The sequence below is a fragment of the Salmo trutta genome, chromosome 3, assembly GCF_901001165.1.
Source record: "Salmo trutta chromosome 3, fSalTru1.1, whole genome shotgun sequence".
NCBI classification, from domain to species: domain Eukaryota; kingdom Metazoa; phylum Chordata; class Actinopteri; order Salmoniformes; family Salmonidae; genus Salmo; species Salmo trutta.
This window is the reverse complement of record NC_042959.1, coordinates 579,113-651,035: the sequence shown is the minus strand read 5'-3', so window position 1 is coordinate 651,035 and position 71,923 is coordinate 579,113. Positions and strand designations below refer to the sequence as shown.

General features: G+C 46.5%; 3 protein-coding genes and 2 long non-coding RNA genes across 6 annotated transcripts in view; 4 read left to right on the top strand and 1 right to left on the bottom strand.

Moving 5' to 3' along the window:
- The window catches only part of LOC115166161 (plastin-3), a gene marked incomplete in the record, with an annotated part of 57,931 nt that extends 33,863 nt beyond the window's left edge, over window positions 1–24,068 (top strand). For both annotated transcript variants that reach the window (XM_029719917.1, XM_029719908.1), the window contains 7 exon segments: window positions 1,693–1,788; window positions 16,587–16,782; window positions 18,604–18,682; window positions 19,153–19,404; window positions 20,052–20,175; window positions 22,142–22,266; window positions 22,850–24,068. In XM_029719917.1, coding sequence (XP_029575777.1) covers window positions 1,693–1,788; window positions 16,587–16,782; window positions 18,604–18,682; window positions 19,153–19,404; window positions 20,052–20,175; window positions 22,142–22,266; window positions 22,850–22,982 — 1,005 coding nt within the window.
- On the top strand, window positions 10,869–11,931 carry LOC115166171 (uncharacterized). Its single transcript, XR_003870284.1, has 2 exons — window positions 10,869–11,194; window positions 11,231–11,931. It is a non-coding gene; the product is annotated as an uncharacterized LOC115166171 (long non-coding RNA).
- A 15,239-nt stretch (window positions 24,069–39,307) lies between the features above and the next one.
- LOC115166158 (uncharacterized) lies at window positions 39,308–39,956 on the top strand. The gene is made up of 3 exons (XR_003870281.1): window positions 39,308–39,573; window positions 39,821–39,872; window positions 39,935–39,956. It is a non-coding gene; the product is annotated as an uncharacterized LOC115166158 (long non-coding RNA).
- LOC115166141 (vesicle-associated membrane protein 7) lies at window positions 39,405–50,947 on the bottom strand. Its single transcript, XM_029719878.1, has 8 exons — window positions 50,790–50,947; window positions 50,089–50,297; window positions 49,885–49,942; window positions 46,196–46,333; window positions 44,182–44,269; window positions 41,538–41,605; window positions 41,338–41,430; window positions 39,405–41,260 (listed from the first exon to the last, which is right to left on the bottom strand). Exons 2-8 carry the CDS (start codon window positions 50,232–50,234, stop codon window positions 41,192–41,194), a joined length of 660 nt encoding a protein of 219 aa, XP_029575738.1. The 5' UTR covers window positions 50,235–50,297; window positions 50,790–50,947; the 3' UTR covers window positions 39,405–41,191.
- Window positions 50,948–51,030: 83 nt separating this feature from the next.
- On the top strand, window positions 51,031–59,640 carry polr1d (RNA polymerase I and III subunit D). The gene is made up of 5 exons (XM_029719890.1): window positions 51,031–51,146; window positions 55,102–55,199; window positions 55,895–55,971; window positions 57,803–57,885; window positions 59,387–59,640. The coding sequence occupies exons 1-5, from the start codon at window positions 51,105–51,107 to the stop codon at window positions 59,432–59,434; spliced, it is 348 nt and encodes a 115-aa protein (XP_029575750.1). The 5' UTR covers window positions 51,031–51,104; the 3' UTR covers window positions 59,435–59,640.
- The last annotated feature ends 12,283 nt before the right edge of the window (window positions 59,641–71,923 follow it).

Here is a 71,923-nt window from a genome sequence, read left to right as displayed (position 1 = left end):
CTCAAGACATCAGTCAGGAAGTTAAAGCTTGGTCGCAAATGGGTCTTCCAAATGGACAATGACACCAAGCATACTTCCAAAGTTGTGGCAAAATGGCTTAAGGACAACAAAGTCAAGGTATTGGAGTGGCCATCACAAAGGCCTGACCTCAATCCTCTAGAAAGTTTGTGGGCAGAACTGAAAAAGTGTGTGCGAGCAAGGAGGCCTACAAACCTGACTCTGTCAGGAGGAATGGGCCAAATTTCACCCAACTTATTGTGGGAAGCTTGTGGAAGGCTACCCGAAACATTTGACCCAAGTTAAACAATTTAAAGGCAATTCTACCAAATACTAATTGAGTGTATGTAAACTTCTGACTGACTACTTATGTAAATAAGGTATTTCTGTTTAAAAAAATATATAAATGAGAAAATGTGTCATCGTGGGGTATTGTGATGTCATCATGGGGTATTGTGATGTCATCATGGGGTATTGTGATGTCATCATGGGGTATTGTGATGTCATCATGGGGTATTGTGATGTCATCATGGGGTATTGTGTGTAGATTGCTGAGGACATTGTTTTATTTTATCCATTTTTGAATAAGGCTGTAACGTAACAAAATGTGGAAAAAGTCAGGGGGTATAAATACTTTCAGAATTCACTGATTCTATATCTCTCCTCTCCTTCACCTCTCCTTCAACTGCCTGTATGTAAATGTCAACTGCCTCAGTCAGTCTGATGAATCATCTAGTTCTCTCCCTCTTTTTCGCTCTGTCTCATTTCTCTGTCTCCCTGTCTCTCTCCATGTCTGTCTCATTTCTCTGTCTCCTTTTCTCTCTCCATGTCTGTCTCATGTCTCTGTCTCCTTTTCTCTCTCCCTGTCTGTCTCTGTCTCATTTCTCTGTCTAATTTCTGTCTCCCTTTCTCTGTCTAATTTCTCTGTCTCCCTGTCTCTCTCCATGTCTGTCTCATTTCTCTGTCTCTGTGCCTGTCTCTGTCTTTTTCTCTGTCTCCCTGTTTGTCTCTGTCTCCCTGTCTCTTTCCATGTCTGTCTCATTTCTCTGTCTCTTTGTCTGTTTCTGTCTCCCTGTCTGTCTCTGTCTCCCTGTCTCTCTCCATGTCTGTCTCATTTATGTCGCTCTGTCTGTTTCTGTCTCCCTGTCTCTCTCAATGTCTGTCTCTGTCTCATTTATCTGTCTCTATCTCCCTGTCTGTCTCCCTCTGTCTCATTTATCTGTCTCCCTGTCTCTGTCTACCTTTCTGTCTCTGTCTACCTGTCTGTCTCTGTCTACCTGTCTGTCTTTGTCTACCTGTCTGTCTAATTTCTCTGTCTCTGTCTAATGTCTCTGTCGACCTTTCTGTCTCTGTCTCATTTCTCTGTCTACCTGTCTGTCTCTGTCTACCTATCTGTCTCTGTCTAATGTCTCTGTCTAATGTCTCTGTCTACATATCTGTCTCTGTCGAAAGTCTCTGTCTAATGTCTCTGTCTCTGTGTGTCTCCTGCCATGCTTCAGACAGTATCAGACTTCTTTAACTTAGTGAAGGTACCTTAACGAACGTTACACTCTCTTTGACATCAACGTCCTTCCTTATGATTTAATGTATTTCTCTGATTTCAATTCCCGGGATGTGTATATGTTCTGTGTTGTCCTGAGGAGTATAACACAGTGTTTCCTAGCTGGAGAGTAACTCTGTGTCTGTCTCCTGCAGGACTCCAGGGCTTACTATCACCTGCTGAACATGATCGCTCCTGATGGCAGCAAAGAGGGCGAGCAGCGAATTGAGATCAACATGTCTGGATACAATGTGAGTCCCCCTTTAAATCAACATGTCAAGATACAATGTGAGTCCCTCTTTAAATCATCATGTCTGGATACAATGTGAGTCCCCCTTTAAATCAACATGTCTGGATACAATGTGAGTCCCCCTTTAAATCAACATGTCTGGATACAATGTGAGTCCCTTTAAATCAACATGTCTGGATACAATGTGAGTCCCTTTAAATCAACATGTCTGGATACAATGTGAGTCCCTTTAAATCAACATGTCTGGATACAATGTGAGTCCCCCTTTAAATCAACATGTCTGGATACAATGTGAGTCCCTTTAAATCAACATATCTGGATACAATGTGAGTCCCTCTTTAAATCAACATGTCTGGATACAATGTGAGTCCCTTTAAATCAACATGTCTGGATACAATGTGAGTCCCCCTTTAAATCAACATGTCTGGATACAATGTGAGTCCCCCTTTAAATCAACATGTCTGGATACAATGTGTCCCCCTTTAAATCAACATGTCTGGATACAATGTGAGTCCCTCTTTAAATCAACATGTCTGGATACAATGTGAGTCCCTTTAAATCAACATGTCTGGATACAATGTGAGTCCCTCTTTAAATCAACATGTCTGGATACAATGTGAGTCCCCCTTTAAATCATCATGTCTGGATACAATGTGAGTCCCTCTTTAAATCAACATGTCTGGATACAATGTGAGTCCCCCTTTAAATCAACATGTCTGGATACAATGTGAGTCCCTTTAAATCAACATGTCTGGATACAATGTGATTCCCCCTTTAAATCAACATGTCTGGATACAATGTGAGTCCCCCTTTAAATCAACATGTCTGGATACAATGTGAGTCCCCCTTTAAATCAACATGTCTGGATACAATGTGAGTCCCCCTTTAAATCAACATGTCTGGATACAATGTGTGTGTCTCTTTAAATCAACATGTCTGGATACAATGTGAGTCCCCCTTTAAATCAACATGTCTGGATACAATGTGAGTCCCCCTTTAAATCAACATGTCTGGATACAATGTGAGTCCCCCTTTAAATCAACATGTCTGGATACAATGTGATTCCCCCTTTAAATCAACATGTCTGGATACAATGTGAGTCCCTCTTTAAATCAACGTGTGTGTGTGTGTGTGTTCCACATCACTGTGAGTGATTTAGATAGCTTCTGTAGGACTGTAATATTGTAATGGCCCTTCACAGCTGCTGTAGCCCTACCCTCAGAGCCCCAGCTGCTGTAGCCCTACCCTCAGAGCTCCAGGTGTTGTAGCCCTACCCTCAGAGCTCCAGGTGTTGTAGCCCTACCCTCAGAGCTCCAGGTGTTGTAGCCCTACCCTCAGAGCTCCAGGTGTTGTAGCCCTACCCTCAGAGCTCCAGGTGTTGTAGCCCTACCCTCAGAGCTCCAGGTGTTGTAGCCCTACCCTCAGAGCTCCAGGTGTTGTAGCCCTACCCTCAGAGCTCCAGGTGTTGTAGCCCTACCCTCAGAGCTCCAGGTGCTGTAGCCCTACCCTCAGAGCTCCAGGTGATGTAGCCCTACCCTCAAAGCCCCAGGTGTTTCCAGTCAGCTCTGCCTCTGTAGCCCTACCCTCAGAGCTCCAGGTGATTCCAGCCACTACGTTCAGTCATCTCTGTCTCTGTAGCCCTACCCTCAGAGCTCCAGGTGTTTCCAGCAACTAAGTTCTCTGTAGCCCTACCCTCAGAGCTCCAGGTGTTGTAGCCCTACCCTCAGAGCTCCAGGTGTTTCCAGTCACTATTGTTTTGAAGTCTATGAGTTGGAGTGTGGTCTGAAACAGAACAGTCCTTTTCCTGTTTATTGATAACGTTATGTCACTATGCCAGCTTGTTCTACTGATGTGGTGTACCTAAAATAAAATATGAATAATAATAATAAATATGAAAAAAAGTAACAAATAATTAAAGAGCAGCAGTAAAATAACAATAGCAGGGCTATATACAGGGGGTACCGGTACAGAGTCAATGTGGAGACTATATACAGGGGGTACCGGTACAGAGTCAATGTGGAGGCTATATACAGGGGGTACCGGTACAGAGTCAATGTGGAGGCTATATACAGGGGGTACCGGTACAGAGTCAATGTGGAGGTTATATACAGGGGGTACCGGTACAGAGTCAATGTGGAGGCTATATACAGGGGGTACCGGTACAGAGTCAATGTGGAGGCTATATACAGGGGGTACCGGTACAGAGTCAATGTGGAGGCTATATACAGGGGGTACCGGTACAGAGTCAATGTGGAGGTTATATACAGGGGGTACCGGTACAGAGTCAATGTGGAGGCTATATACAGGGGGTACCGGTACAGAGTCAATGTGGAGGTTATATACAGGGGGTACCGGTACAGAGTCAATGTGGAGGCTATATACAGGGGGTACCGGTACAGAGTCAATGTGGAGGCTATATACAGGGGGTACCGGTACAGAGTCAATGTGAGGCTATATACAGGGGGTACCGGTACAGAGTCAATGTGGAGGCTATATACAGGGGGTACCGGTACAGAGTCAATGTGGAGGCTATACATGGGGTACCGGTACAGAGTCAATGTGGAGACTATATACAGGGGGTACCGGTACAGAGTCAATGTGGAGACTATATACAGGGGGTACCGGTACAGAGTCAATGTGGAGGCTATATACAGGGGGTACCGGTACAGAGTCAATGTGGAGGCTACATACAGGGGGTACCGGTACAGAGTCAATGTGGAGGCTATATACAGGGGGTACCGGTACAGAGTCAATGTGGAGGCTATATACAGGGGGTACCGGTACAGAGTCAATGTGGAGACTATATACAGGGGGTACCGGTACAGAGTCAATGTGGAGGCAATATACAGGGGGTACCGGTACAGAGTCAATGTGGAGGCTATAAACCGGGGGTTACCGGTACAGAGTCAATGTGCAGGGGCACTGGTTAGTCGAGGTAATTGAGGTAATATGTACATGTAGGTAGAGTTATTAAAGTGACTATGCATAGATAATAAACAGAGTAGGAGCAGCGTAACATGGGGGGAAGGGGGGCAATGCAAGTAGTCTGGGTAGCCATTTGATTAGATGTTCAGGAGTCTTGTGGCTTGGGGGTAGAAGCTGTTAAGGAGCCTCTTGGACCTAGACTTGGTGCTCCGGTACCGCTTACCGTGCGGTAGCAGAGAGAACAGTCTATGACTAGGGTGGCTGGAGTCTTTGACCATTTTTAGGGCCTTCCTCTGACACCGCCTGGTATAGAGGTCCTGGATAGCAGGGAACTCAGCCCCAGTGATGTAAGATGCTCTCAATGGTGCAGCTGTAGAACTTTTTGAGGACTTGAGGACCACATCTTTTTAGCCTCCTGATGGTGAAGAGGTGTTGTCGTGCCCTCTTCACGACTGTGTGGATGTGTGTGGACCATGATAATTCCTTAGTGATGCAGAGCTATTGCCTGCCGGAGGTAGAGTATCTCATGATAAGCTGTAGACCACACTACCTACCTAGAGAGTTTTCATCGTTATTTTTTTGTAGTTGTTTACATACCACCACAGTCAGAGGCTGGCACTAAGACAGCATTGAATGAGCTGTATTCCGCCATAAGCAAACAAGAAAACGCTCACCCAGAGGAGGCGTTCCTAGTAGCCGGGGACTTAAATGCAGGCAAACTTAAATCCCTTTTACCACATTTCTATCAGCATGTTAAATGTGCAACCAGAGAAACAAACTCTGGACCACCTTTACTCCACACACAGAAACACATACAAAGCTCTCCCTCGCCCTCCATTTGGCAAGTCTGACCATAATTCTATCCTCCTGATTCCTGCTTACAAGCAAAAATTAAAGCAGGAAGCACCAGTGACTCGGTCTATAAAAAAGTGGTCAAATGAAGCAGATGCTAAACTACAGGACTATTTTGCTATCACAGAATGGAACATGTTCCGGGATTCCTCCAATGGCATTGAGGAGTACACCACATCAGTCACTGGCTTCATCAATAAGTGTATCGATGACGTCGTCCCCACAGTGACCGTACGTACATACCCCAACCAGAAGCCATGGATTACAGGCAACATCCTCCCTGAGCTAAAGGCTAGCGCTGCCACTTTCAAGGAGCGGGACTCTAACCCGGAAGCTTATGAGAAATGCCGCTATGCCCTCCGATGAACCATCAAACAGGCAAAGCGTCAATACCGGCCTAAGATCGAATCGTACTACACCGGCTCTAACGCTCGTCGGATGTGGCAGGGCTTGCAAACCATTACAGACTACAAAGGGAAGCACAGCCGAGAGCTACCCAGTGACACGAGCCTACCGGACGAGCTAAACAACTTCTATGCTCGCTTCGTGGCAAATAACACTGAAACATGCATGAGAGCACCAGCTGTTCCGGAAGACTGTGTGATCACACTCTCCGCAGCCGATGTGAGTAAGACCTTTAAACAGGTCAACATTCACAAGGCCGCTGGGCCAGACGGATTACCAGGACGTGTACTGCGAGCATGTGCTGATCAACTGGCAAGTGTCTTCACTGACATTTTCAACCTCCCTGTCCGAGTCTGTAATACCAACATGTTTTAAGCAGACCACCATAGTGCCTGTGCTCAAGAACACTAAGGTAACCTGAAAACACTAAGGCCCTGAAAATGGTCAAAGACTCCAGCCACCCTAGTTATAGACTGTTCTCTCTGCTACCGCACGGCAAGCGGTACCGGAGCGCCAAGTCTAGGTCCAAGAGGCTTCTAAATAGCTTCTACCCCAAAGCCATAAGACTCCTGAACATCTAGTCAAATGGCTACCCAGGCTATTTGCATTGCCACCCCCCTCTCCCCCTCTCCACACCACTGCTACTCTCTGTTGTTATCATCTATGCATAGTCACTTTAATAACTCTACCTACATGTACATATTACCTCAACTAACCGGTGCCCCTGCACATTGACTCTGTATCGGTACCCCCCTGTATATAGTCTCGCTATTGTTATTTTACTGCTGCTATTTAATTACTTGTTAGTTCGACCCGTCTGTAGCCATGAAGTGATTTGAAAGGCTGGTCATCAAATTTATTTATATAGCCCTTCGTACATCAGCTGAAATCTCAAAGTGCTGTACAGAAACCCAGCCTAAAACCCCAAACAGCAAGCAATGCATGTGAAAGAAGCACGGTGGCTAGGAAAAACTCCCTAGGAAAAACTCCCTAGAAAGGCCAAAAACCTAGGAAGAAACCTAGAGAGGAACCAGGCTATGAGGGGTGGCCAGTCCTCTTCTGGCTGTGCTGGGTGGATATTATAACAGAACATGGTCAAGATGTTAAAATGTTCATAAATGACCAGCATGGTCAAATAATAATAATCATAGTAGTTGTCGAGGGTGCAACAAGCACGTCCGGTGAACAGGTCAGGGTTCCGTAGCCGCAGGCAGAACAGTTGAAACTGGAGCAGCAGCATGGCCAGGTGGACTGGGGACAGCAAGGAGTCATCATGCCAGGTAGTCCCGAGGCATGGTCCTAGGGCTCAGGTCCTCCGAGAGAAAGAAAGAAAGAGAGAAAGAGAGAATTAGAGAGAGCATATTTAAATTCACACAGGACACCGGATAAAACAAGAGAATACTCCAGATGTAACAGACTGACCCTAGCCCCCCGACACATAAACTACTGCAGCATAAATACTGGAGGCTGAGACAGGAGGGATCAGAAGACACTGTGGCCCCATCCGATGATACCCCCGGACAGGGCCAAACAGGCAGGATATAACCCCACCCACTTTGCCAAAGCACAGCCCCCACACCACTAGAGGGATGTCTACAACCACCAATTTACCGTCCGAAGACAAGGCCGAGTATAGCCCACAAAAATCTCCGCCATGGCACAACCCAAGGGGGGGCGCCAACCCAGACAGGAAGACCACGTCAGTGACTCAACCCACTCAAGTGACGCACCCCTCCCATGGACGGCATGGAAGAACACCAGTAAGTCAGTGACTCAGCCCCTGTAATAGGGTTAGAGGCAGAGAATCCCAGTGGAAAGAGGGGAACCGGCAAGGCAGAGACAGCAAGGGCGGTTCGTTGCTCCAGCCTTTCCGTTCACCTTCACACTCCTGGGCCAGACTATACTTAATCATAGGACCTACTGAAGAGATAAGTCTTCAGTAAAGACTTAAAGGTTGAGACTGAGTCTGCGTCTCTCACATGGGTAGGCAGACCATTCCATAAAATGGAGCTCTATAGGAGAAAGCCCTACCTCCAGCCGTTTGCTTAGAAATTCTAGGGACAATTAGGAGGCCTGCGTCTTGTGACCGTAGCGTACGTGTAGGTATGTACGGCAGGACCAAATCGGAAAGATAGGTAGGAGCAAGCCCATGTAATGCTTTGTAGGTTAGCAGTAAAACCTTGAAATCAGCCCTTGCCTTAACAGGAAGCCAGTGTAGGGAGGCTAGCATCGACTCACAACACCATTATCCCAGAAACCCTAGACCCACTCCAATTTGCATACTGCCCCAACAGATCTACAGACGATGCAATCTCTATTGCACTCCACACTGCCCTTTCACACCTGGACAAAAGGAACACCTATGTGAGAATGCTATTCATTGACTGCAGTTCAGCGTTCAACACCATAGTGCCCTCAAAGCTCATCACTAAGCTAAGGACCCTGGGATTAAACTCCTCCCTCTGCAACTGGATATTGGACTTCATGACGGGCCACCCCCAGGTGGTAAGGGTAGGTAACAGCACATCCACCACGCTGCTCCTCAACACTGGAGCTCCCCAGGGGTGCGTGCTCAGTCCCCTCCTGTACTCCCTGTTCACTCATAACTGCATGGCCAGGCACAACTCCAACACCATCATTAAGTTTGCCGATGACACAACAGTAGTGGGCCTGATCACCGACAACGATGAGACAGCCTATAGGGAGGAGGTCAGAGACCTGGCCGTGTGGTGCCGGGACAACAACCTCTCCCTCAACGTGATCAAGACAAAGGACATGATTATGGACTACAGGAAAAAGAGGACCTAGCACGCCCCAATTCTCATTGACGGGGGCTGCAGTGGAGCAGGTTGAGAGTTTCATGTTCCTTGGTGTCAAGCCCCCGCACATTGACTCGTTATGCCCCTGTATATTGTCTCGCTATTGTTATTTTACTGCTCTTTAATTACTTGTTACTTTTATTTCATATTATTTCTTATTCTTATCTGTGTTTTTTTCACTGCATTGTTGGTTAGGGGTTCTTACATTTCACTGTAAGGTGAGCGCCATATAACACCTGAATACAACACCTGTTGTATTCAGCATTTCACTGTGAGGTCTACTACACCTGTTGTATTCGGCATTTCACTGTGAGGTCTACTACACCTGTTGTATTCAGCATTTCACTGTGAGGTCTACTACACCTGTTGTATTCAGCATTTCACTGTGAGGTCTACTACACCTGTTGTATTCAGCATTTCACTGTGAGGTCTACTACACCTGTTGTATTCAGCATTTCACTGTGAGGTCTACACCTGTTGTATTTGGCATTTCACTGTAAGGTCTACTACACCTGTTGTATTCAGCATTTCACTGTAAGGTCTACTACACCTGTTGTATTCAGCATTTCACTGTGAGGTCTACTACACCTGTTGTATTCGGCATTTCACTGTAAGGTCTACTACACCTGTTGTATTCAGCATTTCACTGTAAGGTCTACTACACCTGTTGTATTCAGCATTTCACTGTAAGGTCTACTACACCTGTTGTATTCAGCATTTCACTGTAAGGTCTACTACACCTGTTGTATTCAGCATTTCACTGTGAGGTCTACTACACCTGTTGTATTCAGCATTTCACTGTGAGGTCTACTACACCTGTTGTATTCAGCATTTCACTGTGAGGTCTACTACACCTGTTGTATTCAGCATTTCACTGTGAGGTCTACTACACCTGTTGTATTCAGCATTTCACTGTGAGGTCTACTACACCTGTTGTATTCAGCATTTCACTGTGAGGTCTACTACACCTGTTGTATTCAGCATTTCACTGTGAGGTCTACTACACCTGTTGTATTCAGCATTTCACTGTGAGGTCTACTACACCTGTTGTATTCAGCATTTCACTGTGAGGTCTACTACACCTGTTGTATTCAGCATTTCACTGTGAGGTCTACTACACCTGTTGTATTCAGCATTTCACTGTGAGGTCTACACCTGTTGTATTCGGCATTTCACTGTAAGGTCTACTACACCTGTTGTATTCAGAATTTCACTGTAAGGTCTACTACACCTGTTGTATTCAGCATTTCACTGTAAGGTCTACTACACCTGTTGTATTCAGCATTTCACTGTAAGGTCTACTACACCTGTTGTATTCGGCGCATGTGACTAATACGATTTGATTTGACACCAAGGAATTTGAAGCTCTCGACTCCACTACAGCCCTATCGATGTGGATGAGGACGTGCTCTGGGACCTGGCTTCCCACTGACGCCATACATCAAGGCTGTTGGTTATTGTTGATTCAACCTCAGATGAACTCTTACTAGGAACTGGTTTTACGATGGATTCGTTCATTCAACCCCAGGCTGGCAGACTGCTGCGGCTCAGGTTTCTCACCATAGTGTATACACAATGGAATAAACAACGGTATATATGGCGCTCTAAATACATGTGTATTATAATACACTGAGTGGACAAAACATTAAGAACACCTGCTCTTTCTATGACAGACTGACCAGGTGAATCCAGGTGAAAGCTATAATCCCTTATTGATGTCACTTGTTAAATCCACTTCAATCAGTGGAGGAGACAAGTTAAAGAAGGATTTATAAGTCTTAAGACAATTGAGAAATGGATTGTGTACGTGTGTGCCATTCAGAGGGTGAATGGGGTAGGACAAATATTTAAGTGCCTTTGAATGGGGTACGGTAGCAGGTGCCAGGCGCACCGGTTTGTGTCAAGAACTGCAACGCTGCTGGGTTTGTCATACAGTTTCCTGTGTGTATCAAGAATGGTCCACAACCCAAAGGGCATTCAGCCAACTTCGCACAATTGTGGGAAGCATTGGAGTCAACATGGGCCAGCATCCCTGTGAAAGGCTTTCAACACCTTGTAGAGTCCATACCCCAATGAATTGAGGCTGTTCTGAAGGCAAAAGGGGGTGCAACTCAATATTAGGACGGTGTTTTCAAAGTTTTGTACACTCATTTTACAGTGCATGGTATCTATAGGTCTCACCAGGTCTGTGAGTGAGTGCTGTTAACTAACTAACAAAGTCCTGTTGGAATGTTGGATGGTCTATTTCCATGGTGACAGTGATAACCTCTGACCCCTGGTCTCTTATCAGAGCCATCTGATTGGACAATCTCAAGGCTAAATCGCGATGCTGTAAGCTCCGTTCACACCATTGTGATCTTGTTTGTTCAATTTGTGTTGAGCTGAATGAAACCCTGTCTGGACCAGGTCATATAGCCTAGAGGTGAACCCTGACTGGACCAGGTCATATAGCCTAGAGGTGAACCCTGACTGGACCAGGTCATATAGAGGTGATACCTGTCTGGACCAGGTCATATAGAGGTGAACCCTGACTGGACCAGGTCATATAGAGGTGAACCCTGACTGGACCAGGTCATATAGAGGTGAACCCTGACTGGACCAGGTCGTATAGAGGTGAACCCTGACTGGACCAGGTCATATAGCCTAGAGGTGAACCCTGACTGGACCAGGTCATATAGAGGTGAACCCTGACTGGACCAGGTCATATAGAGGTGAACCCTGACTGGACCAGGTCATATAGAGGTGAACCCTGACTGGACCAGGTCATATAGAGGTGAACCCTGTCTGGACCAGGTCATATAGAGGTGAACCCTGACTGGACCAGGTCATATAGAGGTGAACCCTGACTGGACCAGGTCATATGGACCATTAAGATCTGGTGATAGAAATAGAACACGTAGAGCTGTCATGATTCCATGTTCTGCATGACATGCTGTCATTTCCATTCCACATAATCTATGTCTACATCCCAAAATGACACCCTATTCCATAAATAGTGCACTATATAGGGAATAGTAGTGCACTATATAGGGAGCAGAGTCCCATTTGGGAAGTGGGCTGTTTGTGTGAAGGTTCTGTGGGAGGCTCCAGGGGTAGTGGAGCTGTGGAATGAAGGAGGAGGATATGAGCTAGGACTATCAGAATGTAGGAATTTCCCTCAGGATGAAACCATTTCCTCCTGTTCTGTTCAGCCTGCACGCTGTGTGTCATCAAGTCCTTCAGATTCTCTCCCTCAGGGCTACACACACACACACACACACACACACACACACACACACACACACACACACACACACACACACACACACACACAATACACACACAATACACACACAAGACACACACACACATTGTCACAGAATAAGTCGTACTCATCGTTGAAAATGTCATACATGAGAGAGAAGGACCAAGCCGCAGCGGAAGTGTGAATACTCATCTTTAATTACTCAACAAAAGGAGTAAAGCATCCACAGGAAACAATAAACACGACAGCAGCAATAGTGTGCAGGCTAGAAAACGCAGTGCAAAACAATTCCCCACAACCCCAAAGACAAACACACACACCTATATAGGACTTCCAATCAAAGGCAACTATACACACCTGCCTTCAATTGGAAGTCCCAATCATCAACCCAACATGAAACAAACAAACCCCCTGCCACATCCTGACCTAGACTAAACAATACGCCCTCTGCTGGTCAGGACGTGACACACATACACAATACACACACACACACAATATACACACACATACACACAAGACACACACAAACACACACAATACACACACACACACACATACACACAATACACACACACACACACACACACACACACACATACATGTGTGTAGTTGTGCTACATAGGAAAAGCATCTAAATATGAATTACCTGCTGATGGATAAATATAGACTGACCTGCTGATGGATAAATATAGACTGACCTGCTGATGGATAAATATAGACTGACCTGCTGATGGATAAATATAGTCTGACCTGCTGATGGATAAATATAGTCTGACCTGCTGATGGATAAATATAGACTGACCTGCTGATGGATAAATATAGACTGACCTGCTGATGGATATTTATAGTCTGACCTGCTGATGGATAAATATAGTCTGACCTGCTGATGGATAAATATAGACTGACCTGCTGATGGATAAATATAGTCTGACCTGCTGATGGATAAATGTAGACTGACCTGCTGATGGATAAATATAGTCTGACCTGCTGATGGATAAATATAGACTGACCTGCTGATGGATAAATATAGACTGACCTGCTGATGGATAAATATAGACTGACCTGCTGATGGATAAATATAGACTGACCTGCTGATGGATAAATGTAGACTGACCTGCTGATGGATAAATATAGTCTGACCTGCTGATGGATAATATAGACTGACCTGCTGATGGATAAATATAGACTGACCTGCTGATGGATAAATATAGACTGACCTGCTGATGGATAAATATAGACTGACCTGCTGATGGATATTTATAGTCTGACCTGCTGATGGACAATTATAGACTGACCTGCTGATGGATAAATATAGTCTGACCTGCTGATGGATAAATGTAGACTGACCTGCTGATGGATAAATATAGTCTGACCTGCTGATGGATAAATATAGACTGACCTGCTGATGGATAAATATAGACTGACCTGCTGATGGATAAATATAGACTGACCTGCTGATGGATAAATATAGACTGACCTGCTGATGGATATTTATAGTCTGACCTGCTGATGGACATTTATAGACTGACCTGCTAATGGATAAATATCGTCTAACCTGCTGATGGATTAATATCGTCTGACCTGCTGATGGATAGATATAGACTGACCTGCTGATGGATAAATATAGACTGACCTGCTGATGGATAAATATAGACTGACCTGCTGATGGATAAATATAGACTGACCTGCTGATGGATAATATAGACTGACCTGCTGATGGATAAATATAGACTGACCTGCTGATGGATAAATATAGACTGACCTGCTGATGGATAAATATAGACTGACCTGCTGATGGATAATATAGACTGCCCTGCTGATGGATAAATATAGACTGACCTGCTGATGGATAAATATAGTCTGACCTGCTGATGGATAGATATAGACTGACCTGCTGATGGATAGATATAGACTGCCCTGCTGATGGATAAATATAGACTGACCTGCTGATGGATAAATATAGACTGACCTGCTGATGGATAAATATAGACTGACCTGCTCATGGATAAATATAGACTGCCCTGCTGATGGATAAATATAGACTGCCCTGCTGATGGATAAACATAGACTGCCCTGCTGATGGATAAATATAGACTGCCCTGCTGATGGATAAACATAGACTGCCCTGCTGATGGATAAATATAGACTGCCCTGCTGATGGATAATATAGTCTGACCTGCTGATGGATAATATAGACTGACCTGCTGATGGATAAATATAGACTGACCTGCTGATGGATAAATATAGGCACTCATAAAAGTTCCAAAGGAATAAAGACATTTCAAATGTCCAATTTTATTTGTTACATGCGCTGAATAAAACAGTTAGACCTTACTGTGAAATGCTGCTTACAGCCCCTTAACCAACAATGCAGTTCAAGAAATAGATTTAAGAAAATATTTACTAAATAAGCTAAAGTTAAAAAAATGTAATCAAATCCAAAAGTAACACAAGAAAATGACACAACAAGAATGAGGCTATATACAGGGGGTACCGGTACAGAGTCAATGTGGAGGCTATATACAGGGGGTACCGGTACAGAGTCAATGTGGAGGCTATATACAGGGGGTACCGGTACAGAGTCAATGTGGAGGCTATATACAGGGGGTACCGGTACAGAGTCAATGTGGAGGCTATATACAGGGGGTACCGGTACAGAGTCAATGGGGAGGCTATATACAGGGGGTACTGATACAGAGTCAATGTGGAGGTTATATACAGGGGGTACCGGTACAGAGTCAATGTGGAGGCTATATACAGGGGGGGTACCGGTACAGAGTCAATGTGGAGGCTATATACAGGGGGTACCGGTACAGAGTCAATGTGGAGGCTATATACAGGAGGTACCGGTACAGAGTCAATGTGGAGGCTATATACAGGGGGTACTGATACAGAGTCAATGTGGAGGCTATATACAGGGGGTACCGGTACAGAGTCAATGTGGAGGCTATATACAGGGTGTTACGGTACAGAGTCAATGTGGAGGCTATATACAGGGGGTACCGGTACAGAGTCAATGTGGAGGCTACATACAGGGGATACCGGTACAGAGTCAATGTGGAGGCTACATACAGGGGGTACCGGTACAGAGTCAATGTGGAGGCTACATACAGGGGATACCGGTACAGAGTCAATGTGGAGGCTATATACAGGGGGTACCGGTACAGAGTCAATGTGGAGGCTATATACAGGGTGTTACGGTACAGAGTCAATGTGGAGGCTATATACAAAGGGTACCGGTACAGAGTCAATGTGGAGGCTATATACAGGGTGTTACGGTACAGAGTCAATGTGGAGGCTATATACAGGGGGGTACCGGTACAGAGTCAATGTGGAGGCTACATACAGGGGGTACCGGTACAGAGTCAATGTGGAGGCTACATACAGGGGATACCGGTACAGAGTCAATGTGGAGGCTATATACAGGGGGTACCGGTACAGAGTCAATGTGGAGGCTATATACAGGGGGTACAGGTACAGAGTCAATGTGGAGGCTATATACAGGGGGTACCGGTACAGAGTCAATGTGGAGGCTATATACAGGGGGTACCGGTACAGAGTCAATGTGGAGGCTATATACAGGGGGTACCGGTACAGAGTCAATGTGGAGGCTATATACAGGGGGTACCGGTACAGAGTCAATGTGGAGGCTATATACAGGGGGTACCGGTACAGAGTCAATGTGGAGGCTATATACAGGGTGTTACGGTACAGAGTCAATGTGGAGGCTATATACAGGGTGTTACGGTACAGAGTCAATGTGGAGGCTATATACAAGGGGTACCGGTACAGAGTCAATGTGGAGGCTATATACAGGGTGTTACGGTACAGAGTCAATGTGGAGGCTATATACAGGGGGGTACCGGTACAGAGCCAATGTGGAGGCAATATACTGGGGGTACCGGTACAGAGCCAATGTGCTGGGGTACAGGTTAGTCGAGGTAATATGTAAAGTGACTATTTATAGATAATAAACAGAAAGTAGCATCAGTGTTACAATGTTGTAATTATGTGCAAATAGTTAAAGTACAAAAAGTATGGGTTGTATTTACAATGGTGTTTGTTCTTCACTGGTTGCCCTTTTCTTGTGGCAACAGGTCACACATCTTGCTGCTGTGATGGAACACTGTGGTATTTCACCCAGTAGATATGGGAGTTTATCAAAAGTGAATTTGTTTTATAATTCTTTGTGGATCTGTGTAATCTGAGGGAAATATGTGTCTCTAATATGGTCATACATTTGGCAGGAGGTTAGGAAGTGCAGCTCAGTTTCCACCTCATTTTGTGGTCAGTGTTGCACATAGCCTGTCTTCTCTTGAGAGCCAGGTCTGCCTACAACAGCCTTTCTCAATAGCAAGGCTACGCTCACTGAGTCTGTACATAGTCAAAGCTTTCCTTAAGTTTGGGTCAGTCACAGTGGTCAGGTATTCTGCCACTGTGTACTCTCTGTTTAGGGACAAATAGCATTCTAGTTTACTCCGGGTTTTTTTTGTTAAATCTGTGTATATAACTGTCAGCTCTCTCTTTCACTCTCTCTCTCTTCCCCCTGTCCAGGAGAAAGATGACCTGCGTAGGGCAGAGAGTATGCTGGTTCAGGCTGACAGGTTGGGCTGTAGGCAGTTTGTGACCTCTACTGATGTAGTCTGTGGGAACCCCAAACTCAACCTGGCCTTCGTAGCCAACCTGTTTAATAAATACCCATCTCTCACCAAGCCTGAGGGGCAGGACCTGGACTGGGCCAAACTGGAGGGTGGGTACACCTATAATATACTCTAAATGTACCAACAAGTCAATTCCGCTCTGCCCAGAGTACCCCTGAAGCACACGCATGCGTATTTTACTAGTAGGCCTATGGTCTCATGACTCATCCCTAGTACCCCTGTAGATATACCCCCTGTAGATATACCCCCGTACATATACCCCCTTTAGATATACCCCTTTTAGATATACCTAGTACCCCTGTAGATATACCCCCTGTAGATATACACCCTGTAGATATTCCTAGTACCCCTGTAGATATACCCCCTGTAGATATACCCCTGTACATATACCCCCTGTAGATATACCTAGTACCCCTGTAGATATACCCCCTGTAGATATACCCCCTGTAGATATACCCCCTGTAGATATTCCTAGTACCCCTGTAGATATACCCCCTGTAGATATACCTAGTACCCCTGTAGATATACCCCCTGTAGATATACCCCCTGTAGATATACCCCCTGTAGATATACCTAGTAACCCTGTAGATATACCTAGTACCCCTGTAGATATACCCCCTGTAGATATACCTAGTACCCCTGTAGATATACCCCCTGTAGATATACCTAGTACCCCTGTAGATATACCCCCTGTCGATATACTCTCTGTAGATATACCCCCTGTAGATATGCCTAGTACCCCTGTAGATATACCCCCTGTAGATATACCCCCTGTAGATATACCTAGTACCGCTGTAGATATACCCCCTGTAGATATACCCCCTGTAGATATACCCCCTGCAGATATACCCCCTGTAGATATACCCCCTGTAGATATACCTAGTACCCCTGTAGATATACCTAGTACCCCTGTAGATATACCCCCTGCAGATATACCCCCTGTAGATATACCCCCTGTAGATATACCTAGTACCCCTGTAGATATACCCCCTGTAGATATACCCCCTGTAGATATACCCCCTGTAGATATACCTAGTACCCCTGTAGATATACCCCCTGTAGATATACCCCCTGTAGATATACCCCCTGTAGATATACCTAGTACCCCTGTAGATATACCCCCTGTAGATATACCCCCTGTAGATATACCCCCTGTAGATATACCTAGTACCCTTGTAGATATACCCCCTGTAGATATACCCCCTGTACATATACCTAGTACATCTGATATGCTGTATAGAGTATATAAGTAAGTACTCATAAACACACTACTAATTCTGCTCTCTGTATATCTGTGTATAGAACCCCCTGCTGACTCTCAACAGAATTACACACATTTTAAAAGGGGGCTGAACTTCCTTATTTAGCCTTGGTTTCATTCTCCTCATTATGAGAAGCGTCTTTCTTTTTCTCAACGCAGTTCAGCCAAAACCACGGCCCTTTATTCAGAGAGGCATTCTGCAATGCTTTGAGCCCACACACGTCTCCCTCTACTAAACACACACACACACACACACACACACACACACACACACACACACACACACACACACACACACACACACACACACACACACACACACACACACACACACGTCTCCCTCTACTAAACACACACACACACACACACACACACACCACACACACACACACACACACACACACACGCGTCTCCCCCTACTAAACACACACACACACACACACACACACACACACACACACACACACACACACGCGTGCGTCTCCCCCTACTAAACACACACACACACACACACACACACACACACACACACACACACACACACACACACACACACACACACACACACACACACACACACACACACACACACACACACACGTCTCCTCCTACTAAACACACCTAGTGGTAAAACCTCCTGTTTCCTCAGGTGAGACGAGAGAGGAGAGAACCTTCAGGAACTGGATGAATTCTCTGGGAGTCAACCCTCATGTTAACCATATATACGGGTATCTACCTTTACTATTATAATATCAACCCTCATGTTAACCATATATACGGGTATCTACCTTTACTATTATAATATCAACCCTCATGTTAACCATATATACGGGTATCTACCTTTACTATTATAATATCAACCCTCATGTTAACCATATATACGGGTATCTACCTTTACTATTATAATATAATATCAACCCTCATGTTAACCATATATACGGGTATCTACCTTTACTATTATAATATCAACCCTCATGTTAACCATATATACGGGTATCTACCTTTACTATTATAATATCAACCCTCATGTTAACCATATATACGGGTATCTACCTTTACTATTATAATATCAACCCTCATGTTAACCATATATACAGGTTTGATTATTACTTTCTTATTATTAAAGCAATAAAACATGTGGGTATGATTCTGAAAGCAATAATTATATCAACAACATGATTTCCCTCCCTCCTTACAGTGATCTGTTAGATGCTCTGGTCATCCTCCAGCTGTATGAGAGGATTAAGGTTCCAGTGGACTGGGACCACAAAGTGAACCGCCCTCCGTACCCCAAGCTAGGGGCCAACATGAAGAAGCTGGAGAACTGTAACTACGCAGTGGAACTCGGGAAGGCTAAGGCAGGGTTCTCTCTGGTCGGCATCGGAGGACAGGACCTTAACGACGGAAACCCCACCCTCACGCTGGCTCTGGTCTGGCAACTGATGAGGAGGTAGGAGGGAGGGAGGGAGGGGGGGGAGGGGAGGGTAGGGAGGGAGGGAGGGGAGAGGAGGGAGGGAGGGAGGGACCTGACTAATAGATCACCTCCTGATCCTCTATCAGACCTGACTAATAGATCACCTCTTGCTCCTCTATCAGACCTGACTAATAGATCACCTCCTGATCCTCTATCAGACCTGACTAATAGATCACCTCCTCCTGATCCTCTATCAGACCTGACTAATGGATAACCTCCTGATCCTCTATCAGACCAGACTAATAGATCACCTCCTGATCCTCTATCAGACCTGACTAATAGATCACCTCCTGACCCTCTATCAGACCTGACTAATAGATAACCTCCTCCTGATCCTCTATCAGACCTGACTAATAGATCACCTCTGATCCTCTATCAGACCTGACTAATAGATCACCTCCTGATCCTCTATCAGACCTGACTAATAGATCACCTCCTGATCCTCTATCAGACCTGACTAATAGATCACCTCCTCCTGATCCTCTATCAGACCTGACTAATAGATCACCTCTGATCCTCTATCAGACCTGACTAATAGATCACCTCCTGATCCTCTTTCAGACCTGACTAATAGATCACCTCCTGATCCTCTATCAGACCTGACTAATAGATCACCTCCTCAGATACACTCTGAATGTTCTGGAGGACCTTGGACATGGAGAGGCTGCTAACGATGACCTCATCATCAACTGGGTCAACAGAACCCTGACTGGAGCCGGGAAGAGCTCCAAGATCTCCAGCTTCAAGGTGACGAGACCGATGGAGCAGAGTGGCTTTATAGTGTCTGTTCTACTGTGTGATCTGTGATTCACTAGGAACTCTCAGTTACTAAACCGTAGACCCAGTGTTTCTCTATAGCTCTAAACCCAGTGTTTCCCTATAGCTCTAAACCCAGTGTTTCCCTATAGCTCTAAACCCAGTGTTTCTCTATAGCTCTAAACCCAGTGTTTCTCTATAGCTCTAAACCCAGAGCTCTAAACCCAGAGCTCTAAACCCAGTGTTTCTCTACAGCTCTAAACCCAGTGTTTCTCTATAGCTCTAAACCCAGAGCTCTAAATCCAGTGTTTCTCTATAGCTCTAAACCCAGTGTTTCTCTATAGCTCTAAACCCAGAGCTCTAAACCCAGAGTTTCTCTATAGCTCTAAACCCAGAGTTTCTCTATAGCTCTAAACCCAGAGCTCTAAACCCAGTGTTTCTCTATAGCTCTAAACCCAGAGCTCTAAACCCAGTGTTTCCCTATAGCTCTAAACCCAGTGTTTCTCTATAGCTCTAAACCCAGAGTTTCTCTATAGCTCTAAACCCAGAGCTCTAAACCCAGTGTTTCTCTATAGCTCTAAACCCAGAGCTCTAAATCCAGTGTTTCTCTGTAGCTCTAAACCCAGAGCTCTAAACCCAGTGTTTCTCTATAGCATCCAAACCCAGTGTTTCCCTATAGCTCTAAACCCAGTGTTTCTCTGTAGCTCAAACCCAGAGCTCTAAACCCAGTGTTTCTCTGTAGCTCTAAACCCAGAGCTCTAAACCCAGTGTTTCTCTATAGCTCTAAACCCAGTGTTTCTCTGTAGCTCTAAACCCAGAGCTCTAAACCCAGTGGTTCTCTATAGCTCTAAACCCAGAGCTCTAAACCCAGTGTTTCTCTGTAGCTCTAAACCCAGAGCTCTAAACCCAGTGTTTCTCTATAGCTCTAAACCCAGAGCTCTAAACCCAGTGTTTCTCTATAGCTCTAAACCCAGAGCTCTAAACCCAGTGGTTCTCTATAGCTCTAAACCCAGAGCTCTAAACCCAGTGTTTCTCTGTAGCTCTAAACCCAGAGCTCTAAACCCAGTGGTTCTCTATAGCTCTAAACCCAGAGCTCTAAACCCAGACCTCTAAACCCAGTGCTTCTCTATAGCTCTAAACCCAGTGTTTCTCTATAGCTCTAAACCCAGAGCTCTAAACCCAGTGTTTCTCTATAGCTCTAAACCCAGAGCTCTAAACCCAGTGGTTCTCTATAGCTCTAAACCCAGAGCTCTAAACCCAGTGTTTCTCTATAGCTCTAAACCCAGAGCTCTAAACCCAGTGTTTCTCTATAGCTCTAAACCCAGAGCTCTAAACCCAGAGTTTCTCTATAGCTCTAAACCCAGAGCTCTAAACCCAGTGTTTCTCTATAGCTCTAAACCCAGAGCTCTAAACCCAGAGTTTCTCTATAGCTCTAAACCCAGAGTTTCTCTATAGCTCTAAACCCAGAGCTCTAAACCCAGTGTTTCTCTATAGCTCTAAACCCAGTGTTTCTCTATAGCTCTAAACCCAGTGTTTCTCTATAGCTCTAAACCCAGAGCTCTAAACCCAGAGTTTCTCTATAGCTCTAAACCCAGAGCTCTAAATCCAGTGTTTCTCTGTAGCTCTAAACCCAGAGCTCTAAACCCAGTGTTTCTCTATAGCTCTAAACCCAGAGCTCTAAATCCAGTGTTTCTCTATAGCTCTAAACCCAGAGCTCTAAACCCAGTGTTTCTCTATAGCTCTAAACCCAGAGCTCTAAACCCAGAGTTTCTCTATAGCTCTAAACCCAGTGTTTCTCTATAGCTCTAAACTCTGAAAGTAGTGTTTACAGCTCTGTGTGTGTGTGTGTGTGTGTGTGTGTGTGTGTGTGTGTGTGTGTGTGTGTGTGTGTGTGTGTGTGTGTGTGTGTGTGTGTGTGTGTGTGTGTGTCTGTCTCTCTCTCGCTCTCTCTCTCCAGGATCGTGGTATCAGCAGTAGTCTTCCTGTCCTGGACCTGATTGACTCCATCCAGCCACGCAGCGTGAACTATGACCTTGTCAAGACTGGAATGCTCTCCGACGTCGACAGATTGGACAATGCCAAGTCAGTCTGACATACACACACACACGCAGCAGATCCACGTACACACGCACAACATACACACACACGCAATCAGCAGATACACACACACACACACACGCACGCATGTACCACACACACGCTGCAATGTGTAGTTTGGGACACTAGGGTATAGGTCTGGGACACTAGGGTATAGGTTTGGGACACTAGGGTATAGGTTTGGGTCACTAGGGTATAGGTTTGGGACACTAGGGTATAGGTTTGGGACACTAGGGTATAGGTCTGGGACACTAGGGTATAGGTTTGGGACACTAGGGTATAGGTTTGGGACACTAGGGTATAGGTTTGGGACACTAGGGTATAGGTTTGGGACACTAGGGTATAGGTTTGGGACACTAGGGTATAGGTTTGGGACACTAGGGTATAGGTCTGGGACACTAGGGTATAGGTCTGGGACACTAGGGTATAGGTCTGGGACACTAGGGTATAGGTTTGGGACACTAGGATATAGGTTTGGGACACTAGGGTATAGGTCTGAAATTAGTCTGGTACAATACTGTAATAACTAGTGTTATATGGTTTACTGACCTTTAACCTCTGCCCCCAGGTACGCTGTGTCCATGGCGAGGAAGATCGGAGCTCGTGTGTACGCCCTACCAGAGGACCTGGTGGAGGTGAAACCTAAGATGGTGATGACCGTGTTCGCCTGCCTCATGGGACGGGGTATGAAGAGAGAATAGCCCTTCAGCCACACCATCAGCCTGTGCCTCAGCCTCTAGCCTGTTTACTAAAAGGCTTCTGGTTTAAACAATGAAAACAGCCATATTATATTAGATACATATTGAATGAATGACAGTGGCCATATTGCTACACAGCTGATTGGATTACTCTGTATATCTGCCTTTAACTTAAGACACTGTGTCACACTGTATGTGATAGAGAGACAGAGAGAGAGAGACTGAGAGAGAGAGAAATTGAGAGAGAGAAATTGAGAGAGAAATTGAGAGAAAGAGAGAGAGAGAAATTGAGAGAAAGAGAGAGATAGAGAGAGAGAGAGAGAGAGACAGAGAGAGAGAAATTTAGAGAGAGAGGTTGAGAGAGAGATTGGGAGAGTTTCTTTGATTCAGAGCTTTTTCATCTGATGGCCTTAAGGTTCAGTAGTAAACGGGTCCCAATGTCCCTAGTTTAGATTATTGACCAAATTACAGAAAACATACCTACACAATAGACATTCCATGTTATTCGTATGTTTGACTGGTATATATATTATTCCATGTTATTAGTATGTTTGACTGGTATATATATTATTCCATGTTATTAGTATGTTTGACTGGTATATATATTATTCCATGTTATTAGTATGTTTGACTGGTATATATATTATTCCATGTTATTCGTATGTTTTACATGTTATTCCATGTTATTCATATGTTTGACTGGTATATATATTATTCCATGTTATTCATATGTTTTACTGGTATATATGGTATTATTAGTATGTTTGACTGGTATATATGGTATTCCATGTTATTAGTATGTTTGACTGGTATATATAGCCATGCCTTTAACAGAAAGGTAGCCAATCAACTATGCATAAACAATCTTTTTTTGTTGTTGAAATAATGTAGTCGTTGAAAAGCAGAGCTATAAATGTCCCCTGACCAGTTAGTGTTGTGTAATGGAACCTGATAAGACAATACTATTGTTGCTGTAGTGAGAAAGGATTTGGGGAGAGAAACTGGAAGAAGCCTGTCTGTGTCACAGAGTCCTGTCTATACAGACACCATGCTGTTTCTGAACAGATTAAATACAACTCTTCATCTCTACATGCTTCTAGTTCCTTTCGTGTTTGTTTCAGATGGAGTATGGCAGGCGTAGTGTGTGTGGATGTTTGAGTGTTGAGTTGAGCGTCCACGTGGTACGAGTGGACGTGTGTTTTGTTTTCTTTGGTGTGAACTCTGATTGCTCAACTAAAAGGCATAGTGGAGAGATAGTTACTGGAAGAGCAGTGTGTATGTGTGTTTATCAGCAAGATGTAAAGGTAACTATCGAAATAAAGGAAACACTTGAAGGATACAAAATATACTGAAAGCAGGTGCTTCCACACAGGTGTGGTTCCTGAGTTAATTAAGCAATTAACATCCCATCATGCTTATGGTCATGTATAAAAATACCCAGTTGCCCATAATTATTTTGGCAGAAATTATTATGAACAACCAATGAAAATGGAGAGGAGGCGGGAGGACTGAGAGCAGGCAGGGGAGTAGTTGTCTGACAGGATGAGAAAGTGATGGAAGAAAAGGAAGAACAATATTCTGCAGGAACGAGCAGCAAATAACAAAATAAGGTAAATTAAAAATAGCAAGTTCTTCATTCTGCACATTAATGTTCCTGTTTCCAGCTAGTCTAAATTCAATACTCAATGTGATGCAAGCGAAAGCTAAAATGTGCTTTTCGAGCTAATGGTAGCTAGCCAACAGTTTATCCTTTGTTACCAAGTTAGCTTGCTAGTAACAATTTAATCCTGCAGGCTAACTAGCCAGCTAAATAAACTCAGCAAAAAAAGAAACGTCCTCACTGTCAACTGCGTTTATTTTCAGCAAACTTAACGTTCATATTTGTATGAACATAACAAGATTCAACAACTGAGACATAAACTGAACAAGTTCCACAGACATGTGACTAACAGAAATGGAACAATGTGTCCCTGAACAAAGGGGGGGGGGTCAAAATCAAAAGTAACAGTCAGTATCTGGTGTGGCCACCAGCTGCATTAAGTACTGCTGTGCATGTCCTCATGGACTGCACCAGATTTGCCAGTTCTTGCTGTGAGATGTTACCCCACTCTTTCACCAAGGCACCTGCAAGTTCCCGGACATTTCTGGGGGGAATGGCCGTAGTCCTCACTCTCCAATCCAACAGGTCCCAGACGTGCTCAATGGGATTGAGATCCGGGCTCTTCATTGACCATGGCAGAACACTGACATTCCTGTCTTGTAGGAAATCACACACAGAACGAGCAGTATGGCTGGTGGCATTGTCATGCTGGAGGGTCATGTCAGGATGAGCCTGTAGGAAGGGTACCACATGAGGGAGGGGGATGTCTTCCCTGTAACGCACAGCGTTGAGATTGCCTGTAATGACAACAAGCTCAGTCCAATGATGCTGTGACACACCGCCCCAGACCATGACGGACCCTCCACCTCCAAATCGATCCCGCTCCAGAGTACAGGCCTCGGTGTAACGCTCATTCCTTTGACGATAAACGCGAATCTGACCATCACCCCTGGTGAGACAAAACCGTGACTCGTCAGTGAAGAGCACTTTTTGCCAGTCCTGTCTGATCCAGCAACGTTGGGTTTGTGCCCATAGGCGACGTTGTTGCCGGAGATGTCTGGTGAGGACCTGCCTTACAACAGGCCTACAAGCCCTCAGTCCAGCCTCTCTCAGCCTATTGCGGACAGTCTGAGCACTGATGGAGGGATTGTGCGTTCCTGGTGTAACTCGGGCAGTTGTTGTTGCCATCCTGTATCTGTCCCGCAGGTGTGATGTTCGGATGTACCGATCCTGTGCAGGTGTTGTTACACGTGATCTCCCACTGCGAGGACGATCAGCTGTCTGTCCTGTCTCCCTGTAGCGCTGTCTTATGCGTCTCACAGTGCGGACATTGCAATGTAATGCCTTGGCCACATCTGCAGTCCTCATGCCTCCTTGCAGCATGCCTAAGGCACGTTCACGCAGATGAGCAGGGACCCTGGGCATCTTTATTTTCGTGTTTTTCAGTCAGTAGAAAGGCCTCTTTAGTGTCCTATGTTTTCATAACTGTGACCTTAATTGTCTACCGTCTGTAAGCTGTTAGTGTCTTAACGACCGTTCCACAGGTGCATGTTCATTAAATGTTTATGGTTCATTGAACAGCATGGGGAAACAGTGTTTAAACCCTTTACAATGAAGATCTGTGAAGTTATTTGGATTTTTACGAATTATCTTTGAAAGACAGGGTCCTAAAAAAAGGGACGTTTCATTTTTTGCTGTGTTTACATTAGCTGCAGTGAAATGTCTCCACACATCAGATAGTGCCCGTGACATTTTCCTGTAAAGATTAGAAGAAAAAAAATTGTTAAAAAACCCAAATACAATTCCATGTACAGATAAATAGTTAAGCAGTTAGATTAAGCAACTCCATTGTAAGATAAATGTTTTAAAATGAAACGCATGGAAACAGGTGAATTAACACTCCTCAGTTAGCACGCTCAAGCAAGCTAAAACACATTTTGCTGTAGGCTACTATTTACTAGTTGCAAAATATAATGTATGTCATATAAAATATATTCACCTTTGCAGTGAAATGTCTCCACACATTCGACAAGATTTAAATGCTCACCTTTGATCACCACGCTGGAGAAGTGGATAAATCCTGGTTTCAACTGTACCAGGCAGATGGCAGACAGCTTGTGGGCGAGCGGTTTGCTGATGTAAACGTTGTGAACAGAGTGCCCCACACCACTCTGTGACAGTATGATGGTAGGTAAACTGACAGTACTGACAGAACAATGGACTACACTGTAATAGTACGATGGTAGGTAGACTACAATGTGACAGTACGATTTTTATTTTATTTCACCTTTATTTAACCAGGTAGGCCAGTTGAGAACAAGTCCTTTATTTAACCAGGTCGGCCAGTTGAGAACAAGTACTCATTTACAACTGCGACCTGGCCAAGGTAAAGCAAAGCAGTGCAACACAAACAACAACAGAGTTACACATGGAATAAACAAACATACAGTCAATAACACAATAGAGAAATCTATGTACAGAGTGTGCAAATGTAGTAAGATAAGGGAGGTAAGGCAATAAATAGGCCATAGTGGTGAAGTAATTACAATTTAGCAATTAAACACTGGAGTGATAGATGTGCAGAAGATGAATGTGCAAGTAGAGATACTGGGGTGCAAAGGAGCAAGATAAATAAATAAATAACAGTATGGGGATGAAGTAGTTGGATGGGCTGTTTACAGATGGGCTGTGCACAGGTGCAGTGATCTGTGAGCTGCTCTGACAGCTGGTGCTTAAAGTTAGTGAGGGAGATATGAGTCTCCAGCTTCAGTGATTTTTGCAGTTCGTTCCAGTCATTGGCAGCAGAGAACTGGAAGGAGAGACGGCCAAAGGAGGAATTGGCTTTGGGGGTGACCAGTGAAATATACCTGCTGGAGTGCGTACTACGGGTGGGTGTTGCTATGGTGACCAGTGAGCTGAGATAAGGCGGAGCTTTACCTAGCATAGACTTATAGATGACCTGGAGCCAGTGGGTTTGGCGACAAATATGAAGCGAGGGCCAGCCAACGAGAGCATACAGGTCGCAGTGGTGGGTAGTATATGGGGTTTTGGTGACAAAATGGATGGCACTGTGATAGACTGCATCCAGTTTGTTGAGTAGAGTGTTGGAGGCTATTTTATAGATGACATCACCGAAGTTGAGGATCGGTAGGATAGTCAGTTTTACGAGGGTATGTTTGGCAGCATGAGTGAAGGAGGCTTTGTTGCTATATAGGAAGCCGATTCTAGATTTTATTTTGAATTGGAGATGCTTAATGTAAGTCTGGAAGGAGAGTTTACAGTCTAACCAGACACCTAGGTATTTGTAGTTGTCCACATATTCTAAGTCAGAACCGTCCAGAGTAGTGATGCTGGACGGGCGGGCAGGTGTTGGCAGCGATCAGTTGAAGAGCATGCATTTAGTTTTACTTGTATTGAAGAGCAGTTGGAGGCCACGGAAGGAGAGTTGTATGGAATTGAAGCTCGTCTGGAGGTTGGTTACCACAGTGTCCAAAAAGGGGCCAGAAGTATACCGAATGGTGTCGTCTGCGTAGAGGTGGATCAGAGAATCACCAGCAGCAAGAGCGACATCATTGATGTATACAGAGAAAAGAGTCGGCCCGAGAATTGAAACCTGTGGCACCCCCATAGAGACATTTACATTTACGATATTTAGCAGACACTCTTTTCCAGAGCGACTTACAAATTGGTGCATTCACCTTATGATATCCAGTGGAACAACCACTTTACAATAGTACATCTATATCTTTTAGGGGGGGGGGGTTAGAAGGATTACTTCATCCTATCCCAGGTATTCCTTAAAGAGGTGGGGTTTCAGGTGTCTCCGGAAGGTGGTGATTGACTCCGCTGTCCTGGCGTCGTGAGGGAGCTTGTTCCACCATTAGGGTGCCAGAGCAGCAAACAGTTTTGACTGGGCTGAGCGGGAACTGTGCTTCCGCAGAGGTAGGAAGGCGAGCAGGCCAGAGGTGGATGAACGCAGTGCCCTTCTTTGGGTGATCAGAGCCTGAAGGTACGGAGGTGCCGTTCCCCTCACAGCTCCATAGGCAAGCACCATGGTCTTGTAGCAGATGCGAGCTTCAAATCGAAGCCAGTGGAGTGTACGGAGGAGCGGGGTGTCATGAGAGAACTTGGGAAGGTTGAACACCAGACGGGCTGGAGCGTTCTGGATGAGTTGTAGGGGTTTAATGGCACAGGCAGGGAGCCCCGCCAACAGGGAGTTGCAGTAATCCAGACGGGAGATGACAAGCGCCTGGATTAGGACCTTGCAGTAATCCAGACGGGAGATGACAAGCGCCTGGATTAGGACCTGCGCCGCTTCCTGTGTGAGGCAGGGTCGTACTCCGCGAATGTTGTAGAGCATGAACCTACAGGATCGGGTCACCGCCTTGATGTTAGCGGAGAACGACAGGGTGTTGTCCAGGGTCACGCCAAGGCTCTTAGCACTCTGGGAGGAGGACACAATGGAGTTGTCAGAGGTCCGGACAACAGGCCCTCCGATTTGACACACTGAACTCTGTCTGAGAAGTAGTTGGTGAACCAGGCGAGGCAGTCATTTGAGAAACCAAGGTTGTTGAGTCTTCCGATAAGAATGTGGTGATTGAAAGCCTTGGCCAGGTCGATGAATACGGCTGCACAGTATTGTCTCTTATCGATGGCGGTTATGTTATTGTTTAGGACCTTGAGCGTGACTGAGGTGCACCCATGACCAGCTCGGAAACCAGATTGCACAGTGGAGAAGGTACGGTGGGATTCAAAATGGTCTGTGATCTGTTTAACTTGGCTTTCGAAGACCTTAGAAAGGCAGGGTAGGATAGATATAGGTCTGTAGCAGTTTGGATCCAGGGTGTCTCCTCCTTTGAAGAGGGGGATGACCGCGGCAGATTTCCAATCTTTGGGAATCTCAGACAATACGAAAGAGAGGTTGAACAGGCTAGTAATAGGGGTTGCAACAATTGCGGCGTTAATTTTAGAGAGGGTCCAGATTGTCTAGTCCAGATTTGTAGGGGTCCAGATTTTGCAGCTCTTTCAGAACATCAGCTATCTGGATTTGGGTGAAGGAGAAATGGGGAGGCTTGGGCAAGTTGCTGTGGGGGGTGCAGGGCTGTTGACCGGGGTAGGGGTAGCCAGGTGGAAAGCATGGCCAGCAGTAGAAAAATGCTTGTTGAAATTCTCAATAATCGTGGATTTATCGGTGGTGACAGTGTTTCCTAGCCTCAGTGCAGTGGGCAGCTGGGAGGAGGTGTTCTTATTCTCCATGGACTTTATAGTGTCCCAGAACTTTTTGGAGTTTGTGCTACAGGATGCAAATTTCTGTTTGAAAAAACGAGCCTTTGCTTTCCTAACTTCCTGTGTATATTGGTTCCTAACTTCCCTGAAAAGTTGCATATCGCGTGGGCTATTCGATGCTAATGCAGTACGCTACAGGATGTTTTTGTGTTGGTCAAGGGCAGTCAGGTCTGGAGTGAACCATGGGCTATATCTGTTCTTAGTTCTACATTTTTTGAATGGGGTATGCTTATTTAAGATGGTGAGGAAAGCACTTTTAAAGAATAACCAGGCATCCTCTACTGACAGAATGAGATCAATATGCTTCCAGGATACCCGGGCCAGGTCGATTAGAAAGGCCTGCTCACAGAAGTGTTTTAGGGAGTGTTTGACCGTGATGAGGGTGGTCGTTTTGACCGTAGACCCATTACGGATGCAGGCAATGAGGCAGTGATCGCTGAGATCCTGCTTGAAGACAGCAGAGGTGTATTTGGCGGGCAGGTTGGTCAGGATGATATCTAAGAGGGTGCCCGTGTTTACGGATTTAGGGTTGTACCTGGTAGGTTCATTAATCATTTGTGTGAGATTGAGGGCATCAAGCTTAGATTGTAGGATGGCTGGGGTGTTAAGCATGTACCAGTTTAGGTCACCTAACAGCAGGAGCTCTGAAGACAGATTCACATATGGTGTCCAGGGCACAGCTGTGGGCAGAAGGTGGTCTATAGCAAGTGGCAATGGTGAGAGACTTGCTTCTGGAAAGGTGGAGTTTTAAAAGTAGCTCAAATTGTTTGGGCACAGACCTGGATAGTAAGACAGAACTCTGCAGGCTATCTCTGCAGTAGATTGCAACTCCGCCCCCTTTGGCAGTTCTATCTTGTCAGAAAATGTTATAGTTAGGAATGGAAATTCCAGGGTTTTTGGTGGTCTTCCTAAGCCAGGATTCAGACACGGCTAGGACATCCGGGTTGGCAGAGTGTGCTAAAGCAGTGAATAAAACAAACTTAGGGAGGAGGCTTCTAATGTTAACATGCTAGAAACCAAGGTTTTTACAGTTACAGAAGTCAACAAATGAGAGTGCCTGGGGAATGGGAGTGGAGCTAGGCGCTGCAGGACCTGGGTTAACCTCTACATCACCAGAGGAACAGAGGAGGAGTAGGATAAGGGTACGACTAAAGGCTATACGAACTGGCCGTCTAGTACGTTCGGAACAGAGAGTAAAAGGAGCAGGTTTCTGGCCACGATAGAATAGATTCAAGGCATAATGTACAGACACAGGTATGGTAGGATGTGAATACAGTGGAGGTAAACCTATGCATTGAGTGATGATGAGAGAGAGATTGTCTCTAGAAACATCATTTAAACCAGGTGAGGTCACCGCATGTGTGGGAGGTGGAACTAAAGGGTTAGCTGAGGCGTATTGAGTAGGGCTAGAGGCTACAGTGAAATAAGGCAATAATCGCTAACCAAAACAGCAATGGACAAGGCATATTGACATTAGGGAGAGGCATTCATAGCCGAGTGATCAATAGGAGTCCAGTGAGTACCTCGACAGGCTGGAGACACGGCGATTCAGACAGCTAGCGGGCCGGAGCTAACAAGCTAGCAGAAGGGCCTTAGAGAGACGTCGCGACGGAAGAAGTCTGTTATAGCCCCCTCGTGCTGTTACGTCGGCAGACCAGTCGTCGTGGATCAGCAGGGCTCCGTGTGGTAAAAAGGTCCAGGCCAATTGGCAAAATAGGTATAGTGGCCAGAGAATTTGTCCGATGAGCCTCTTCAGCTGACAGTCCGATATGCTCTAGACAGCTAGCGGGCTGTTGCTAGCAGATGGGCATTCAGGGGACGTTGCGACGGAGGAGCCAGTTGAAAAACCCCCTCGGGCAGATTACGTCGGTTGTCCAGTCGTTAAGAATCAGGGCTCCGTGTTGGTAGTAAAAGGGGTTCAGGTCAATTGGCAAAATAGATATTGTAGCCCAAGGTGTGGCTGATGGACCTCTTCAGCTAGCCGGGAGATGGGCGTAGCAAAGGTTATCTCCAGGCTAATTGGTTCTTGCTTCGGGACAGAGACGTTAGCCAGCAGTGGTCCACAGCAAGCTTTTCTTTAAATGGCGCATTAACATTTGATCTACAAATAGTAGACATTTGATGAGGGTGAAGCAGAACGTGAATATCCAACGGAAATTGGTAATAATATGGAGTCTGGTGAAAGTTACAAAGACCGTGATAACGTCAAATGGAAAGATTCATGGTACTCATGGTCTAGCAGTTGAGGTGAAATGTAATGAGTGTTGACATTATGGTGAATGGTAAGATGTTATTAGTGGCTTTCAGATATCACTCTTAATGCAATATCTTAGTCATTTGAAGAAGCTAAGATTTCAATACAAGGTCACATGACGAACAGAGGGGTTGAGCCTTGGGACTGATATTAAATTAGAGGCTGCCATTTGGTGTTTGGGTTAAAGAAAAGCTTGCTGTGGACCCATTGATAAGCCACCAGTGAAAGTGAGTTGTACTCTCAGAACTCAGGCTGTAAGGGACACAGTGGGAAAATTTGGAACAGAGGTATGGCTAATTGAATAGGATATGTTTTCCGATTATTATTTCTTAATTCAATAGTTTATGATATTGCATTTACCGTCAGTTTACCTACCATCGTACTGTCACAGTGTAGTCTACCTACCATCGTTCTGTCAGTCTACCTACCATAATTTTTTCACATTGTAGTCTACCTATCATCGTAATGTCACAGTATAGTGTACCTACCATTGTGCTGTCAGTACTGTCAGTCTATTCTGTCATAGGTGCCAGAAACCTTCTGGACAGAACATCCCAGTGACAGTCTGTATCAGACCCTAGAATAGACTGGGAGACAGTATCAGACCCTAGAATAGACTGGGAGACAGTATCAGACCCTAGAATAGACTGGGAGACAGTATCAGACCCCAGAATAGACTGGGAGACAGTATCAGACCCCAGAATAGACTAGGAGACAGTATCAGACCCCAGAATAGACTGGGAGACAGTATCAGACCCCAGAATAGACTGGGAGACAGTATCAGACCCTAGAATAGACTGGGAGACAGTATCAGACCCCAGAATAGACTGCGAGGCAGTATCAGACCCCAGAATATACTGGGAGGCCGTATCAGACCCCAGAATAGACTGGGAGACAGTATCAGACCCCAGAATAGACTGGGAGGCAGTATCAGACCCCAGAATAGACTGGGAGGCAGTATCAGACCCCAGAATAGACTGGGAGGCAGTATCAGACCCCAGAATAGACTGGGAGACAGTATCAGACCCCAGAATAGACTGGGAGGCAGTATCAGACCCCAGAATAGACTGGGAGACAGTATCAGACCCCAGAATAGACTGGGAGACAGTATCAGACCCCAGAATAGACTGGGAGACAGTATCAGACCCCAGAATAGACTGGGAGACAGTATCAGACCCTAGAATAGACTGGGAGACAGTATCAGACCCTACTCCTCCAGGGAGAGTGGTTCAGAATAAACTGGGAGTCCTTCTCATTTGTTCCATACCTCATCATTTGGGATGTCAATAAGACCTTCATCAGGGATACAGTAAGTTTAGTTAACAAGTCTTTACCTAGCAAGGTAAACGTCTGAGTGGGTGGATACAGAATATCTTGTTCAACATTCATTGGTCAAATTGAACTGGGAATGGATTTTGTTTAAAAATGTATTACCAGGGTGGAGGAAATCCCGTAAGCATTTATAATTGTATTGGTTAGGGGTAGGTCAAGTACCGTAACTTTACCAAAAGTAGATGTAGTGGCTGTACCAACCTAGGAATGTATTTTCCCTGAATATCTACCATAACGGTCTGCTTTTCCCTGAATGTTCTTTTTTTGGGAAGTAAAGAAATTCCTGCTACATCCATGTTGTGTTCAGCCTGAGGACTAACCGACCCTAACCTGCCTGAGGACTAACCGACCCTAACCGGCCTGGGGACTAACCGGCCCTGACCAGCCTGAGGACTAACCGGCCCTAACCAGCCTGAGGACTAACCAACCCTAACCGGCCTGGGGACTAACCGGCCCTAACCAGCCTGAGGACTAACCGGCCCTAACCGGCCTGAGGACTAACTGGCCTGAGGACTAACCAGCCCTAACCAGCCTGAGGACTAACCCGCCTGAGGACTAACCGGCCCTAACCGGCCTGAGGACAAACCGGCCCTGACCGGCCTGAGGACTAACCGGCCCTAACCAGCCTGAGGATGAACCGGCCCTAACCAGCCTGAGGACTAACCGGACCTGACCGGCCTGAGGACTAACCGGCCTGAGGACTAACCGACCCTAACCAGTCTGAGGACTAACCGACCTGAGGACTAACCGACCCTAACCGGCCTGAGGACGAACCGGCCCTAACCAACCTGAGGACTAACCGACCATAACCGACCAGGGGACTAACCGGCCCTAACCAGCCAGGGGACTAACCGGCCTGAGGACTAACCGACCCTAACCAGCCTGAGGACTAACCGACCCTGTTGGATCGTTCCTCAGACTGCTAACTCTCTGCAGGGTGTTGGAGCGTTCCTCAGACTGTTAACTCTCTGTTGGAGCGTTCTTCAGACTGTTAACTCTCTGTTGGAGCGTTCCTCAGACTGTTAACTCTGTTGGAGCGTTCCTCAGACTGTTAACTCTGTTGGAGCGTTCCTCAGACTGTTAACTCTCTGTTGGAGCGTTCCTCAGACTGTTAACTCTCTGTTGGAGCGTTCCTCAGACTGTTAACTCTCTGCAGGGTGTTGGAGCGTTCTTCAGGTCATCATGGGCACACTTCCTTCCCTTCACTACTGATGTGCTCCACATATGAAGCTGCTAACACAACATTCAGACTGGAACACAGAAGGCATCCTGAAGATGTGACATATTCTGATGTTTTAGAATTAAACTAAGCTACTGACAAACTAATGGTCTTCATTACTTTTCATTAACTTGAAGGCTGTGTGTGTGTGTGTGTGTGTGTATCATCTCTCTGTGTGGCCATATCATTTGACATTTAGAAAACCTATCCTGTAGAAATCAAGACAGCGGAATGAGTTTGAGTGTATTATTAGTTTATTTTTATATTTACAGGGACAGTGCACATTAATCAACATTTCAGTAAAAGTGCTGGTTTTAGCCAGCTGGCTAATTTTCATCTGCAGTTCCACACTTGGATGTAGATTAATTAAATAATTCCATGATTATAAACCATATGATGGCAGGAAGCAAACGAACCATGTCACAGTGCATTACATTATAATGTATATGATTTTAACTGAAAGACACAAACGGTGGCGGTGAATCAGAGGAGGAGGTGGACAGGGTTCAGAGGTGACAGAGAGGAGGAGGAGGTCAGGGTTCAGAGGTGACAGAGAGGAGGAGGTGGTCAGGGTTCAGAGGTGACAGAGAGGAGGAGGAGGTCAGGGTTCAGAGGTGACAGAGAGGAGGAGGTGGTCAGGGTTCAGAGGTGACAGAGAGGAGGAGGTGGTCAGGGTTCAGAGGTGACAGAGAGGAGGAGGAGGTCAGGGTTCAGAGGTGACAGAGAGGAGGAGGTGGTCAGGGTTCAGAGGTGACAGAGAGGAGGAGGAGGTCAGGGTTCAGAGGTGACAGAGAGGAGGAGGTGGTCAGGGTTCAGAGGTGACAGAGAGGAGGAGGAGGTCAGGGTTCAGAGGTGACAGAGAGGAGGAGGTGGTCAGGGTTCAGAGGTGACAGAGAGGAGGAGGAGGTCAGGGTTCAGAGGTGACAGAGAGGAGGAGGAGGTCAGGGTTCAGAGGTGACAGAGAGGAGGAGGTGGTCAGGGTTCAGAGGTGACAGAGAGGAGGAGGTGGTCAGGGTTCAGAGGTGACAGAGAGGAGGAGGAGGTCAGGGTTCAGAGGTGACAGAGAGGAGGAGGTGGTCAGGGTTCAGAGGTGACAGAGAGGAGGAGGAGGTCAGGGTTCAGAGGTGACAGAGAGGAGGTGGTGGTCAGGGTTCAGAGGTGACAGAGAGGAGGTGGTGGTCAGGGTTCAAAGGTGACAGAGAGGAGGTGGTGGTCAGGGTTCAGAGGTGACAGAGAGGAGGAGGAGGTCAGGGTTCAGAGGTGACAGAGAGGAGGTGGTGGTCAGGGTTCAAAGGTGACAGAGAGGAGGAGGAGGTCAGGGTTCAGAGGTGACAGAGAGGAGGAGGAGGTCAGGGTTCAGAGGTGACAGAGAGGAGGAGGAGGTCAGGGTTCAGAGGTGACAGAGAGGAGGAGGAGGTCAGGGTTCAGAGGTGACAGAGGAGGAGGAGGTCAGGGTTCAGAGGTGACAGAGAGGAGGAGGAGGTCAGGGTTCAGAGGTGACAGAGAGGAGGAGGTGGTCAGGGTTCAGAGGTGACAGAGAGGAGGAGGTGGTCAGGGTTCAGAGGTGACAGAGAGGAGGAGGAGGTCAGGGTTCAGAGGTGACAGAGAGGAGGAGGTGGTCAGGGTTCAGAGGTGACAGAGAGGAGGAGGAGGTCAGGGTTCAGAGGTGACAGAGAGGAGGAGGTGGTCAGGGTTCAGAGGTGACAGAGAGGAGGAGGAGGTCAGGGTTCAGAGGTGACAGAGAGGAGGAGGTGGTCAGGGTTCAGAGGTGACAGAGAGGAGGAGGAGGTCAGGGTTCAGAGGTGACAGAGAGGAGGAGGAGGTCAGGGTTCAGAGGTGACAGAGAGGAGGAGGTGGTCAGGGTTCAGAGGTGACAGAGAGGAGGAGGTGGTCAGGGTTCAGAGGTGACAGAGAGGAGGAGGAGGTCAGGGTTCAGAGGTGACAGAGAGGAGGAGGTGGTCAGGGTTCAGAGGTGACAGAGAGGAGGAGGAGGTCAGGGTTCAGAGGTGACAGAGAGGAGGTGGTGGTCAGGGTTCAGAGGTGACAGAGAGGAGGTGGTGGTCAGGGTTCAAAGGTGACAGAGAGGAGGTGGTGGTCAGGGTTCAGAGGTGACAGAGAGGAGGAGGAGGTCAGGGTTCAGAGGTGACAGAGAGGAGGTGGTGGTCAGGGTTCAAAGGTGACAGAGAGGAGGAGGAGGTCAGGGTTCAGAGGTGACAGAGAGGAGGAGGAGGTCAGGGTTCAGAGGTGACAGAGAGGAGGAGGAGGTCAGGGTTCAGAGGTGACAGAGAGGAGGAGGAGGTCAGGGTTCAGAGGTGACAGAGGAGGAGGAGGTCAGGGTTCAGAGGTGACAGAGAGGAGGAGGAGGTCAGGGTTCAGAGGTGACAGAGGAGGAGGAGGTCAGGGTTCAGAGGTGACAGAGGAGGAGGTGGTCAGGGTTCAGAGGTGACAGAGAGGAGGTGGTGGTCAGGGTTCAGAGGTGACAGAGAGGAGGAGGAGGTCAGGGTTTAGAGGTGACAGAGAGGAGGTGGTGGTCAGGGTTCAGAGGTGACAGAGAGGAGGTGGTGGTCAGGGTTCAGAGGTGACAGAGAGGAGGTGGTCAGGGTTCAGAGGTGACAGAGATGAGGAGGTCAGGGTTCAGAGGTGACAGAGAGGAGGTGGTCAGGGTTCAGAGGTGACAGGAGATCAGGGGGGGTCATTCAGAAAGGATTCAGACCCTTCCCTTTTTCCACTTGTTGCCTTATTCCAAAATGGATTAAAAAATAAAATAAATGTCCTCAATCTACACACATTACCCCATAGTGACAAAGCAAAAACAAGTTTGGATTTTTTTTTTACAAATAATAAAACATCACATTTAGATAAGTATTCAGACCCTTTGCTATGCGACTCGAAATTGAGATTGGATGCATCCTGTTTCCATTGATCATCTTTAAGATGTTTCTACAACTTGTTGGAGTCCACCTGTGGTAAATTCAATTGATTGGACATGATTTGGAAAGGCACACACCTGTCTATATAAAGGTCCCACAGTTGACAGTGCATGTCAGAGCAAAAACCAAGCCATGAGGTCGAAGGAATTGTCCGTAGAGCTCCGAGACAGGATTGTGTCGAGGCACAGATCTGGGGAAAAGCAGCAAAAAAAAAATCTGCAGCATTGAAGATCCTGAAGAACACAGTGGCCTCCATCATTCTTAAATGGAAGAAGTTTGGAAACACCAAGATTCTTCCAAGAACTGAGCAATCGGGGGAGACGGGCCTTGGTCAGGGAGGATGGTCCCTCTGACAGAGCTCCAGAGTTCCTCTGTGGAGAAGGGAGAACCTTCCAGAAGGACAACCATCTCTGCAGCACTCCACCAATCAAGCCATTATAGTAGAGTGGCCAGACAGAAGCCACTCCTCAGTAAAAGGCACATGACAGTCTGCTTGGAGTTTGCCAAAAGGCACAAAGGACTCAGACCATGAGAAACAAGATTCTCTGGTCTGAGGAAACCTAGATCGACCTCTTTGGCCTGAATGCTAAGAGTCACATCTGGAGGAATCCTGGCACCATCCCTACAGTGAAGCATGGTGGTGGCAGCATCATGTCTGGAGGAAACCTGGCACCATCCCTACTGTGAAGCATGGTGGTGGCAGCATCATGTCTGGAGGAAACCTGGCACCATCCCTAAGGTGAAGCATGGTGGTGGCAGCATCATACTGTGGGGATGTTTTTCAGCATCAGGGACTGGGAGACTAGTCAGGATCGAGAGAAAGATGAACGGAGCAAAGTACTGAGAGATCCTTGGTGAAAACCTGCTCCTGAGTGCTCAGGTCCTCAGACTGGAGCGAAGGTTCACCTTCCAACAGGACATTGACCCTAAGCACACAGCCAAGACAATGCAGGAGTGGCTTCGGGACAAGTCTCTGAATGTCCTGGAGTGGCCCAGCCAGAGCCCGGATTTAAACCCAATCAAACATCTCTGGAGACCTGAAAATAGCTGTGCAGCAACGCTCCCCCTCCAACCTGACAAAGCTTGAGAGGATCTGCAGAGAAGATTGAAATTCCCCAAATACAGGTGTGCCAAGCTTGCAGCGTCATACCCAAGAAGACTTGAGGCTGTAATCGCTGCCAAAGGTGGTCAACAAAGTACTGAGTAAAGGGTCTGAATACTGATGGAAACGTAATCCATTTTTTTTATTTTATAAATTTGCTAAAATTTCAAAAAAACTAGTTTTTTTTCTATGTCATTATGAGTTATTGTATGTAGTTTGAGGAGGGAAAAAACAACAATTTAATCCATTTTAGAATAAGGCTGTAACGTAACAAAAATGTGGACATAGTCAAGGGGTCTGAATACTTTCTGAATGCACTGCAGAACAGGACCTGCTTCTCTGACATGTAGAGTAATGAAGCAAGACATTTCTATCAGTACGTTAAGCCTTTCCAACTGCGTGCCAGGTCCCACGGTCAAGCTCAGCTCTGTACAGTACTACTGCAGTACTACAAGAGTAAAACTATAGTACTGCACTCCTGAGTCAAGGCCAGGGGGCTGAAGCAGAACGGAGGCTGTGGACGAGAGGCTGAGCTGAAGCGCCCTATCAGAGTAAGGGAAGGGTCAGCCTATCATAGCAGAGGAGGGGAAGGAGTAGCCTATCAGAGAAGAGGGATCTGGTTATTTAACGTCATTAAATATTGGTCTATTGATTTGTAACAGACTCGTTAGTGCAATCAATCTTTTTTTTTTTCCTTTTTTTAAAAATCTAATTTCTTGTAACAACTGAACAGAGAGACATCGTGTCTGGACAATAACTAAACAAGCAGGCCATCACAGCAGAATGTGTACAGAACCGGAGAGATACACCTGTCCTGATCTCCATGGTAATAAGACATTACAGGTGTAGTTTAGTAGCACTAGGTATGCAGGTAGGTACAGACGGACCCTGACAGGGTAGGTACACAGAGAGAGATATTAGAGGTGTAGTTGAGTAGCACTAGGTATGTAGGTAGGTACAGACGGACCCTGACAGGGTAGGTACACAGAGAGAGATATTACAGGTGTAGTTGAGTAGCACTAGGTATGTAGGTAGGTACAGACGGACCCTGACAGGGTAGGTACCCAGAGAGAGATATTACAGGTGTAGGGTGTAGTTGAGTAGCACTAGGTATGTAGGTAGGTACAGACGGACCCTGACAGGGTAGGTACACAGAGAGAGATATTAGAGGTGTAGGGTGTAGTTGAGTAGCACTAGGTATGTAGGTAGGTACACAGAGAGAGATATTACAGGTGTAGTTGAGTAGCACTAGGTATGTAGGTAGGTACACAGAGAGAGATATTACAGGTCTGGGTACAGCTGCCGAAGCCTTCAGGTCCAGTCTGAAGTGGTTTCATCTGCTGGACTGAGTGGGGGAGAAGCTAGAGACGGGTAAGGTCGGAGCAAAACCCTGCACAGCCAGTATCTCTCCAGGAGCTGGGTTGGACACCCCTGTAGAGCATTGGTTCCCATGCCCCCCCCCCCCCCCCATTACTGGTTTGTTTTTAAAAAGAACTCGTTCGTCTTTAAACTTTCTCTTGAAAGTTGTAATAGTAGAATCCAAAAGGTATCTAATTGGGTATTACATCATCAGCTCCTCATGTCAGACCTTACAGAGATGTTTAATACTGGTCAGACATGTCCAGATCAGCTAGCCACGTCAGCTAGCCATGTCCAGATCAGCTAGCCATGTCAGCTAGCCATGTCCAGATCAGCTAGCCACTTCAGCTAGCCATGTCCAGATCAGCTAGCCATGTCAGCTAGCCACTAGCCACGTCAGCCAACGTCTTTTAATTTGTTTTTTTTAGCCCATAGCCCAATACACATTAGGCATGGCAGAAATGTATAGAATTGCAAGAAATGTTGCTTTAAAACTGAAACATTTATTTTGCACCCCATGACAAAATGTTTACAATTGCAGGAAATAGGTTTAAAAACCTGCAACATGTCCTCTCCACCAACGAGAGGAACTGTGTGTCATGAACAGTGCTGTACCAATAGAATAGATGGGGGGATGTTCTCCAATGCTGGAAGGGGGGCCCAGAGTAAAGACGTTTGGTAAACCCTCCTCCAGATCAATCTGTTAGGCTTGTAGGGCCATGGTCTGGACTGGTCTGGACTGGTCTGGACTGGTCTGGACTAGACTAGACTGGTCTGGTCTGGTCTGGAGAACATTATGGAGGACGACTGGACAGTGGACTGAATTCCACTAGCACAATATTTTAAAGCTGCATATCCAACAAATCGCTTGTCTTCGGACAGATAAACACACCTCATTCTCTTGTTTAGGAACAGAGAGCAAGACAATCACAACGTTGTAAAATCTCCACTATCTGGATGCCTTGTTGTGTCACCATCCTGTCCAATAGAAGATCCTCTCCTCCCTGCTGACTGGAAGACAAGAGGAAGGAGAGCGATTTCTTTCTTTCTTTGTGGTTCCGATGTCATCTTCTCTTGCTCCCATTTTTCCTCCTCTTCCTCATCCTCCCCCTCCTCTTCCTCCCCCTCTCTTATTTCCTGATGCAGTTGGGCCAGCTGAGTCCTCCGCAGGCTGCAGACACCACTACATACAGGACCACCTGACGAGAACGGACAACATAGTTCAGACTATTACACACACACACACACACACACACACACACAGTACAGTACCTACCAGTGACACCACCACTACGACGACAGTCAGTTTGAGGTTCTTCATACACATAGCTCTGGCCAGGTTACGGCTGGTGGTCTTAAAACTCACAGACTGGAGGAGAGAGGAAGTTAATGATGCCCTGAGCTGGGTTATAGGCGCAGTAGTAGGATAGTTGGTGTATAGTTGAGTAAATTGTAGTAGATTAGAATGTGACTCACTGAGCCAACCAGGTTCTCCGTTTTATCAATCAGCAACTCCAACTTCTCTCCCCTCTGAGCCACCAAGTCTGTAGGAAACACAGAGGAAACACAAGAAACTAAAATACACTGGATCCTCAAACCCTTCTCCCTTAGACCCTAATACAGCGGCAGTGGTGGATGTAGGACCCTAATACAGCGGCAGTGGTGATGTAGGACCCTAATACAGCGGCAGTGGCGGATATAGGACCCTAATACAGCGGCAGTGGCGGATATAGGACCCTAATACAGCGGCAGTGGCGGATATAGGAGCCTAATACAGCGGCGGTGATGTAGGACCCTAATACAGCGGCAGTGGCGGATATAGGACCCTAATACAGTGGCAGTGGCGGATGTAGGGCCCTAATACAGCGGCAGATGTAGGACCCTAATACAGCGGCAGTGGCGGATGTAGGGCCCTAATACAGCGGCAGTGGCGGATGTAGGGCCCTAATACAGCGGCAGTGGCGGATGTAGGACCCTAATACAGCGGCAGTGGCGGATGTAGGACCCTAATACAGCGGCAGTGGCGGATGTAGGACCCTAATACAGCGGCAGTGGCGGATGTAGGACCCTAATACAGCGGCAGTGGTGGATGTAGGACCCTAATACAGCGGCAGTGGCGGATGTAGGACCCTAATACAGCGGCAGTGGCGGATGTAGGACCCTAATACAGCGGCAGTGGCGGATGTAGGACCCTAATACAGCGGCAGTGGCGGATGTAGGACCCTAATACAGCGGCAGTGGCGGATGTAGGACCCTAATACAGCGGCAGTGGCGGATGTAGGACCCTAATACAGCGGCAGTGGCGGATGTAGGACCCTAATACAGCGGCAGTGGCGGATGTAGGACCCTAATACAGCGGCAGTGGCGGATGTAGGACCCTAATATAGCGGCAGTGGCGGATGTAGGGCCCTAATACAGCGGCAGATGTAGGGCCCTAATACAGCGGCAGATGTAGGACCCTAATACAGCGGCAGTGGCGGATGTAGGACCCTAATATAGCGGCAGTGGCGGATGTAGGACCCTAATATAGCGGCAGTGGCGGATGTAGGGCCCTAATACAGCGGCAGATGTAGGGCCCTAATACAGCGGCAGATGTAGGGCCCTAATACAGCGGCAGTGGCGGATGTAGGGCCCTAATACAGCGGCAGTGGCGGATGTAGGGCCCTAATACAGCGGCAGTGGCGGATGTAGGACCCTAATACAGCGGCAGTGGCGGATGTAGGACCCTAATACAGCGGCAGTGGCGGATGTAGGACCCTAATATGTAGCCCTAATACAGCGGCCAGCGTGGCTGATGTAGGACCCTAATACAGCGGGCAGTGGCGGCGTAGACCCTAATACAGCGGCAGTGGCGGATGTAGGACCCTAATACAGCGGCAGTTGGCGGATGTAGACCCTACTACAGCGGCAGTGGCGGCTGTAGGACCCTAATACAGCGGCAGTGGCGGATGTAGGACCCTAATACAGCGGCAGTGGCGGATGTAGGACCCTAATACAGCGGCAGAAGTGGGGATGTAGGACCCTAATACAGCGGCAGTGGCGGATGTAGGACCCTAATACAGCGGCAGTGGCGGATGTAGGACCCTAATACAGCGTCAGTGGCGGATGTAGGACCCTAATACAGCGTCAGTGGCGGATGTAGGACCCTAATACAGCGTCAGTGGCGGATGTAGGACCCTAATACAGCGGCAGTGGCGGATGTAGGACCCTAATACAGCGTCCAGTGGCGGATGTAGGACCCTAATACAGCGTCAGTGCGGAGTAGGACCCTAATACAGCGGCAGTGGCGGATGTAGGACCCTAATACAGGCGCCAGTGGCGGATTGTAGGACCCTAATACAGCGGCAGTGGCGGATGTAGGACCCTAATACAGCGGCAGTGGCGGATGTAGGACCCTAATACAGCGGCAGTGGCGGATGTTAGGACCCTAATACAGCGTCAGTGGCGGATGTAGGACCCTAATACAGCGGCAGTGGCGGATGTAGGACCCTAATACAGCGGCAGTGGCGGATGTAGGACCCTAATACAGCGGCAGGGCGGATGTAGGACCCTAATACAAGCGGCAGTGGCGGATGTAGGACCCTAATACAGCGGCAGTGTGCGGATGTAGGACCCTAATACAGCGGCAGTGGCGGATGTAGGACCCTAATACAGCGGCAGTGGCGGATGTAGGACCCTAATACAGCGGCAGTGGCGGATGTAGGACCCTAATACAGCGGCAGTGGCGGATGTAGGACCCTAATACAGCGGCAGTGGCGGATGTAGGACCCTAATACAGCGGCAGTGGCGGATGTAGGACCCTAATACAGCGGCAGTGGCGGATGTAGGACCCTAATACAGCGGCAGTGGCGGATGTAGGACGCTAATACAGCGGCAGTGGCGGATGTAGGACGCTAATACAGCGGCAGATGTAGGACGCTAAATACAGCGGCAGTGGCGGATGTAGGACGCTAATACAGCGGCAGTGGCGGATGTAGGACGCTAATACAGCGGCAGTGGCGGATGTAGGACCCTAATACAGCGGCAGTGGCGGATGTAGGACCCTAATACAGCGGCATTGGTGGATGTAGGACCCTAATACAGCGGCAGTGGTGAATGTAGGACTGGAGTCTTATCTCACCGATGTTGCGTACCATGATGCCTTTCAGGTCGTCAACCTGCATCTGAGTCTCAGTCAGACGATCTGATGGAGGAGAGGAATGGTGCTTCTAGAGAGACAGACAGAGAGAGAGGAGACACAGAGGGAGAGAGGGAGAGAGGGAGGGAGAAGGAGACACAGGGAGTAAGAAGGAGACACAGGGAGGGAGGGAGGGAGGAGGAGACACAGGGAGGGAGAAGGAGACAGGGAGGGAGGGAGGGAGGGAGGGAGGGAGGGAGAAGGAGACACAGGGAGGGAGAAGGAGACACAGGGAGGGAGGGAGGGAGGAGGAGACACAGGGAGGGAGAAGGAGACACAGGGAGGGAGGGAGGGAGGGAGAAAGAAGGAGATACAGGGAGGGAAGGAGGGAGGGAGAAGGAGACACAGGGAGGGAGGGAGAGAGAAGGAGACACAGGGAGGGAGAGAGAAGGAGACACAGGGAGGGAGGGAGGGAGGGAGAGAGAAGGAGACACAGGGAGGGAGGGAGAGAGAAGGAGACACAGGGAGGGAGGGAGGGAGGGAGGGAGGGAGGGAGGGAGGGAGGGAGGGAGGGAGGGAGGGAGGGAGGGAGGGAGAAGGAGACAGGGAGGGAGGGAGGGAGAGAGAGAGGGGATCAGTGGTATGGTGTTCATGTGACTGAAGGTAAACAGACTATCCTCACAAATGCTAATGGTGTGTGTGTGTGTAGTGTGCGTGCCTTTGTATGTGTGTGTGTTTTCAGTGGTGTGGTCATGCGCTCAGAGTTCACCCAGAGGCAGAGTTGTCATGCTCCCCTCACGAGCCCCTCCTTACACAACCTCCCCTCCACTAACCCTTCCTCCAGCTTCTCCACAGCCATAATCCGTTCAGCCCAGTCCCTGTCTGGCCCCCTGCCTCGCTCTGGCCCCCTGCCTCGCTCTGGCCCCCTGCCTCGCTCTGGCCCCCTGCCTCGCTCTGGCCCCCTGCCTCGCTCTGGCCCCTTTGAGCTGACAGTGCGTTCCTCATCTCTCCTGCCACTAGTGATTGGCATTCTGAGTCTTGTCTTCGTCTCCCAAATGACTCTTTGTTTAGTGGCGCTTCACATGTCCCTAAAACCATGTTGAATAGCTCATCTCTAACATAAAGCCCACAGAGTTGCCTGCCATTGGCAGATCGTGGCATGTGAGTTCACAGCCATTTTTACCTGACCTAATGATTAGATGAGAGTGGAATAAGCAAACAGGAAGTCGAACGCAGGAAGTTTGTTGTGGTGATACAGCACTTCAGTGTTTTATACTTCTATAAACACTTAGCTATACGTTATGTACAGTTGAAGTCAGAAGTTTACATACACATTAGCCAAATACATTTAAACTCAGTTTCACAATTCCTAACATTTAATCCTAGTAAAAATTCCCTGTCTTAGGATCACCACTTTATTTTAAGAATGTGAAATGTCAGAATAATAGTAGAGAGAATGATTTATTTCAGCTTTTATTTCTTACATCACATTCCCAGTGGGTCAGAAGTTTACATACACTCAGTTAGTATTTGGTAGCATTGCCTTTAAATTGTTTAACTTGGGTCAAATGTTTCGGGTAGCTTTCCATAAGCTTCCAACAGTAAGTTGGGTGAATTTTGTCCCATTCCTCCTGACAGAGCTGGTGTAACTGAGTCAGGTTTGTAAGCCTCCTTGCTCCCACAGGCTTTTTCAGTTCTACCGACAAATTTTCTATAGGTTTGAGGTCAGGGCTTTGTGATGGCCACTCCAATACATTGACTTTGTTGTCCTTAAGCCATTTTTCCACAACTTTGGAAGTATGCTTGGGGTCATTGTCCATTTGTAAGACCCATTTGTGACCAATCTTTAACTTCCTGACTGATGTCTTGAAATGTTGCTTCAATATATCCACATAATTTTCCTCCCTCGTGATGCCATCTATTTTGTGAAGTGCACCAGTCCCTCCTGCAGCAAAGCACCCCCACAACATGATGCTGCCAGAGTCTGTGTGTGTGTGTGTGTGTGTGCGCGTCTCACCATCTGAGCCATCAGAGTGGAGGAGAACTCTGAGTTCATAGCGTAGGGAAGGGCCGTCTGAGCTCTGGAACCATACGTCGTCTGGAAACGCTTCTTCACCTCTCCCAGGAAGCTGAACGCACGCGACCGCTCAAAGTCCTGACAGACAGACAACACAGTCAGACAGTACAGTCCCAACAGAGAGACAGTTAACACAGTCAGACACTACAGTCCCAACAGACCTGGAAACAAAGGGTAGTGCATACGGCCCAGTACATCACTGGGGCCAAGATTCCTGGCATCCAGGACCTCTATACCAGGCGGTGTCAGAGGAAGGCCCTAAAAAATGCCAAGGACTCCAGCCACACTTGTCATAGACTGTTCTCTCTGCTACCGCACGGCAAGGAGTACCGGAGCGACCAAGTCTAGGTCCAAGAGGCTTCTAAACAGCTTCTACCCCCAGGCCATAAGACTCCTGAACATCTAATCAAATGGCTACCCAGACTATTTGCATTCACCCCCCATTTTACGCTGCTGCTACTCTCTGTTTATTATCTATGCATAGTTACTTTAACTCTACCTACATGTACATATTACCTCGACTAACCGGTGCCCCGCACACTGACTCTGTACCGGTACCCCCTGTATATAGTCTCCACATTGACTCTGTACCGGTACCCCCTGTATATAGTCTCCACATTGACTCTGTACCGGAACCCCCTGTATATAGCCTCTACATTGACTCTGTACCGGTACCCCCTGTATATAGTCTCCACATTGACTCTGTACTGGTACCCCCCTGTATATAGCCCTGCTATTGTTATTTTACTGCTGCTCTTCAATTATTTGTTATTTTCACATAAGCTTTGAGGGTGGCCTTGAGGCCGATAAGTAAAGCTTAACCTCACTAGGGTAGGGGGCACTATTTTCACCTCCAGATGAAAAGCGTGCCCAAAGTAAACTGCCTGCTACTCAGGCCCAGAAGCTAGGATATGCATATAATTGGTAGATTTGGATAGAAAACACAAAATTTTCCAAAACTGTTAAAATAATGTCTGTGAGTATAACAGAACTGATATGGCAGGCGAAAACCTGAGAAAAATCCATCCAGGAAGTGGGATTATTTATGTTTGTAGTTTTCTATTGAATGCCATTACAATATCCATTGACTTAGGACTCAAATTGCACTTCCTATGGCTGCCACTAGATGTTAACAGTCTTTAGAAATTGTTTCAGGCTTGTATTCTGAAAAATGAGGGAGTAAGACCAGTCTGAATGAGTGGACCCTGCAGTGTCCCAGAGGTTTTTCATGCGGGCGACCGAGAGCCTTGTTTTCCTTTTATATTGATGAAGCTTTTGACCGGTTGAAATGTTATTGATTATTATGACTAAAAACAACCTGAGGATTGATTATAAACATCGTTTGACATGTTTCTACGAACTTTACTGATACTTTTCAGGTTTTTTGTCTGTCTGTTGTGACTGCCTTTGAGCCTGTGGATTACTGAACAAAACGTGAAGAAAACTGAGGTTTTTGGATATAAAGAGGGGCTTTATCGAACAAAACAAACATTTATTGAGTAAATGGGAGTCTTGTGAGTGCAACCATATGAAGATCATCAAAGGTAAGTGATTCATTTTATCACTATTTCTGACTTGTGTAACTCCTCTACTTGGCTGGTAACTGTTTGTAATGATTTGTCTGCTGGGCGCTGTCCTCAGATAATCGCATGGTCTGCTTTCCCCGTAAAGCCTTTTTGAAATCTGACACCGGACTTTGATAAACAAGAAGTTCATCTTTAAACCGATGTATAACACTTGTATGTTTTATAATGAGTATTTCTGTTTTTGAATTTGGCGCTCTGCAATTTCACTGGATGTTGGCCAGGTGGGACGGTAGCCACTAAGCTAGTGGCAAGGTAGACAACTAGCCACTAAGCTAGTGGCAAGGTAGACAACACTGTTGAGACCAACAACACTGACATGTTGCTAACTAGCTAGCTAACGTCAGCTAACCCAATGCAGTAGCTAGCAGTTTGCCTGCTGAACATCGGGTAACATGAGCAAGAGATTCACCACCGTAGCGAACTTCACCATAGAAAACATTTTAAAAAACTGAACCCCGACCCCCTCTAAAGGACCCAACCCCGACCCTCTAAAGGACTCAACCCTCTAAAGGACCCAACCCGACCCCCTCTAAAGGACCCAACCCGACCCCCTCTAAAGGACCCAACCCCGACCCTCTCTAAAGGACCCAACCCCCTCTAAAGGACCCAACCCCGACCCCCTCTAAAGGACCCAACCCCGACCCCCTCTAAAGGACCCAACCCCGACCCCCTCTAAAGGACCCAACCCCGACCCCCTCTAAAGGACCCAACCCCGACCTCCTCTAAAGGACCCAACCCCAACCCTCTCTAAAGGACCCAACCCCCTCTAAAGGACTCAACCCCAAACCCCTCTAAAGGACCCAACACCCTCTAAAGGACTCATCCCCGACCCCCCCCTAAAGGACCCAACCCCGACCCCCTCTAAAGGACTCAACCCCGACTCTCTAAAGGACCCAACCCCCTCTAAAGGACCCAACCCCAACCCTCTAAAGGACTCAACCCCGACCCCCCCCTAAAGGACCCAACCCCGACCCCCTCTAAAGGACTCAACCCCGACTCTCTAAAGGACCCAACCCCCTCTAAAGGACCCAACCCCAACCCTCTAAAGGACTCAACCCCGACCCCCCCTAAAGGACCCAACCCCGACCCCCCCTAAAGGACCCAACCCCGACCCCCCCTAAAGGACTCATCCCCGACCCCCCCTAAAGGACCCAACCCCGACCCCCCCTAAAGGACCCAACCCCGACCCCCTCTAAAGGACCCAACCCCGACCCCCTCTAAAGGACTCAACCCCGACCCCCTCTAAAGGACTCAACCCCGACTCTCTAAAGGACCCAACCCCCTCTAAAGGACCCAACCCCAACCCTCTAAAGGACTCAACCCCGACCCCCCTTAAAGGACCCAACCCCAACCCCCCCTAAAGGACCCAACCCCGACCCCCTCTAAAGGACTCAACCCCGACTCTCTAAAGGACCCAACCCCGACCCCCCCTAAAGGACCCAACCCCGACCCCCCCTAAAGGACCCAACCCCAACCCCCCCTAAAGGACCCAACCCCGACCCCCTCTAAAGGACCCAACCCCGACCCCCTAAGGACCCAACCCCCTCTAAAGGACCCAACCCCCTCTAAAGGACCCAACCCCGACCCCCTCTAAAGGACCCAACCCCGACCCCCTCTAAAGGACCCAACCCCGACCCCCTCTAAAGGACCCAACCCCGACCCCCTAAAGGACCCAACCCCGACCCCCTAAAGGACCCAACCCCGACCCCCTAAAGGACCCAACCCCGACCCCCTAAAGGACCCAACCCCGACCCCCTAAAGGACTCAACCCCGACCCCCTAAAGGACCCAACCCTGACCCCCTCTAAAGGACTCAACCCCCTCTAAAGGACTCAATCCTATCATGCTAATTAGATGTTTACCGGTGTGTGGACATCGACTCTAGGGGGTTAACACAGTTGTCAAAAAATATATATATATACTGCAGCACACCCATATAGAATGGCAGGTTATTCAGATACATTCAGCTTTGTAAACCAAAGAACACTATATACACTCGGTCTCTCACAAACACACACATTAAAACTAAAGCCTGTATACTCACGTCATCAGTGATACACAGGTATATGATTCTGTCATGGCAGATGTAGTGGAAGAGATAGCTGAAGGACAAGACAAGATACTCAGTCAGATACTCAGTTTGATTTGATCTTCACGGTCACACTAACATCAGTTACACTACAAGTAGAACAGGACTGTCCACCTCCAGGGGGATATGTGTGTGTGGCTGTCTGAGTGTTTACGCTACCTGCCATGGCTGTAGGTGAGCTTGTTGTTCTCCGATGGTATCTTAGCTAGGATCTGTTCTGTCACCTCCAGGAAGTTACCGCCACACCACGCATGCTTTGCCAGGATGGTACTGCCGCGGGCAACCACCGCAAACAGGATCGCCATGGCTGTGGACAGACTGGGTCAGGGAGGACAGCTGGTCAGGGAGGACAGCTGGTCAGGGATTCACTGAGAGAGATGGAGGGAGGGAGGGAGAAAAGTTATGAGGAAGGAGAGGGATAGAGAGAGATGGTGGGTTAACATGTTTTCACCACTAAGCTAGTGGCAAGGTAGACAACGAATAGTAGACAAGTCTACAACAACACTGTTGAGACCAACAACACTGACATGTTGCTAACTAGCTAGCTAACGTTAGCTAACCCAATGCACTAGCTAGCCGTTTGCCTGCCTGCCTGCCTGCTGAACATCGGGTAACATGAGCAAGAGATTCCCCACCGTAGCTAACTTCACCATTATCGCTCTGAATAAAACGAAAGTAACTAGTTAAGTAGGTTGATGTCTGGTTAGCATAAACTACAACAATGACGTTAACAAAGACTGCCGTGCTCATCCCTGGTACGGAAGGTTGCGATCATCACGACACATCATAGCTAGCAATAATACGACCATATAAATGGTTTTGTGAGCAGTACTAAACAATAACACATAAATGAGGCATACCTGCGATGTTCAGCAGTCTTCAAAACGATGTGTTTTCAACATTAAAACAACTGTTACGTTTAATCCTCTCTGACTGACTTCTGCTTTCCCAGAGCCTTCATCACAAGCTTTATCTGGTTCCATCCAGGGAAATGTGGTTTTTTGCTTCCTGAACATGAATATGCATACGGGATGTTGAACTACACTTCCTGGTGTGCAGCTACTTCCTGGTTGTGTCTGACCAACGTCACGTGTTTTTTTTAATGCGCGTCACGTTTACGCGACGAAACAGGAAACGTTGTAGTCGAGTGTTTTCTTTTTCTTCTCTTTTCGAGCATGGCGGGGGTAGATGGAGAAAAGAAATCGGTATTGGAGATGGTAAGTGTTGCTAACTATTTTACCGAACAGGGCATGAAAATATGCCTCTGAATTAGTTGTCTGAAATTGTTCTCATGTGGTGCCATAATTCGGTTTTCCACGGGTCGTGTGGAAGAAGATTCACGGGCACTGGTCGTGATTTGACTACAGTAGCGTTATGTCAGACCAGGCACTGTTAACTCAAATACACAATGTACATCATTATTTGAATCAAGCCTGATCCATACTGCCTGTGTTGCCAGTTATCTAGGGTTTGTTTGGACAACTCGTTAATTTAACCGGCAAGAGGTTGACTGTACAACAACCTGTAATTTTTATTTTATTTTATTTCACCTTTATTTAACCAGGTAGGCAAGTTGAGAACAAGTTCTCATTTACAATTGCGACCTGGCCAAGATAAAGCAAAGCAGTTCGACAACATACAAAAACACAGAGTTACACATGGAGTAAAACAACATACAATCAATGATGCAGTAGAAAAAAAAAAAGAAAAATTTTTTTTAGATAGCAGTCCACTGGGGACAGTGTTTCCATTATATTTAGTTTATTCAAAGGCCATTACACGTGTTTGTGCGCTACTCTTCCTTGGGTCCAGCAAAATTAAGGCATTTTATATATTTTTAAAAAACATTACAATACATTCAGACTGTGTGCCCTCAGGCCACTTCTCCACCACTACCACGTATCTACAGTACTAAATCCGTGTGTGTGTGTGTGTGTGTTGCTTCACAGTCACCACTGTTCCATAAGGTGTTTTTAATTTTTTTAATCTAATTTTACTGCTTGCATCAGTTACTTGATGTGGAATAGAGTTCCATGTAGTCATGGCTCTATTTAGTACTGTGCACCTCCCATAGTCTGTTCTGGACTTGGGGACTGTGAAGAGACCTCTGGTGGCATGTCTTGTGGGGTATGGATGGGTGTCTGAGCTGTGCGCCAGTATTTCAAACAGACAGCTCGGTGCATTCAACATGTCAATACCTCTCATATATATATATATATATATATATATATATACACATACATATATATATATATATATGTATGTATATATATATGTATGTGTGTATATATGTGTAGTGATTAAGTCAATCTCTCCTCCACTTTGAGCCATGACAGTAATAATGCATATTATTAATATTTGCTCTCTGTGTACATCCAAGGGCCAGCAAAGTTCCAAAGAAAAAGCCATATCTCAGACTGGCCAATAAAAATGTAATATTAAGATGTGCAGGAGAACACAGACACTGGACAGAGGAACTCTGCCTAGAAGGCCAGCATCCCGGAGTCGCCTCTTCACTGATGACGTTGAGACTGGTGTTTTGCGGGTACTATTTAATGAAGCTGCCAGTTGAGGACTTGTGAGGTGTCTGTTTCTCAAACTAGACACTCTAATATACTTGTCCTCTTGCTCAGTTGTGCACCGGGGCCTCCCACTCCTCTTTCAATTCTGGTTAGAGACAGTTTGCGCTGTTCTGTGAAGGGAGTAGTACACAGCGTTGTACAAGATATTCAGTTTCTTTGCAATTTCTCACATGGAATAGCCTTCATTTCATTTTCAGAACAAGAATAGACTGACGAGTTTCAGAAGAAAGGTCTTTGTTTCTGGCCATTTTGAGCCTGTAATCAAACCCACAAATGCTGATGCTCCAGATACTCAACTAGTCTAAAGATGGCCAGTTTTATTGCTTCTTTAATCAGAACAACATTTTTCAGCTGTGCTAACATAAATGCAAAAGTGTTTTCTAATGATCAATTAGCCTTTTAAAATGATAAACTTGGAGTAGCAAACACAACGTGCCATTGGAACACAGGAGTGATGGTTGCTGATAATGGGCCTCTGTACACCTATGTAGATATTCCATTAAAAATCAGCCGTTTCCAGCTACAATAGTCATTTACAACATTAACAATGTCTACACTGTATTTCTGATCAATTTGATGTTTGTTTATTTTAATGGACAAAAAATATGCTTTTCTTTCAAAAACAAGGACATTTCTTAAGTGACCCCAAACCTTTGAACGATAGTATAGGTTCAGAACTTTTATGAAATAGCACAGTTACAAATCAAACTGGATGGACATCAGAAATAGAGGAATGCCAGGACCAAAAACAAATAAAATATAACTATTGTAAAATAGATTGTGTCTGTAAAATGTGTATAGTATGTATAAGCTGGAAGTAGAAGCGTAAGTGTTGTTGTTTATTCGTTTACTCCAATTAGGGGAGGGGTGGTAGTATAATAATAATAATACAGGAAAGTACTTTCAAAAAAGAATGGGTGTATGTGTCTTTACCCCCAAAAATATATGAGGGATTGGAAATGATGCAGACAATTACATTGTTGCTTCCATCAATGTATCTGCAATATTAAAGCTGATCCACAAAAAAACACTATCCAATTACAATCTGTGTGTACAATATTTACACTAGATATACTAGGAATGATATATACAGCAGGATATATGTTAGTGAGCTATATATAAATACACTGTATAAACACTAGAGGTTTTGCTGTTTATATTCAGTCACATTCCTGTAAAGATTAGAGAGGATCTCATGTTAAATACTGTTGAAGTAATATGGCTACAGGTTCATCTGCCTCACCTAAAGCCCATTCTGGTGGGAAGCTGCTATAGACCACCAAGTGCTACCAGTCAGTATGGGGAAAATATATGTGATATCAACATTTACATTTTAGTCATTTAGCAGACACTCTTATCCAGAGCGACTTACAGTAGTGAATGCATACATTTCATGCATTTTTGTTGTGTTAGTCGGCTAGTTACTAAGGTTCAGGGAAACTGGGTGTTAGCCGGCTAGTTACTAAGGTTCAGGGAAACTGGGTGTTAGTCGGCTAGTTACTAAGGTTCAGGGAAACTGGGTGTTAGCCGGCTAGTGACAAAGGTTCAGGGTAGAGTACTGGGTGTTAGCCGGCTAGTGACTAAGGTTCAGGTTAGAGTACTGGGTGTTAGCCGGCTAGTTACTAAGGTTCAGGGTAACTGGGTGTTAGCCGGCTAGTTACTAAGGTTCAGGGTAACTGGGTGTTAGCCGGCTAGTTACTAAGGTTCAGGGTAACTGGGTGTTAGCCGGCTAGTTACTAAGGTTCAGGGTAGAGTACTGGGTGTTAGCCGGCTAGTTACTAAGGTTCAGGGTAGAGTACTGGGTGTTAGTCGGCTAGTTACTAAGGTTCAGGGAAACTGGGTGTTAGCCGGCTAGTGACTAAGGTTCAGGGTAGAGTACTGGGTGTTAGTCGGCTAGTTACTAAGGTTCAGGGAAACTGGGTGTTAGCTGGCTAGTGACTAAGGTTCAGGGTAGAGTACTGGGTGTTAGCCGGCTAGTTACTAAGGTTCAGGGTAGAGTACTGGGTGTTAGTCGGCTAGTTACTAAGGTTCAGGGTAACTGGGTGTTAGCCAGCTAGTTACTAAGGTTCAGGGTAACTGGGTGTTAGCCGGCTAGTGACTAAGGTTCAGGGTAACTGGGTGTTAGCCGGCTAGTGACTAAGGTTCAGGGTAACTGGGTGTTAGCCGGCTAGTGACTAAGGTTCAGGGTAACTGGGTGTTAGCCGGCTAGTTACTAAGGTTCAGGGTAGAGTACTGGGTGTTAGCTGGCTAGTTACTAAGGTTCAGGGTAACTGGGTGTTAGCCGGCTAGTTACTAAGGTTCAGGGTAGGTGAGGACTGTGTGTTTTAAGGGGCTGATGGAGCAGACGAGGGCTGTGTGTTTAAGGGGCTGATGGTTTTATCTGTCTCCAGGTGCAGGCTGATGGAGCAGACGAGGGCTGTGTGTTTAAGGGGCTGATGGAGCAGACGAGGGCTGTGTGTTTAACGGGCTGATGGAGCAGACGAGGGCTGTGTGTTTAAGGGGCTGATGGTTTTATCTGTCTCCAGGTGCAGGCTGATGGAGCAGACGAGGGCTGTGTGTTTAAGGGGCTGATGGTTTTATCTGTCTCCAGGTGCAGGCTGATGGAGCAGACGAGGGCTGTGTGACGTTTGTTCTTCATGAGGAGGATCACACCCTGGGGAACTCTCTACGTTACATGGTTATGAAGAAGTTAGTCTCTAACCTCTAACCCCTAACCTCTATCCTCTAACCTCTAACTCCCTCTGCTACAACTTCAGGTTAGTTCTTGACCCCTGACCTTTAACCCCAACTCCCTCCTTTACATGGTCAGGTTAGTTCTTGACCCCTAACCCTTGACCCTGGGCAACCAACGTCCTTTGACCCAGGGCCTTAATCCACCCCTAGCCCCCGTTCCACAGCCCCCAGTGAGATGTGTTGGTGTTGTCAGTAGGTGTCCGCCTTGCCTGGAGGTGGTCTTGGTCGAACCTTGGTTATATTGGTGTCTCCTGTGTATTGGTGTCTCCTGTGTATTGGTGTCTCCTGTGTATTGGTGTCTCCTGTGTAATGGTGTCTCCTGTGTAATGGTGTCTCCTGTGTAATGGTGTCTCCTGTGTAATGGTGTCTCCTGTGTAATGGTGTCTCCTGTGTATTGGTGTCTCCTGTGTATTGGTGTCTCCTGTGTAATGGTGTCTCCTGTGTATTGGTGTCTCCTGTGTATTGGTGTCTCCTGTGTAATGGTGTCTCCTGTGTATTGGTGTCTCCTGTGTATTGGTGTCTCCTGCGTAATGGTGTCTCCTGCGTAATGGTGTCTCCTGCGTAATGGTGTCTCCTGCGTAATGGTGTCTCCTGTGTAATGCCTTACCGTAGTGATATGTGGTAATGGTCTGTTTCTGCTGTGTGTTTAGCCTGGATGTAGACTTCTGTGGTTACAGCATCACTCACCCCTCTGAGAGCAAGATCAACTTCCGTATCCAGACACGAGGTACGTAGGAGGACACTTCTCTCCTCCACCCACTCTGCTCTGTTCTTCTCTCCTCCACCCACTCTGCTCTGTTCTTCTCTCCTCCACCCACTCTGCTCTGTTCTTCTCTCCTCCACCTACTCTGCTCTGTTCTTCTCTCCTCCACCCACTCTGCCCTGTTCTTCTCTCCTCCACCCACTCTGCTCTGTTCTTCTTTCCTCCACCTACTCTGCTCTGTTCTCTCCTCCACCCACTCTGCTCTGTTCTTCTCTCCTCCACCCACTCTGCCCTGTTCTTCTCTCCTCCACCTACTCTGCTCTGTTCTTCTCTCCTCCACCCACTCTGCTCTGTTCTTCTCTCCTCCACCCACTCTGCCCTGTTCTTCTCTCCTCCACCTACTCTGCTCTGTTCTTCTCTCCTCCACCCACTCTGCTCTGTTCTTCTCTCCTCCACCTACTCTGCTCTGTTCTTCTCTCCTCCACCCACTCTGCTCTGTTCTCTCCTCCACCCACTCTGCTCTGTTCTTCTCTCCTCCACCCACTCTGCTCTGTTCTCTCCTCCACCCACTCTGCTCTGTTCTTCTCTCCTCCACCCACTCTGCTCTGTTCTTCTCTCCTCCACCCACTCTGCTCTGTTCTTCTCTCCTCCACCCACTCTGCTCTGTTCTTCTCTCCTCCACCTACTCTGCTCTGTTCTTCTCTCCTCCACCCACTCTGCTCTGTTCTTCTCTCCTCCACCCACTCTGCTCTGTTCTTCTCTCCTCCACCCACTCTGCTCTGTTCTTCTCTCCTCCACCCACTCTGCTGCGTTCTTCTCTCCTCCTCCACCCACTCTGCTCTGTTCTCTCCTCCACCCACTCTGCTCTGTTCTTCTCTCCTCCACCCACTCTGCTCTGTTCTTCTCTCCTCCACCTACTCTGCTCTGTTCTTCTCTCCTCCACCCACTCTGCTCTGTTCTTCTCTCCTCCACCCACTCTGCTCTGTTCTTCTCTCCTCCACCCACTCTGCTCTGTTCTTCTCTCCTCCACCCACTCTGCTCTGTTCTTCTCTCCTCCACCCACTCTGCTCTGTTCTTCTCTCCTCCACCCACTCTGCTCTGTTCTTCTCTCCTCCACCCACTCTGCTCTGTTCTTCTCTCCTCCACCCACTCTGCTCTGTTCTTCTCTCCTCCACCCACTCTGCTCTGTTCTTCTCTCCTCCACCCACTCTGCTCTGTTCTTCTCTCCTCCACCCACTCTGCTCTGTTCTTCTCTCCTCCTCCACCCACTCTGCTCTGTTCTTCTCTCCTCCTCCACCCACTCTGCTCTGTTCTTCTCTCCTCCACCCACTCTGCTCTGTTCTTCTCTCCTCCTCCACCCACTCTGCTCTGTTCTTCTCTCCTCCTCCACCCACTCTGCTGCGTTCTTCTCTCCTCCACCTACTCTGCTGCGTTCTTCTCTCCTCCACCTACTCTGCTCTGTTCTCTCCTCCACCCACTCTGCTCTGTTCTTCTCTCCTCCACCCACTCTGCTCTGTTCTTCTCTCCTCCTCCACCCACTCTGGTGTGTGTGTGTGTGTGTGTGTGTGTGTGTGTGTGTGTGTGTGTGTGTGTGTGTGTGTGTGTGTGTGTGTGTGTGTGTGTGTGTGTGTGTGTGTGTGAGTGAGTAATGCGGACATTCCTGAATAGAAATCACCAGACTCCAATCAGCATGTTTACTCTCGGTCGACATCCTGGTTTAAAGACAGCTTGTCATTCTATTGGGGGGTTGTCCTGTAGCCGCTAGCCTCCACAGCTTTTAGGAAACTGTGATCTGTGTGTGTCAGCTGACCAGGATGTTATTCTTGCCTGGAACGCGTGTGTGTGTTTGTTCCAGGTGGGGTTCCAGCAGTGGAACCTTTGAGAAGAGGACTGAATGAGCTCACTGATGTCTGTCAACACGTCCTCAACACCTTCCAGGTGCCCTCCATACTTCCACACGGAAGCAGGCCATCTTTATTATTTTCACAACTGTTTCTCTCTTCTGTCTCTCGCTGAAGGTCACCAAAACAATGTCAGTTATAACACCAGTGGGGACAGTCAGTTATAACAGCAGTGGGGACAGTCAGTTATAACAGCAGTGGGGACAGTCAGTAATAACAGCAGTGGGGACAGTCAGTTATAACAGCAGTGGGGACAGTCAGTAATAACAGCAGTGGGGACAGTCAGTTATAACAGTAGTGGGGACAGTCAGTTATAACAGCAGTGGGGTCAGTCAGTTATAACAGTAGTGGGGACAGTCAGTTATAACAGTAGTGGGGACAGTCAGTTATAACAGCAGTGGGGACAGTCAGTTATAACAGCAGTGGGGTCAGTCAGTTATAACAGTAGTGGGGACAGTCAGTTATAACAGTAGTGGGGACAGTCAGTTATAACAGTAGTGGGGACAGTCAGTTATAACAGCAGTGGGGACAGTCAGTTATAACAGCAGTGGGGACAGTCAGTTATAACAGCAGTGGGGACAGTCAGTTATAACAGCAGTGGGGACAGTCAGTTATAACAGCAGTGGGGACAGTCAGTAATAACAGTAGTGGGGTCAGTCAGTTATAACAGCAGCGGGGACAGTCAGTTATAACAGTAGCGGGGACAGTCAGTTATAACAGTAGCGGGGACAGTCAGTTATAACAGTAGCGGGGACAGTCAGTTATAACAGTAGCGGGGACAGTCAGTTATAACAGTAGCGGGGACAGTCAGTTATAACAGTAGCGGGGACAGTCAGTTATAACAGCAGCGCGGACAGTCAGTTATAACAGCAGCGCGGACAGTCAGTTATAACAGCAGCGTGGACAGTCAGTTATTAACAGTAGCGCGGACAGTCAGTTATAACAGTAGCGGGGACAGTCAGTTATAACAGTAGCGGGGACAGTCAGTTATAACAGCAGGGGGGACAGTCAGTTATAACAGCAGGGGGGACAGTCAGTTATAACAGTAGTGGGGACAGTCAGTTATAACAGTAGCGGGGACAGTCAGTTATAACAGTAGCGCGGACAGTCAGTTATAACAGCAGGGGGGACAGTCAGTTATAACAGCAGGGGGGACAGTCAGTTATAACAGCAGCGGGGACAGTCAGTTATAACAGCAGCGGGGACAGTCAGTTATAACAGTAGCGGGGACAGTCAGTTATAACAGTAGCGGGGACAGTCAGTTATAACAGTAGCGGGGACAGTCAGTTATAACAGTAGCGGGGACAGTCAGTTATAACAGTAGCGGGGACAGTCAGTTATAACAGTAGCGCGGTGGGGACAGTCAGTTATAACAGTAGTGGGGACAGTCAGTTATAACAGCAGTGCTGTGGGGACAGTTAGATGCTGTTTACAGTTGTTTATGATCAGATCTCTGCTGTTAACCTGATTGATGTACCCTATTATCTGCTGTGTTATTGGGTTAACGTGTGTGTGTGTGTGTGTGTGTGTGTGTCTAGAGGAGGGTGACTGAGTTCAGATCACAGCAGGAAGACGTCATGGATTGAGGATCCCAGCTGGAGCGTAGACGGAATATGAAACATACGACTCTGTATTTTGATCCTAATGCTGTACATTGTTGATAGTTAAGCCAGAAAAAGGATTTATTTTCCCAGTGAACCAATATCATGTTGTATTATTATTGGACGGGTATCCAGTCGGCATGACATTGTGTTTGTCTAAACTCTAATAAAGTATTTTATAAGAGAATTGACTCGTTTGTCGTGACTGGTGTGATTTATAATTCCATTAATCAGATGAGGGATGTGTCGCAAATAGCACCCTATTCCCTATATAGTGCACTACTTTTGACCAGGGCGCCCTATTCCCTATATAGTGCGCTACTTTTGACCAGGGTCCATAGGGTTCTATTTGGGACTCGGTGGAGAGCCGTCTCCCTACAGAGGAACAGACATTGACACCACTTTATGAAACCATTCTGTAGGATCTGTCCGGGCTAAGTTCACCTTTTGGTGCAGTTTAACTCTCAGAACCTGTCCGGGCTCAGTTCACCTGGAGTCTGTTGGTGCGGTTTAACTCTCAGAACTTAGTCTGGAAAGCATTCAACAGAACAAACTGATATCAACATTTTATTGGTCATGTACACATTTTGCAGATGTTATCGCAGGTGTTGCATAATGCTTATGTTTCTAGCTCAAACAGTGCAGTATACCTAACAATACAAAACAGTACACACAAATCCTCAAAATGAAAGGAATTAAGAAATATCAGAACGAGCTAAGTCAGTCTGCATTCGAGAAGTATTCAGACCCCTTCCCTTTTTCCACATTTTGTTACGTTACAGCCTTATTCTAAAATGTACTAATTAAATAAAATGTCTCATCAATTTACACACAATACCCCATAATGACAAAGAAAAAACATTTTTTTTTATAGAAAGGTTTGCAAATGTATCAAAAATAAACAGATACTGTATATACATAAGTATTCAGACCCTTTGCTCTGAGACTTGAAATTGAGCTCAGGTGCTTCCTGTTTCCAGTGATCATCCTTGAGATGTTTCTACAACTTGATTGGAGTCCACCTGTGGTAAATTAAATTGATTGGACATGATTTGGAAAAGCACACACCTGTCTATATAAGGTCCCACAGTTGACAGTGCATGTCAGCAAAAACCAAGCCATGAAGTTGAAGGAATTGTCCGTAGAGCTACGAGACAGGATTGTGTCGAGGTACAGATCTGGGGAAGGGTACCAAAACATTTATGCAGGATTGAAGGTCCTCAAGAACACAGTGGCCTCCATCATTCTTAAATGGAAGAAGTTTGGAACCACCAAGACTTCCTAGAGCTGGACGCCCGGACAAACTGAGCAATCAGGGGAGAAGGGCCTTGGTCAGGGAGGTGACCAAGAACCAAATAGTCACTCTGACATACTTTCCGAATGCACTGTATCTTTGTAGTAGTGACTGGATGTATTTAAGTGTAATTAATAACTTCACCATGCTCAAATTTGCTCAATTGCAATTACTTTGCCACTATGGCCTATTTATTGCCTTACCTCCTTACCCTATTTGCACACACTGTATACAGATTTTCTATTGTGTTATTGTCTGTTTGTTTATTCCATGTGTAACTCTGTGTTATTGTTTGTGTCGAACTGCTTAGCTTTATCTTGGCCAGGTCGCAGTTGTAAATGAGGATTTGTTCTCCACTGGCCGACCTGGTTAAATAAAGGACTGTTCTCCACTGGCCACCTGGTTAAATAAAGGACTGTTCTTCACTGGCCACCTGGTTAAATAAAGGACTGTTCTCCACTGGCCACCTGGTTAAATAAAGGACTGTTCTTCACTGGCCACCTGGTTAAATAAAGGACTGTTCTTCACTGGCCACCTGGTTAAATAAAGGACTGTTCTCCACTGGCCACCTGGTTAAATAAAGGACTGTTCTTCACTGGCCACCTGGTTAAATAAAGGACTGTTCTCCACTGGCCACCTGGTTAAATAAAGGACTGTTCTCCACTGGCCACCTGGTTAAATTAAATAAAAAGATAATCCATGCAACTAATGTGACTCAAACTTATTTATGCGAAGTGGTTAAATACCTATTGACTGAACATTTCAGCTTTTTTTATTTTTTTTATTACTTTGTTAAAATTTCTAGAAACATAATTCCACTTTGACATTACGGGGTAATGTGTGGAGGCCAGTCACCAAAAAACTAAATGTAATCCATTTTAAACACTAAATGTAATCCATTTTAAACACTAAATGTAATCCATTTTAAATTGTGACACAACGAAATGTGGATAAAGTGGAGGGGTGTGAATACTTTCTGGAGGCGCTGTATGTGTTTTTTATTTTAATCCAGTGCCCTGAGTACATCAACCTCAAGAGCCTTAAGAGTCAAATGGTTCAGTGTTTCCTGTCCCATCGTTGATCTCAGTGGGTCTTTGACAAGCCATCTGTAATAAGAACCACTCCCCTGATGGTAACAGGTTAAGTCAAGAATATTTCGCACGGCAGATTCCTCTGTCTCAACATGTGAAGCAATTCCCTGGCAGATGTTTTCTCACTTTCTATCAGTTCTTTAAACTGGATGATTTCATCTGGACAATAATGTTGCAAATCAGATATATCCTCTGAAGGTTGAGTGTAGACTAACGTAGGTATTGTGAGGAAAGTGAAGGCACATTGTTTAAAGTCCAAAGCAGTTATTTAGCTCTTTCTATGACTCATACCTCCTATCCAACTCGGCAATAAGTGTGTCAATCACAACAGTAAACACACCGACGGTAAATTTCTTCTACCTCGTACCCCTGCACATCCACTCGGTTCTGGTACTTCCTGTTTATAGCCATGTTACTACCTGGTACTTCCTGTATATAGCCATGTAATTACCTGGTACTCCCTGTATATAGCCATGTTATTACCTGGTACTCCCTGTATATAGCCATGTTATTACCTGGTACTTCCTGCATATAGCCATGTTATTACCTCGTACCCCTGCACATCCACTCGGTTCTAGTACTTCCTGTTTATAGCCATGTTATTACCTGGTACTTCCTGCATATAGCCATGTTATTACCTCGTACCCCTGCACATCCACTCGGTTCTGGTACTTCCTGTTTATAGCCATGTTATTACCTGGTACTTCCTGTATATAGCCATGTTATTACCTGGTACTCCCTGTATATAGCCATGTTATTACCTGGTACTCCCTGTATATAGCCATGTTATTACCTGGTACTCCCTCCCTGTATATAGCCATGTTATTACCTGGTACTCCCTCCCTGTATATAGCCATGTTATTACCTGGTACTCCCTGTATATAACCATGTTATTACCTGGTACTCCCTGTATATAGCCATGTTATTACCTCATACCCCTGTATATAGCCATGTTATTACCTCATACCCCTGTATATAGCCATGTTATTACCTGGTACTCCCTGTATATAGCCATGTTATTACCTGGTACTCCCTCTATATAGCCATGTTATTACCTCATACCCCTGTATATAGCCATGTTATTACCTGGTACTCCCTGTATATAGCCATGTTATTATCTGGTACTCCCTGTATATAGCCATGTTACTACCTGGTACTCCCTGTATATAACCATGTTATTACCTGGTACTCCCTGTATATTGCCATGTTATTACCTGGTACTCCCTGTATATAGCCATGTTATTACCTGGTACTCCCTGCATATAGCCATGTTATTACCTGGTACTCCCTGTATATAGCCATGTTATTACCTGGTACTCCCTGTATATAGCCATGTTATTATCTGGTACTCCCTGTATATAGCCATGTTATTACCTGGTACTCCCTGTATATAGCCATGTTATTACCTGGTACTCCCTGTATATAGCCATGTTATTACCTGGTACTTCCTGTATATAGCCATGTTAACTCCTAATACTGTGTTTTACTTTAGTATTATTACTATGTTCTCTGCATTGTTCGGATAGGAGGTTAAGAAGCATGTCACTGTTAGTCCACCTGTTGTTTACCAAGCATGTGAGGAATAACCGTTGATTTGGACAAACCACAGGCTCGGTCTCTGATGACTCATCCGCGTCTTCTCTGTCTCTGATGACTCATCCGCGTCTTCTCTGTCTCTGATGACTCATCCGCGTCTTCTCTGTCTCTGATGACTCATCCGCGTCTTCTCTGTCCCTAATGACTCATCCGCGTCTTTTCTGTCCCTGATGACTCATCCGCGTCTTCTCTGTCCCTGATGACTCATCCGCGTCTTCTCTGTCCCTGATGACTCATCCGCGTCTTCTCTGTCCCTGATGACTCATCCGCGTCTTCTCTGTCCCTGATGACTCATCCGCGTCTTCTCTGTCCCTGATGACTCATCCGCGTCTTCTCTGTCCCTGATGACTCATCCGCGTCTTCTCTGTCCCTGATGACTCATCCGCGTCTTCTCTGTCCCTGATGACTCATCCGCGTCTTCTCTGTCCCTGATGACTCATCCGCGTCATGTCATATGCCATAGGTTACCTCGTTACACTACGTTCATGTCATATGCCATAGGTTACCAACCACACAGCCAGCAACACAGCCAACCACACAGCCAGCAACACAGCCAACAACACAGCCAGCAACACAGTCAGCAACACAGCCAACACAATCACTTCAAACTGAAGCTGGAAAGACTGCAAACTAGCTGCACTTCGTTTCATGTTACCATATTTCTTCATATATGTCCATAATGATGCCAGGTAATTCATGATTTCAACTAGCTGAGAAACGCTGCCTGCCTGTCTCGTCCCGACTCCCGACATGTTCATTACTACGGGACAGCTGGAGGTCGAATTTGAATATTGAAACAATGTTGCAAATGTCTGAGAGATAGACCACTAGGTTTATAAAAATCTCCGCTGTTGAAAACTAAATGTGAGATAATGTCTAGATGCTTTTTATAGTGGACATCAAGTTTATAAATTGCCTGGCTGGGCTGATGAGACAGTGGATTGCACAGTCAGATGGAACAGAGTAAATAGGCATTTCAACGGCATAGATTTAGCCAGTGGTAACTCCTGGAATAGACACCTGCTGGAATCTGGTTTTAACCAATCAGCATTCAGGACTAGACCCACCCATTGTATAATTAAGCAATAAGGCCAGTAGGGGTGTGGCATATGGTCAATATACCACGGCTAATGGCTGTTCTTAGGCACGACGCAATGCAGAGAATGATAGTCAAATAACAAATGATAGTCCCGCTAAACACAAACCACAAGGGATGGTGTAGTGCTGCAGAATGCTGTGGAGGCCATGCTGGTTAAGTGTGCCTTGAATTCTAAATAAATCACAGACAGTGTCACCAGCAAAGCGCTCCCACACCATCACACCTCCTCCTCCATGCTTCATGGTGGGAACCGTTCCTACTCTGCATCTCACAAAGACACAGCGGTTGGAACCAAAAATCTCAAATTTGGACTCATCAGACTAAAGGACAGACACAAGTAATTTTTCCAACAATTGTTTACAGATTATTTCACTTATAATTCACTGTATCACAATTCCAGTGGGTCAGAAGTTTACATACACTAAGTTGACTGTGCCTTTAAACAGCTTGGAAAATTCCAGAAAATATGTCATGGCTCTAGAAGCTTCTGATAGGCTAATTGACATAATTTGAGTACATTGGAGGTGTACCTGTGGATGTATTTCAAGGCCTACCTTCAAACTCAGTGCCTACCTTCAAACTCAGTGCTTCTTTGCTTGACATCATGGGAAAATCAAAAGAAATCAGCCAAGACCTCAGAAAAAAAAATTGTAGACCTCCACAAGTCTAGTTCATCCTTGGGAGCAATTTCCAAATGCCTGAAGGTACCACGTTCATCTGTACAAACAATAGTACGCAAGTATAAACACCATGGGACCACACAGCCGTCATACCGCTCAGGAAGGAGACGCGTTCTGTCTCCTAGAGATGAACGTACTTTGGTGCGAAAAGTGCAAATCAATCCCAGAACAACAGCAAAGGACCTTGTGAAGATGCTGGAGGAAACAGGTACAAAAGTATCTATATCCACAGTAAAACGAGTCCTATATCGACGTAACCTGAAAGGCCGCTCAGCAAGGAAGAAGCCACCGCTCCAAAACCGTGAAAAAGCCAGACTATGGTTTGCAACTGCACATGGGGACAAAGATCGTACTTTTTGGAGAAATGTCCTCTGGTCTGATGAAACAAAAATAGAACTGTTTGGCCATAATGACCATCGTTATGTTTGGAGGAAAAAGGGGGAGGCTTGCAAGCTGAAGAACACCATCCCAACCGTGAAGCACGGGGGTGGCAGCATCATGTTGTGGGGGTGCTTTGCTGCAGGAGGGACTGGTGCACTTCACAAAATAGATGACATCATGAGGCAGGAAAATTATGTGGATATATTGAAGCAACATCTCAAGACATTTGTCAGGAAGTTAAAGCTTGGTCGCAAATGGGTCTTCCAAATGGACAATGACCCCAAGCATACTTCCAAAGTTGTGGCAAAATGGCTTAAGGACAACAAAGTCAAGGTATTGGAGTGGCCACCACAAAGCCCTGACCTCAATCCTATAGAAAATTTGTGAGCAGAACTGAAAAAGCGTGTGCGAGCAAGGAGGCCTACAAACCTGACTCAGTTACACCAGCTCTGTCAGGAGGAATGGGACAAAATTCACCCAACTTATTGTGGGAAGCTTGCGGAAAGCTACCCGAAACATTTGACCCAAGTTAAACAATTTAAAGGCAATGCTAACAAATACTAATTGAGTGTATGTGAACTTCTGACCCACTGGGAATGTGATGAAAGAAATAAAAGCTGAAATAAATCCTTCTCTCTACTATTATTTTGACATTTCACATTCTTAAAATAAAGTGGTGATCCTAACTGACCTAAGACAGGGAATTTTTACTAGGATGAAATGTCAGGAATTGTATAAAACTGAGTTTAAATGTAATTTGGCTAATGTGTATGTAAACTTCCGACTTCAACTGTACATATTAAATGGGTAAAACAGTATGTAAACTTTATTAAAGTGACCAGTGTTCAATGACTATGTAGATAAGGCAGCAGCTATCTCTAAGGTGCAGGGTAGAGTACTGGGTGGAGGCCAGCTAGTGGAGACTATTTAACAGTCTGATGGCCTGGATATAGAATCTGATTTTCAGTCTCTCGGTCCCAGCTTTGATGCCCCTGTACTGTCTCCACCTTTTAGATCAGCGATGGGCAACTTGCGGGCCGGCCCCCCTTTTAGAAAAAGAATTGCAACAAACTGCAGCATATTCTCTACGCCCCAAGGCAAAATGAGTAGAGTTGCATAAAAATGAACTCTAAAACTTCCCCAAAAATGTTCTGCTGTCAAGAGGAGCTGCTGAAATGTTTTGGCTCCTACCCCCATCCCTGGTGTGGATCATTTCACGTTGTCAGTAATGTTCACACTGAGGAACTGGAAGCTTTTCCCTCTCTCCACTGCGGCCTCGGCGATGTGGATGGGAGCGTGCTTTCTCTGCTGCCTTCTGAAGTCCACGATCAGCTCCTTCGTTTTTTTTATTTTGAGGGAGAAGTTATTTTCCTGGTACCACTACTCCAGTGCTCTAACCTCGTCCCTGTAGGCTGTCTCATCATTGTTTGTAATCAGGCCTACCGCTGTTGTATCGTCTGCAAACTTGATAATACAGTTGGAGACGTGCATGATCACGCAGTCATGGGTAAACTTGGAGTACAGGAGGGCCCTGTATTGAGGATCAGCGTAGTGGAGGTGTTGCCTACTTTATACCTACGTTGGATTACTGATAAATTATGATTTATTAAAGGGTAGGCGGCCCGTTAGGAAGTCCAGTTTTATAGAACTGTAGTCCTCCTGTGATGAAGCCAAAGTTGACAGAATATTAAAGGGATTCTATACTGAACATAATATAAAGGCAACATGGAAAGTGTTTCATGAGGGGAAATAAAAGATCCCTGAAATGTTCCATACTCAAAAAAAGCTTTTTTCTCTCAATTTCTTTTGGCATAAAATGGGTTTACAAACCTGTTAGTGAGCATTTATCCTTTGCCAAGATATTCTAACCACCTAACAGGTGTCACATATCAAGAAGCTGATTAAACAGCATTACCATTACACAGGTGCACCTTGTGCTGGGGACACTAAAAGGACACTTTAAAATGTGCAGTTTTGTCACACAACACAATGCCACAGATGCCTCAATTTAGAGGGAGCGTGCAATTGACATGCTGACTGCAGGATTATCCACCAGAGCTGTTGCCAGAGAATTTAATGTTAATTTCTCTACCATAAGCCACCTCCAACGTCGCTTTAGAGAATTTGGCATTATGTCCAACCGGCCTCACAACCGCAGACCACGTGTAACCACGCCAGTCCAGGACCTCCACATCCGGGTTCTTCACCTGCAGGATCATCTGAGGGGGGTGGAGGGGGTGCTGAGGAGTATTTATGTCTGTGATAAAGCCCTTTTGTGGGGAAAAACGAATTCTGATTGGCTGGGCCTGGCTGCCCAGTGGGTGGGCCTGGCTGCCCAGTGGGTGGGCCTATCCCCTCTGTGCCACTGCCAGTCATGTGAAATCCATAGATTAGGACCTAATGAATTTATTTCAATTGACTGGTATCTTTTATATGAACTGTAACTCAGTAAAATCTTTGCAATTGTTGCGTTTATATTTTTGTTCAGTATATAATGTTAGATTACATTTTTGTCATTTAGCAAGTGCATTGCTCAAGGGTACAGCAACAGATTTCCCCCCTAGTCAGCTCAGAACCAGCAACCTTTAGGTTACTGGCCCAATGCTCTTAACCGCTAGTCTACCTGCTGCCCTAGATTACAGAATGTTAGTGATTCTAGAATGTTAGATTACAGAATGTTAGTGATTCTAGAATGTTAGATTACAGAATGTTAGATTACAGAATGTTAGTGATTCTAGAATGTTAGATTACAGAATGTTAGATTACAGAATGTTAGATTACAGAATGTTAGTGATTCTAGAATGTTAGATTACAGAATGTTAGATTACAGAATGTTAGTGATTGTAGAATGTTAGATTACAGAATATTAGTGATTACAGAATGTTAGATTACAGAATGTTAGATTACAGAATGTTAGTGATTCTAGAATGTTAGATTACAGAATGTTAGTGATTCTAGAATGTTAGATTACAGAATGTTAGATTGAACAATGTTAGGGCTCAGTCACACCAATAGCATTTGCTGGCAGAGAGTATTTAGCCCCTCTGAACATAATTTGCGAACTGAGTGCGTACCGATTTTGTGCAGAATCGCCTGAAAAAGCCACAAAAAAGATGTCAGCCAGACGTCTACAGCAGGTGCTCCCTAAAACACAGCATGCTGAACAATCGGCAGACGAATTCTAGATCCAAATTCGGTGCAATGTGTGTGAGCCTTCAGAGAGTGGTTCTAGAATGTTACATTCTAGAATGTTAGATTACAAAATGTTTGAGTGATTCTAGAATGTCTATCAACTGAGGAATGTTGGGGAGGAACCTCCCGTGGAGGAGGGAAAAACAGCATCTCAATAATATATTACAGCTGTAGAGGTCTCAATAATATATCACAGCTGTAGAGGTCTCAATAATATATCACAGCTGTAGAGGTCTCAATAATATAATTACAGCTGTAGAGGTCTCAATAATATATTACAGCTGTAGAGGTCTCAATAATATATTACAGCTGTAGAGGTCTCAATAATATAATACAGCTGTAGAGGTCTCAATAATATATTACAGCTGTAGGGGTCTTGTCGTTGTCCTCTGTGTGTCTCTACACACACACACACACACACACACACACACACACACTCACTGTCAGTCTACACTCACTCACTGCCAGTCCACACACACACACACACACACACACACACACACACACACACTCACTGTAAGTCTACACGCACATACACACTCAGTCAGTCTACACACACACAAACACACACACACATACAATGACAGTCTACTTACACACACGCACGCACACACACACACACACTGTCAGTCTACACACACATACACATACTCCTGTCTGAACAGGAGGAGTGGAGAGTAGAGAAACACGCTGGCCTGTCTGAACAGGAGGAGTGGAGAGTAGAGAAACATGCTGGCCTGTCTGAACAGGAGGAGTGGAGAGTAGAGAAACACGCTGGCCTGTCTGAACAGGAGTGGAGAGTTGAGAAACACGCTGGCCTGTCTGAACAGGAGGAGTGGAGAGTAGAGAAACACGCTGGCCTGTCTGAACAGAAGTGGAGAGTAGAGTAACACGCTGGCCTGTCTGAACAGAAGTGGAGAGTAGAGTAACACGCTGGCCTGTCTGAACAGGAGTGGAGAGTAGAGAAACACGCTGGCCTGTCTGAACAGGAGGAGTGGAGAGTAGAGAAACACACTGGCCTGTCTGAACAGGAGTGGAGAGTAGAGTAACACGCTGGCCTGTCTGAACAGGAGGAGTGGAGAGTAGAGAAACACGCTGGCCTGTCTGAACAGGAGTGGAGAGTAGAGAAACACGCTGGCCTGTCTGAACAGGAGGAGTGGAGAGTAGAGAAACACGCTGGCCTGTCTGAACAGGAGTGGAGAGTAGAGAAACACGCTGGCCTGTCTGAACAGGAGGAGTGGAGCGTAGAGAAACACGCTGGCCTGTCTGAACAGGAGGAGTGGAGAGTAGAGAAACACGCTGGCCTGTCTGAACAGGAGTGGAGAGTAGAGAAACACGCTGGCCTGTCTGAACAGGAGGAGTGGAGAGTAGAGAAACACGCTGGCCTGTCTGAACAGGAGGAGTGGAGAGTAGAGAAACACGCTGGCCTGTCTGAACAGGAGTGGAGAGTAGAGAAACACACTGGCCTGTCTGAACAGGAGGAGTGGAGAGTAGAGTAACACGCTGGCCTGTCTGAACAGGAGGAGTGGAGAGTAGAGAAACACGCTGGGATGTCTGAACAGGAGGAGTGGAGAGTAGAGAAACACACTGGCCTGTCTGAACAGGAGGAGTGGAGAGTAGAGAAACACGCTGGCCTGTCTGAACAGGAGTGGAGAGTAGAGTAACACGCTGGGATGTCTGAACAGGAGGAGTGGAGAGTAGAGAAACACGCTGGCCTGTCTGAACAGGAGGAGTGGAGAGTAGAGTAACACGCTGGCCTGTCTGAACAGGAGTGGAGAGTAGAGTAACACACTGGCCTGTCTGAACAGGAGGAGTGGAGAGTAGGGAAACACGCTGGCCTGTCTGAACAGGAGGAGTGGAGAGTAGAGAAACACGCTGGCCTGTCTGAACAGGAGGAGTGGAGAGTAGAGAAACACGCTGGCCTGTCTGAACAGGAGGAGTGGAGAGTAGAGAAACACGCTGGCCTGACTGAACAGGAAGAGTGGAGAGTAGAGAAACACGCTGGTCTGTCTGAACAGGAGTGGAGAGTAGAGTATAACGCTGGCCTGTCTGAACAGGAGTGGAGAGTAGGGAAACACGCTGGCCTGTCTGAACAGGAGTGGAGAGAAGGGAAACACGCTGGCCTGTCTGAACAGGAGGAGTGGAGAGTAGAGAAACACGCTGGCCTGTCTGAACAGGAGGAGTGGAGAGTAGAGAAACACGCTGGCCTGTCTGAACAGGAGGAGTGGAGAGTAGAGAAACACACTGGCCTGTCTGAACAGGAGTGGAGAGTAGAGAAACACGCTGGCCTGTCTGAACAGGAGTGGAGAGTAGAGTAACACGCTGGCCTGTCTGAACAGGAGGAGTGGAGAGTAGAGAAACACGCTGGCCTGTCTGAACAGGAGTGGAGAGTAGAGTAACACACTGGCCTGTCTGAACAGGAGTGGAGAGTAGAGAAACACACTGGCCTGTCTGAACAGGAGGAGTGGAGAGTAGAGAAACACACTGGCCTGTCTGAACAGGAGGAGTGGAGAGTAGGGAAACACGCTGGCCTGTCTGAACAGGAGGAGTGGAGAGTAGAGAAACACGCTGGCCTGTCTGAACAGGAGGAGTGGAGAGTAGAGAAACACGCTGGCCTGTCTGAACAGGACGAGTGGAGAGTAGAGAAACACGCTGGCCTGTCTGAACAGGAGGAGTGGAGCGTAGAGAAACACGCTGGCCTGTCTGAACAGGAGGAGTGGAGAGTAGAGAAACACGCTGGCTTGTCTGAACAGGAGTGGAGAGTAGAGAAACACGCTGGCCTGTCTGAACAGGAGGAGTGGAGAGTAGAGTAACACGCTGGCCTGTCTGAACAGGAGTGGAGAGTAGAGTAACACGCTGGCCTGTCTGAACAGGAGTGGAGAGTAGAGTAACACGCTGGCCTGTCTGAACAGGAGTGGAGAGTAGAGTAACACGCTGGCCTGTCTGAACAGGAGTGGAGAGTAGAGAAACACGCTGGCCTGTCTGAACAGGAGGAGTGGAGAGTAGAGTAACACGCTGGCCTGTCTGAACAGGAGGAGTGGAGAGTAGAGTAACACACTGGCCTGTCTGAACAGGAGGAGTGGAGAGTAGGGAAACACGCTGGCCTGTCTGAACAGGAGGAGTGGAGAGTAGAGAAACACG

Bases quoted from the DNA above. Each gene is read 5' to 3' on its own strand.
- LOC115166141 (XM_029719878.1), bottom strand. From the start codon at position 50,234: ATGGCGATCCTGTTTGCGGTGGTTGCCCGCGGCAGTACCATCCTGGCA. The intron at 46,334-49,884 runs GTGAGTATACAG...TCTGTCTGTCAG, and splicing joins ACCTGTGTATCACTGATGAC to GACTTTGAGCGGTCGCGTGC. The intron at 44,270-46,195 runs GTGAGACGCGCA...CTGTCTCTCTAG, and splicing joins CCACTCTGATGGCTCAGATG to AAGCACCATTCCTCTCCTCC.
- polr1d (XM_029719890.1), top strand. From the start codon at position 51,105: ATGGCGGGGGTAGATGGAGAAAAGAAATCGGTATTGGAGATG. The intron at 55,972-57,802 runs GTACGTAGGAGG...TGTTTGTTCCAG, and splicing joins CTTCCGTATCCAGACACGAG to GTGGGGTTCCAGCAGTGGAA. The intron at 57,886-59,386 runs GTGCCCTCCATA...GTGTGTGTCTAG, and splicing joins ACGTCCTCAACACCTTCCAG to AGGAGGGTGACTGAGTTCAG.